Raw genomic sequence first — 72089 nt, 5'->3', positions numbered from 1 at the left:
GGTATCCAGATCCCGCTGTTGGTTATTGACCGGAGAGTTATCTTGATCATGTGTGCATGGTTCCCGAACCCGTAGGGTCTACACACTTAAGGTTCGATGACGCTAGGGTTATAAGGAATAGATATACATGGTTACCGAATGTTGTTCGGAGTCCCAGATGAGATCCCGGACGCCACGAGGAGTTCCGGAATGGTCCAGAGGTAAAGATTTATATATGGGAAGTCCTGTTTTGGTCACCGAAAAAGTTTCGGGGTTTATCGGTAACGTACCGGGACCACCGGGAGGGTCCCGGGGGTCCACCAAGTGGGGCCACAAGCCTCGGAGGGCTGCATTGGCCAAGTGTGGGAGGGGACCAGCCCCAGGTGGGCTGGTGCGCCCTCCCCCCCCCCCCACAAGGGCCCAAGGCGCCTAAGGGGAGGAAAGGGGGCAAACCCTAAGGGCAGATGGGCCTTAGGGCCCATGCCTGGTGCGCCTCCCTCTCCCCCTCCACCTGGCCGCCACCCAGATGGGATCTGGGGGCTGCCGCCACCCCTAGGGAGGGAACCCTAGGTGGGGGCACAGCCCCTCCCCTCCCCCTATATATACTTGAGGTTTGGGCTGCCCAAGACACATGAGTTCCTCTCCTTCTTGGCGCAGCCCTACCCCTCTCCCTCCTCGTCTCTTGCGGTGCTTGGCGAAGCCCTGCTGAAGTACCACGCTCCTCCACCACCACCACGCCGTCGTGCTGCTGCTGGATGGAGTCTTCCCCAACCTCTCCTTCTCCCCTTGCTGGATCAAGGCGTAGGAGATGTCACCGGGTTGTACGTGTGTTGAACACGGAGGTGCCGTCCGTTCGGCACTAGGATCATCAGTGATTTGGATCACGACGAGTACGACTCCATCAACCCCGTTCTCTTGAACGCTTCCGTGTAGCGATCTACAAGGGTATGTAGATGCACTCTCCTTCCCTCGTTGGTAGACTTCTCCATAGATTGATCTTGGTGATGCGTAGAAAATTTTGAATTTCTGCTACGTTCCCCAACAAGACAGCATCTAGCCACGGGCTCTGCCCATGAGCACCGCGCTACCACCATCAGGGCCGCCGCCCCGGCATCCAAGAACTTGACACCACGTCACCCGAGACCCGCTGCTACCCCAACCAAAGAGACGAGTGCAAAGGCCCCGCCTTTCGCACCCCTGGGCGGCCCCAACGCAATAGGCCGGCCAAAACTGGCCTCCATCGACCCGTCCTGCTGCATCAGGCGCGAGACGAGATCAGTCCTGCTGCCGGGCGCAAGACGAGTTCTGTCCTGTAGCACCGGGCGCGAGACGAGCAATGGACCGCAGTTGGGAGAGAGTCAACCCTTCGACGAAGGTAGCGACCGGACGGCGAGGAGAGAAATCGAAGGCCGACATAGGCAGCTCACCGACGAGTCGACGCCGGAAATGCCCAGCTGTTGCCGTGAATTGACCTAAACCACCGCCATGAGCCACCACCACGCCATGGCAGCCCCCACATCCACACCAAGACCCCGAGGGGCAGCCCTGAGCCGCCCTGCAGAAGCTGCGGCGCGCCGCCGAAGATGCAGCCCGCCCCCACGCCGCCCATTCGCGCCAGATCCTGATCCAGGAGCCGCCGCCGCCACAAGCACGCCAGCCACTGTGCCCCAACCAACTCGGACTGGCGAAGCTACAGCAAGCCAAGGAGATCGTGCCGCGAGGACCAACGCCACCGCTGGCCGAGCCGGCCACCCATCCCCGCTTGCCTACGCCCGCCATCCACCGCGCCACCAGTGTCACACCCTAGCTGGTTCATGCATTAGAGTGTTGCATCATGTCTACTTTTACAGAAACTTGAAATGGGGATGACAGAACCCCCAGCACCCCCCTGGAAACAACTAGGGTTTACTAAAATTATTTTCAATGAACCCAAAATGCCCTTCACAAAATGTTCATCATTTCTGGATTGGGTTCAAACCCCTGGAAAAAATGGTGCACTCTTTTCTAGGACATTCTGGATTCTTTGAATTAAATCATAAGTATTTGAATTTGGGCATTTAAATGCTATAAAATATTTTAAATGCCCAAATAATTCTGGATTTAAGTGAGGGCTGTTAGGAATAATCCCAACAGAGCCCACAATTATTTCCAGCGTGCTCACCGCATCGCGTAGATGCTCTAGGTGCAAGCGCCACGCCGCCTAGGCCACTGCAGCCATGCGCACGAGCCGACCCGAGCTTCGGCCTCCGCCAAGCTCGTCGCCGGCGATGCTCCGGCCACTCCCCGGCCAAGCCATCACCACGGCTGGATGCGAGCGAGCACCAGCTGCCCGTAGCTGCTCTCCGCGCAGCAAATGGTGCCCTGTGGGAAAATCCCGCAGCACGCCGCTGCGTCTGGCATCTCCCGCGGCTAAACGCTGGTAGGCTTTGACCCGCTGACCGGCGAGTTGACCACGTCTGACCGTGTGGGCCCAAGTTGACTTCCCCCCTGAGCCTATGACAGGTGGGGCCGACCTGTTAATTAGTTTAGGATTAGTGCTAACTAATCTTAGTTAGTTTAGGTCACTGACATGTGGGCCCAGGCCCCACTAACAGTTAGTTAGTATTAACTTAATTCTGTTAGTTAGCTGAGACACTGACAGACAGGGCCCACTAGTCAGGTTTGACTGGCCCTGGCGCCTTTGACTCGCTGATGTCACAGTGACGCAGTGCTGACGCAATTATTCATTTTCTGGATTTATTTTTATATAGGAAATTCCAGAAAATAGCCAAAACTTCTAAAAATCATAGAAAATCAACCATAGCTCCAAATCAAACAAATTATATATGAAAAATGATCAGAAAAATTCAATCTATCCATCTGTAATGGTTTCATGCATGACAAACCATTTTAACTTTGTTGTTTATGTGAAACAAGCTAACACACTCATGATGCATAAGAACTTTAACCTTCATTTGAATCTTTGATTCAAATGGACCCATTTCAACTTGTTTCACATTGCATTAGGCAGGACACATCATTTTTCCATGTCATAGCATGCATCATATTGTTGCATATTGAAAGCACAAGTGCTCCCTAGGTGGTTTTGATAATTGATGACAACATATCTCTTGTTGGACTAACATTTCTATCTAGCATGTTTCAGATAAGTTCAACAATGGAGTGGCATGGACTAAAGGTTGTGGGAACTCCTTCAAGATGCTAAGGACAAAGGATTGGCTAAAGCTTCAAGCTCAAGACTCTTCATTTTACATTTTAGTGATCCAAGATCACATTGAGTCCATAGGAAAAGCCAATACTATCAAGGAGGGATGAGGTGTTGCTTAATGAGCCTCTTGCTTCATGTGCTTAGTGATATGCTCCAAAACCCTCAACTACTTTCCCATATCCACATACGACCTAAACCCTAAGCCAAACTCGGTCCTACCGATTCTTTCTATCCGGCGCCACCGAGTTTCACTTGTCATAAGCCACTGCCAAACCCTAGCAATTCGGTTCTACCGATAGGGATCTCGGTCTCACCGAGATGGGATTGCAAACTCTCTGTTTCCCTTTCGTAACTTTTCGGTCTCACCGAAAGAGCGGATCGGTCCCACCGAGATTGCAATGTAAATTCAGTGTTTCCTTTTTGTAACTTTTCGGTCTCACCAAAAGAGCAAATTGGTCCCACCGAGTTTGCCTGACCAACTCTCTGGTTAGCTAATTACCAAAATCGGTCTCACCGAGTTTGTGTAATCGGTCTCACCGAGATTACGTTATGCCCAAACCCTAACCATATCGGTCCTACCGAGTTGCATGTCAGTCCCACCGAAAATCTCTAACGGTCACTAGGTTTACCTTTTCGGTCCGACCGAGTTTGTTGATTCGGTCCCACCGAGATTGGAAAACTGTGTGTAACGGTTGGATTTTGTGTGGAGGCTATATATACCACTCCACCTCCTCTTCATTCATGGAGAGAGCCATCATACTAAGCCTACACTTCCAGCATCCTATTTCTGAGAGAGAACTACCTACTCATGTGTTGAGGCCAAGATATTCCATTCCTACCATATGAATCTTGATCTCTAGCTTTCCCCAAGTTGCTTTCCACTCAAACCTTCTTTCCACCAGATCCAAATCCTATGAGAGAGAGTTGAGTGTTGGGGAGACTATCATTTGAAGCACAAGAGCAAGGAGTTCATTACCTACACAACATTTGTTACTTCTTGGAGAGTGGTGTCTCCTAGATTGGCTAGGTGTTACTTGGGAGCCTACGACAAGATTGTGGAGTTGAACCAAGGAGTTTGTAAGGGCAAGGAGATCTCCTACTTCGTGAAGATCTACCGCTAGTGAGGCAAGTCCTTCGTGGGCGATGGCCATGGTGGGATAGACAAGGTTGCTTCTTCGTGGACCCTTCGTGGGTGGTTGCTTCTTCATGGACCCTTCGTGGGTGGAGCCCTCCGTGGACTCGCGCAACCATTACCCTTCGTGGGTGGAGCCCTCCGTGGACTCGCGCAACCGTTACCCTTCGTGGGTTGAAGTCTCCATCAACGTGGATGTAGGATAGCACCACCTATCCGAACCACGGGAAAAACATCCGTGTCTCCAATTGCGTTTGAATTCTCCAAACCCTTCCCCTTACATTCTTGCAAGTTGCATGCTTTACATTCCGCTGCTCATATACTCTTTGCATGCTTGCTTGATATGTATTGTGTATGTTGAAATTGTGGCTAAAACTCCATTCAAACCGAAAAAGCTTAAAAATTGCAACTTTAGCACTACGTGTCTAATCACCCCCCCTCTAGACACATCTACTTCTAGATCCTACACATATTATCATGTGTTGATTATGTTCTGTGTGTCCTTTGTGGTAGGTCATGCCTCCGAGGATATCTCCGAGTATCCAACTGAAGGGCAGTACCCTACTACCACTCCATCAGGCAAGCAGCCCCATTGATCATATCGATACAATCCCATGTTCTCGCCTCTGCTCTCATTTACTGCATTAAGACAACATCGTTTCAAACTGTTGTGTGCTACGGTAGTTGAACCCTTATCCTCTGCATGACCTGTCATTGCCACAGTAACTAGATGAAACCCACTAGCATGTGTAGGAGTTGATTGAGCCATGTTTGTGTTTCCTACCTTGCTATGCCTGCTATGCTTAGAGTTGTGTCAGGTCTGGTTCATCTGGGTGATGGGCTAGAGTGAAATGATTATGTCGGTAATGTGAGGGATGTGTTGAACATGATTTGGTAAAGGTATCGATGAGAGGCCATGTAGGAGTACATGGTGGGTTGTTTCATTGATGTCGTCCCTAAGAACTGAGATCTGTATGTGTGATTTAAGATTCAGTTACTACCATACATTGGGCCCGAAACCAATGGACCCTCTCGGCTTCTTAATCACCCTAGTACTCTGTCCAGAAGTTGCAATTAGTTTCTGGTGTTTGTAGGTTATGTGTTGGCGGCCGTGCGTAGCGCTGACCCTAGGGGTGGGCTATGTTGCGGTAGATACATCGTGGCACGGTGTACCGAGTCACCCGTTTGGTGTCTCGGGAACCCTGTTCACATCGTTCAGGGCCGTATGTGGAAACCTCGGTCGGACTCCCTGCGGATGGAACCTGGATAGGCGATAAACCTAGACTAGAGACTTGAGTGTTTAGGTAGGCCGTGGCCGACACCCTCGTTGGGCTTCCGCTTGAAGGTTGCCGAGTACATGTCGTGTAAACGACGGTAAGTGGTGAGAGCGTGTATGAAGAAGTACACCCCTGTAGGGTTAACATCATCTATTCGAATAGCCGCGTCCGCGACTACTTGGTTGCCTATACAGTTCATAGACAAGTTAATGGATACTACTAAAAGACTCAAGATAAGTGTGAGTACCGAGGATGGCCCTCTCGTAGGATGACGAGGGAGGATCCCCGGTGGAGTATTGTGTTGGTGATTAGTGGACTCGTGTGCGAAAACTATTTTACTAGTGGAGTCTCGTAGGATAGCTTAGCCAAGAGTCAAAGCTGGCTTGCTGCAATAACTCCACCACCTTCTTGAGAATGAGCATGTATAGTAGGTTCTGATGTAAGACTTGTTGAGTACATTTGTACTCATGTTTGCTTAATTACTGTTTTAAGACGACAACACCGCCCCGTCCGATGGGTTTTATGTAGATCTCGACGTCGATGAATGACTTGCCACCCAGGTGGTGATCCTGGCCATGGAGGGCCCTATGTAGATAGAAGGCTTCAAGAAGCCTTCTTACTTTCTAGTGTCTGTACTCAGACTATTTGCTTCTGCATGTGCTTGTATGCTTGTATGACTTGAGTGTCGGGTCATGTGACCCCTACCTGTATGAACATGTTATGTATGGCTCTCTGGAGCCTTTAAATAAAGTACTTGAGTTGTAGAGTTTTGTTGTGATGCCATGTTGTATTTGCACATATCGAGCATATTGTGTGTATGATTGAAATGCCTGGTATGTGTGGGATCCGACAATCTAGTTGTTTATCCTTGGCAGCCTCTCTTATGGTGAAATGTTTCTAGTGCTCCTTGAGCCATAGTAGTCCGCTACAGCCTGGTTCACCGGAGTCCTGCTAGCCCAGCACTACTGCTCAGGACACTTGACTGGCCTGAATGTGTTTCACTTCGTTCCTATGTCTGTCCCTTCGGGGAAATGTCACGCGGTGACTTCCGGAGTCCTGTCTAGCCTGCTACAGCCCGGGTTCCCTGGAGTCCTGTTAGCCCAGTGCTACAGCCCGGATTCACACACTGATGACCGACATGCTCGATGTGATTCATGTATGCCTGTCTCCATAGGTCTGTGCCGCTTTGGGTTCACGACTAGCCATGTCGGCCCGGGTTCTCTGTCATATGGATGCTAGCGACACTATCATATACGTGAGCCAAAAGGCGCAAATGGTCCCGGGCCATGGTAAGGCGACACCCGTGGGGATACCGTGCGTGAGGCCGCAATGTGATATGAGGTGTTACCGGCTAGATCGATGTGACTTGGAATCGGGGTCCTGACAGCGTTGGCATCAGAGCCGGACTGCCTGTAGGTTCGTTGAGCCAAAATGGTCGATGTCGAGTCTAGAAATGCTTTAGTTATATGTAGGGGAATTGATTGTGGGAGGGAACGTAAGGCTCTTTTACTCCTTTACCTTATGCCCTCTGATCTGAGTCATTCTCTTCTCATCAACGTGGGTTAAGGACTAGGCTCTCTTCTTCTATCAGGTTCACTTGTTACTAATCCGTAGTAGCTTATAGGAGTGTTGTTACAAGCCTCAGTACAGTTTCTACTACTTTTAGTATGTTGCCAGTTGAATCAGAACCTTGATATGATGTTGTTGAGTGGTATTGCAAACTGTTGTGGATGTCTCAAATCTTTTTCTGAGCATTTACAGCCGTTATGCTCTCCGATTTCCCCTAGAAAATTCTAATGCCTTTGCATTATTCTGTGCTTTCAGATGGACACCCATTCGCAGAACCAAGTGGTTCGTCTGACCCGGTGCCTTGATGTGCCCGGCCACACGGCCATGTTGGTTCGAGTGATGGTTGAGTCAGGCTATCGGTGGTATCCGGAATATACCGTCGAGGAGAAGTTCAGAGACTTCAACCAGAGCCAGTACCTCTGTACCGTCAAGATATATCCCTCTTATCCTGGAGCCCCTGAGCCCCTCACTGTTCCTATGGACTTGGGGTCACTATTGAGATGTCGGTGCAGGATGCAGCCTATTCAATGATGACTATCATTCGAGCCAGGACTGCCTTGCTACAGAACACCGATTTCCGATACATGCCAGCCTCACTTCCCGGAGCACAGGGGTACTATCAGGCCTTGTACTATGACTCTACACATGAGGAGTCACTACTCCGCACCACTGCCGAGATGCTCGAGGATAAGGACCGCGAAAATCGGGCCTTGCGTATGGAGCTTTTCCACACTCGTTCTGATCATTGGGCCACTTTGACTCGGTTTGCACCTGCGGTGCAGGTAGGATACATGGACATGAGGGATCTGTACCCTATACGGTCTGGATTGCCAGATTGTATGGAGTGGCGCGATGTAGGAGGCATCACCCCTCCTCGTGGTCCCCGTCTGCCACCACCTGTGGGACCAAGGCCACATCCGTGTCCCTATGGTCCGCAAGCTCCGCAGGACCGTCTGTTCCCAGATGATCATGTTCCACTTCTAGGCCTTGGTGGCGACTTCTATGAGGATTACTATGGAGCCTTCTGAGCTAGTAGTAGTATCACTAGTACTGTAATAGTTGTATTCTCCACAGTCATGCATGACCGTGGGATACAACTTGGTGTGTATCACGCTCCGGAGGTGTAGAAAAATAATGTATAGGAGCTTGGAATGCCTTCGATGAGATGTAATGTATTTCACCATAGTTGTACTCTAGCCTGGGCTTGTACTAAACTATGTACGGTGTGTATGACCAATGGTATATATATGGAAGTTTCTATATTACCATGTCGTGCAATGAACATCTTAGCATTCCATGTTATCCATTACATTCTGCACTTCCTTGCTAAGTTTGTGCCATCCTTATCTAAACCGTTGTCTTGTTTTCTCCTAGGATGGTCAACACCCGCAGCAACCCTGCTGTCCCGGAGCAGGGGAAGCCAGTGCAGTTAGGGGTGAAAATCTGCCTCACCCGCCTTCTCTGGCCGAAGTTATGCTGGAGGCGGAAAGAAACAAGCGTGAGACTAACCGCTTGCTGGAGCGGATTGAGCAGAACACTGCACGCCATCAGCGAAATGACTTGGTGTCAATCAATGACTTCATCAAGTTGTACCCACCAAAGTTCAATCATTCCGTCGAGCCCCTCGACGCGGATGACTAGCTCCGCAGCATCACACACAAGCTACGTTCTGCTAACGTAGCCGAAGCTGATAAGGTTACCTATGCTGCCTATCACCTCGAAGGCCCTGCTAGCCTTTGGTGGGAAAACTTTGAAGCTATGCGCCCGGTCGGCCAAATCACTACTTGGGCTGAATTCAGTGAGGCTTTCCGTGAGCATCACATCCCGGAAGGTCTCATAGATCGCAAGAGGGAAGAGTTCTGCAATTTCACCCAAGGAAGACTGACTGTGGATGCATATAGTCGTGAATTTGGGAATCTGGCACGATATGCTCCTGAAGAGGTATCCACTGACGCTAAGAAGCAGGCAAGGTTCTGCAAGGGACTTAACCCTGAGCTTCGCCGCGATCTTCGTCTACACGAGTGCACCTCCTTTCAGAAGTTGGTCAATAAAGCCATCAGTACTGAGATAGGCCAGTCTGACTATGACGCTTCACGCAAGCACTCTCTTGATTTTGGCTCTTCATCCGGCTCTGGATCTCAGAAGCGTCGGGTGTGGATTCCAAGCACGGCACTGCCACCCAGGTTCATTCCGAGGCCATCCTTTGAGGCGCCTCGCCCCAACCAGCAGTTTGCACCGTCTAAGCCCTATGGTGGCCCTGCTGCTAATGCTGCTCCACACCCCAATGTTGTGACATGTTTCAAGTGTGGAGAGCCGGGTCACTATAGTCGAGAGTGTCCCCAGAACAACAACCCCAATCAGTCTAGGAAGTCCATTGGCCGTGGTAAGCCAGCGGGAAGGACATTCTACGCCAAGCCGGTCACCACTGCACGTGGCCATGTCAACTATGTCTCAGCCGAGGAGGCTCGTGAGGATCCTAACGTCGTCCTTGGTACGCTCCTTGTTAATTTCCGTTCTTTTCGATACTGGAGCATCTCATTCATTCATATCCGAGAACTATGCTCGATTGCATAACACGACATTCTGTGACATGCCCACTTCCATGGTAATTCAAACTCCAGGTTCCAAATGGCAAACTTCTAGAGTAAGCCATGGGAACGAAATTCTTGTCGATAGACTTGTCTTGCTTTCATCCTTAATAGCTCTCAAGTCCTCGGACATAAACATCATCTTGGGTATGGACTGGATGTCATCTCATTATGCTAAGATTGATTGTGCCACTAGAACCGTTCAACTTACTCACCCATCGGGCAAGACAGTCAATGTCTTAACTCGAGTGGCCAAGCGCCAGCTTTACTCCCTAAATGACAACCCCCTTCCAGACCTTGAAGATATCCCGGTAGTCCGGGACTTTCTGGATGTCTTTCCAGAAGAACTGCCAGGTGTTCCACCTGACAGGGATGTCGAGTTTGTGATAGACCTTGTTCCAGGAACCGTTCCAATTTCTAGAAGACCCTATAAGATGGCACCCTTAGAACTAGCCGAGCTTAAGAACCAACTCGATGAGTCCTTGAAAAAGGGTTTCATCTGTCCTAGTTCCTCCCCTTGGGCTTGCCCCGTCCTCTTCGTTAAGAAGAAGGATGGAACGGATCGGATGGTTGTAGATTACCAACCTGTCAACCTGGTCACTATCAAGAACAAGTATCCGCTTCCCAGGATCAACGATCTGTATGACCAGCTCGCTGGATCCTCAGTCTTTTCCAAGATGGATTTGAGATTGGGCTACCATCAAATCAAAATCAGAAACTGGGACATTCCCAAAACGGCCTTTGTTACTCGTTATGGCCAATACGAGAACACCGTTATGTCCTTCGGTTTAACCAATGCCCCAGCCACCTTCTCTCGGTTAATGAACTCGGTCTTCATGGAGTATTTGGATAAATTCGTCGTAGTATACCTCGATGACATACTCATCTACTCCAAGAATGAAGAGGAACATGCCGAACATCTAAGGCTGGTATTGATGAAACTTCGAGAGCATCGCCTTTATGCCAAATTCTCCAAGTGTGAATTTTGGTTGCCAGAAGTGACCTATCTAGGCCATGTAATTTCTGGTAAGGGTATTGCTGTCAATCCCGAGCGAGTTCAAGCCGTCCTTGATTGGACTCCACCTGAGACGGTCAAGCAAGTTCGGAGCTTCCTTGGCTTAGCGAGCTACTATCGCCGCTTCGTCGAGAATTTCTCCAAGGTTGCTAAACCTCTAACTGAACTCCTCGAGAAAGATAAAAAGTTCGAGTGCACCCCACAGTGTGAGTTTAGCTTTCAGGAACTGAAAAGATGCCTGACATCTGCTCCCGTACTGGTACCACCAGATTTCTCCAAGGACTTTATTATCTATTGCGACGCCTCGCGACAAGGACTAGGTTGCATACTCATGCAAGATCGTTAGGTAATTGCCTATGCTTCACGGCAACTACACCCACATGACGAAAATTATCCCTCACATGATCTAGAGCTTGCAGCTGTAGTCCATGCACTTAAAACTTGGCGACATTACCTCCTCGGTAATCATTGCGAGATCTTCACCGATCACCAAAGTTTGAAATATATCTTCACCCAACCGGATCTGAATCTCAGGAAAAGACGTTGGGTCGAGTTGATCTCGGATTACGACTTAGGAATAACTTACACCCCGGGCAAAGCCAATGTCATGGCGGATGCACTAAGTCGTAAATCCTATTGTAACAACCTGATGTTACAACAAAGTCAACCACTTCTCCATGACGAATTTCGTAAGCTTAATCTTCACATTGTTCCTCGAGGATTCCTATCCACCCTGGTGGCGAAACCTACCCTTGCGGATCAGATCATCAAGGCACAGAAGGTAGATCCGGGAATCTCCCGTATTAAGAGAAACATTAAGAAAGGAGTCACGAATTGTTTCTCCGTTGATGATCAAGGTGTCGTATACTTTGGAAACCGCTTAGTGGTTCCCAAGGCACAAAACCTGAGGCGGCTGATCCTTAAGGAAGCTCATGAATTCCCTCTCACCATTCATCCCGGTAGTACTAAGATGTATCAAGACCTACGCTAGAGGTTTTGGTGGACTAGGATGAAGAGAGAAATTGCTCAATAAGTTGCTAGTTGCGACGTCTGTCATCGTGTTAAAGCAGAGCATCAACGGCCTGCTGGCACCCTTCAACCTTTGGCTATTCCTGACTGGAAATGGGATAAAATCAGTATGGATTTCATTACTGGGTTTCCCAGGACCAAGAGAGGGAATAATGCTATCTTCGTCATGATCGACCGTCTTTCCAAAGTAGCCCATTTCCTACCTGTTCGTGAGAGTATCACCGCTAGCCAACTAGCTGATTTATACATCTCTCGGATAGTGTCTCTTCATGGTGTCCCATTGGAAATTAACTCAGACCGTTGGAGTCTCTTCACCTCTCGATTTTGGGAAAGTTTCCAAAATGTATGGGATCTCGTCTCTCTTTTAGCACCGCCTTCCATCCTCAATCAAGTGGTCAAGTAGAGCGAGTCAATCAAATTCTGGAAGATATGCTCCGAGCTTCTATCATCTCATTCGGAATGGGTTGGGAGAAATGCCTTCCATTCGTGGAGTTTTCTTATAACAATAGTTATCAAGCTAGCTTGGGCAAAGCTCCTTTCGAAGTTCTCTATGGATGAAAATGTCGAACGCCTCTTAACTGGTCAGAAACCGGGGAAAGACAACTCTTTGGCCCGGATATGATTCAGGAAGCAGAAGAGCAGGTTCGCGTTATTCGTGAGAAATTGAAAACAGCCCAATCTCGTCAAAAGAGCCAATATGATCGTAAACATAAGCTCGTGACTTATGAAGTCGGCGAGAAGGCTTACCTTCGGGTTACTCCGTTAAAGGGAACCCATCATTTCGGTATCAAAGGCAAATTGGCTCCTCGTTACATTGGACCCTTTCGCATTCTTGCCAAACGAGGAGAAGTTGCCTACCAATTGGAACTACCTTCGCATCTTTCCAGAGTTCACGATGTCTTCCACGTTTCTCAACTCAGGCATTGCTTCGCGGATCCTATCCGTGGAGTGGACCATGAAACGCTTGATCTACAAGATAACCTCTCATATCGGGAATATCCCGTTCATATCCTTGATCAAGCCGAGCATACCACTCGACGCCATAATATCAAGTTTCTCAAGGTTCAATGGTCACACCATTCCGAGAAAGAAGCCACTTGGGAAAGGGAGGATCGTCTTCGACTCGAGTACCCCACCTTCTTCCCGGAGGATCCTAAATCTCGCGGCGAGATTCTTTTGAGTGGGGGTGAGTTGTCACACCCTAGCTGGTTCATGCATTAGAGTGTTGCATCATGTCTACTTTTACAGAAACTTGAAATGGGGATGACAGAACCCCCAACACCCCCCTGGAAACAACTAGGGTTTACTAAAATTATTTTCAATGAACCCAAAATGCCCTTCACAAAATGTTCATCATTTCTGGATTGGGTTCAAACCCCTGGAAAAAATGGTGCACTCTTTTCTAGGACATTCTGGATTCTTTGAATTAAATCATAAGTATTTGAATTTGGGCATTTAAATGCTATAAAATATTTTAAATGCCCAAATAATTCTGGATTTAAGTGAGGGCTGTTAGGAATAATCCCAACAGAGCCCACAATTATTTTCAGGATTTTAGTAAGTGCCTAAGTATTTTTAATAAAGCCCTAAAGTTACAGAAAAATAGAAAAAGAAAACAAAACAGGAAAAGAGAGAAAGATAAAGGCTTACCTGGCGCCCACCCAGCAGGTCCACCTGCCGGCCCAGCCCAGCCACCGCTCCAGCGAGCTGCTTGGCTTGGCCAGGCAGGCAAGCAGCTGCTCGACGGCGAGCACAGCATGCGTGCCACGCAGCTGCCCGCCGCCTCGCCGCTCCCCTCGTTGAGCTGTCGACGTGGGACGAACCCCCTCTCTCTCCCCGACCTCGCAGACACTCGGTCTCCCCTCTGGCTCCTCTCTCTCGCCCTCCCCGACGTCGCCCGAGACATCACCGTCGCTGCCGCTCGCCGCAGCCATGTCCAACGCTGTCCCCGTGCCCTCTCACCGTGTCCGGACGGTTCGCCGTCATCGACTACGTCGACTAGCCAAGCCGCACAACGCTGAAGCCCCTGCATCGTCCCCGTCGCCGTCGTCTTCAACCTCGGGCTGCCGAGATCGCCGTCGCCGATCCGACCGCACCGAGCCTTCCCCGAGCACGCTGACCATCTCTGCGGCTTCCCAGTGAGCTACTGCTCCTCCCCCTTCTCTCCGCTTCGTCGCTAGAGCTCTGTAGCCGCCGTGCCTTTTTCGTCCAAACGCACCGCCGCCTGAGCTCGTCGCCGACATAGCTCCGGCCGCTTAGCGGTCCCACTGGCACGTCCAGCGTGCTCACTGCATCGCGTAGATGCTGTAGGTGCAAGCGCCACGCCGCCTAGGCCACTGCAGCCACGCGCACGAGCCGACCCGAGCTTCGGCCTCCACCAAGCTCGTCGCCGGCGATGCTCCGGCCACTCCCCGGCCAAGCCATCACCACGGCTGGATGCGGGCGAGCACCAGCTGCCCATAGCTGCTCTCCGCGCAGAAAATGGTGCCCTGTGGGCAAATCCCGTAGCATGCCGCCGCGTCTGGCCTCGCCGGCGGCTAAACGCCGGCAGGCTTTGACCCGCTGACCGGCAAGTTGACCACGTCTGACCGTGTGGGCCCAAGTTGACTTCCCCCCTGAGCCTATGACAGGCGGGGGCCGACCTGTTAATTAGTTTAGGATTAGTGCTAACTAATTTTAGTTAGTTTAGGTCACTGACATGTGGGCCCAGGCCCCACTGACAGTTAGTTAGTATTAACTTAATTCTGTTAGTTAGCTAAGACACAAACAGACAGGGCCCACTAGTCAGGTTTGACTGGCCCTGGCGCCTTTGACTTGCTGACGTCACAGTGACGCAATGCTGACGCAATTATTCATTTTCTGGATTTATTTTTATATAGGAAATTCCAGAAAATAGCCAAAACTTCTAAAAAGCATAGAAAATCAACCATAGCTCCAAATCAAACAAATTATATATGAAAAATGATCAGAAAAATTCAATCTATCCATATATAATGGTTTCATGCATGACAAACCACTTTAACTTTGTTGTTTATGTGAAACAAGCTAACACACTCATGATGCATAAGAACTTTAACCTTCATCTGAATCTTTGACTCAAATGGACCCATTTCAACTTGTTTCACATTGCATTAGGCAGGACACGTCATTTTGCCATGTCATAGCATGCATCATATTGTTGCATATTGTCATGTGTTGATTATGTTCTGTGTGTCCTTCGTGGTAGGTCCTGCCTCCGAGGATATCTTCGAGTATCCAACTGAAGGGCAGTACCCTACTACCACTCCATCAGGCAAGCAGCCCCATTGATCATATCGATACAATCCCATGTTCTCGCCTCTGCTCTCATTTACTGCATTAAGACAACATCGTTTCAAACTGTTGTGTGCTACGGTAGTTGAACCCTTATCCTATGCATGACCTGTCATTGCCACAGTAACTAGATGAAACCCACTAGCATGTGTAGGAGTTGATTGAGCCATGTTTGTGTTTCCTACCTTGCTATGCCTGCTATGCTTAGAGTTGTGTCAGGTCTGGTTCATCTGGGTGATGGGCTAGAGTGAAATGATTATGTCGGTAATGTGAGGGATGTGTTGAACATGATTTGGTAAAGGTATCGATGAGAGGCCATGTAGGAGTACATGGTGGGTTGTTTCATTGATGTCGTCCCTAAGAACTGAGATCTGTATGTGTGATTTAAGATTCAGTTACTACCATACATTGGGCCCGAAACCAATGGACCCTCTCGGCTTCTTAATCACCCTAGTACTCTGTCCAGAAGTTGCAATTAGTTTCTGGTGTTTGTAGGTTATGTGTTGGCGGCCGTGCGTAGCGCTGACCCTAGGGGTGGGCTATGTTGCGGTAGATACATCGTGGCACGGTGTACCGAGTCACCCGTTTGGTGTCTCGGGAACCCTGTTCACATTGTTTAGGGCCGTATGTGGAAACCTCGGTCGGACTCCCTGCGGATGGAACCTGGATAGGCGATAAACCTAGACTAGAGACTTGAGTGTTTAGGTAGGCCGTGGCCGACACCCTCGTTGGGCTTCCGCTTGAAGGTTGCCGAGTACATGTCGTGTAAACGACGGTAAGTGGTGAGAGCGTGTATGAAGAAGTACACCCCTGTAGGGTTAACATCATCTATTCGAATAGCCGCGTCCGCGGTAAAGGACTACTTGGTTGCCTATACAGTTCATAGACAAGTTAATGGATACTACTAAAAGACTCAAGATAAGTGTGAGTACCGAGGATGGCCCTCTCGTAGGATGACGAGGGAGGATCCCCGGTGGAGTATTGTGTTGGTGATTAGTGGACTCGTGTGCGAAAACTATTTTACTAGTGGAGTCTCGTAGGATAGCTTAGCCAAGAGTCAAAGCTGGCTTGCTGCAATAACTCCACCACCTTCTTGAGAATGAGCATGTATAGTAGGTTCTGATGTAAGACTTGTTGAGTACATTTGTACTCATGTTTGCTTAATTACTGTTTTAAGATGACAACACCGCCCCCTCCGATGGGTTTTATGTAGATCTCGACGTCGATGAATGACTTGCCACCCAGGTGGTGATCCTGGCCATGGAGGGCCCTATGTAGATAGAAGGCTTCGAGAAGCCTTCTTGCTTTCTAGTGTCTGTACTCAGACTATTTGCTTCCGCATGTGCTTGTATGCTTGTATGACTTGAGTGTCGGGTCATGTGACCCCTACCTATATGAACATGTTATGTATGGCTCTCTGGAGCCTTTAAATAAAGTACTTGAGTTGTAGAGTTTTGTTGTGATGCCATGTTGTATTTGCACATATCGAGCATATTGTGTGTATGATTGAAATGCCTAGTATGTGTGGGATCCGACAATCTAGTTGTTTATCCTTGGCAGCCTCTCTTATGGGGAAATGTAGTCTAGTGCTCCTTGAGCCGGCCGTTTCGTTTCGTCGAGCAGCTGGCGAGCATGCTGCCATTGGAGTTGGGAGGGGTGGGTGGGTATGAGGGGGAGGAGGTCGTGGACGTCCGTGGCAGCGAGGAGACGGATAAGAGCCAGCGCCGCGCCCTTGAGGTTACTCGCCATCGCCGGTGCTGGTGGTTGAGCGGCGAGAAGCGAGGATGCGATGCGGTGAGGCAGTGAGCAGACCTTGAGCCACTTAGGGGTTACGGCTCGGTCGGTTCAGTCGGAACTAAAACGTGCCGGTCGGTTGCCCTATTGGCACGCGGGGGTTTGGGAGCACTCCATGGTCGCCGGCCACCGGAGCTCGGAGAGGCAACCGGACAGGATTAAAAAACAAAATAGAAGAGAAGAAAATGGTTGGGCTCAATTAGCCCGGCCCAAGAGAAAAAAGGGCTCGTGCGTGCGGCGTGCCCAACCAGAGCGAGAGAGAGGAAAAAAAAGGCCAGAGAGACGAGGAGGTGGCCGTTAAATTCAATTCGTCCCCGCCCTCCCCGCGTACTCGTCGCTCAAAACCTTCTTCCTCCTCCCACCTCCGTCCCAACTCCCAACGCCACCGCGCAGCACTGCGACTCCCCCCACCGGAAGCCAGCCAGCCAGCCAGCGCACCGCACCCTCCTCCCCCTCCACCCCAAACCACCTCGTGCTCCCTCCGCAAGCCCGCATCCTCTGCGATGAATCAAGTTGGCCAGCGGCCACCACCGCCGCCGCCGGGGAGCTTGATCAGGATCCTGCGCTTGGTGGCCTATTCACTGGGCTTATCTATCCTCTCTCTCATGAGGCTACTGTGGCGCGCATGCCGCTTACCGGCGGGCCAAGACGAGGAGGAGCGCAATGATGCCAAGAACAAGAACAAGACAGGCGGCCGAGACGATGAGGATCACCAGAAGAAGACGGAGATTGCCGCCAGGAAACGAGCAACGAAGAAGGCCAAGAAAGTGGCCAGAAAGGAGGCCCAGGCGAAGGCCAAGAAGACCAAGAAGGAGGCCAAGGCGGAGGACAAGAAGAAGAAGCAGGAGGAGGAGGACATGCAGAGGAAAGAAGAGGAGGAGGCGGCCAAGGAGGAGGCCAGGATCAGGGAAGAAGAGCACAAGGCAGCCAAGGAGAAGGCCAGGCAGAAGCTTGCTGAGGACAAGAAAAAGGTTGACCTGGAGGAGGCCAAGAGAAGGCAGCGGGAGGACGCCGCGCGGAGGAAGGAGGAGGCCCAGATGGAGGAGGAGGACAGGCAAAGTGATAAGAAAATAGGCAGTTTTCTGATTAAATTAATCCATGAATAAATTATGAGCATGACATGGATAGCATTGATAACACACTGATTACGATCTAACAGAGCATGTACTATGCATATAGTAGAAACATCTACGCATATCGCTAGTACTGCTACAACAGAAAGAAACACGAGAGGGATAAACAATGTGTACCCTCCAATCGGCCACGCAGCGGTGGTGGCGGCGGCAGCAGCCGCGGCATCCTCGGCAGCCTTCTTGTCGGCCTCGGCCTTCTCAGCGGCAGCACGGTCGGCGTCGGTCGACATGGTGATGACGAAGGTGATGCGGACGTAGATGAACAGAAGTGAGAAGTCGCGTAATCGCTACCCAAAAACCTAATCGCCCCTCTCCCGTACAGGATCCGGAGAAGCGGAGTTTCGGAGGCCTGCTCTCCCGTCAACCGTGTACGCGGTGAACGGGACGGAGTCGCCGGCGGCAGCAGCAGCAAAGGAACGACGTGGGCGTGGAGGCGGAGATGCGTTCTGTTTCGTGGCGGCTAGGGTTGGCAGCGCCCCACATATATATGTGCGGCTGCGCGTGGAGAGACGTGGGCTGAACCCACGTCCAAGTCGGTAGCCCACGATCCGACGTCTCAGATCGTGGCCCTACCTGTCAAAGACTCTCCGTTCCTGACCAGCAAAAAGAAGCCCATAGGAGTGAGCTCGGCTCGGCTCAATCCCGCAACCCGCGGCGCGTCGTGACGAGGCGTGGCGTGGCGAGGCGAACGGAGGAGGAGGAGTGCGCGAGGGCCTCATCTCTTCTCAAGCTCCAATAGCATGAGGAAGAGAATCCCTTATAAACCACTCCAACTCTCCTTCCACTTCCGGGGTGGGACTAAACTTCCCACCACCTTGTCATGCCACCTACATGGGCCCTTAGAGATCAAATCTGAAATTGTTATATGGGCTCTAGGCCCATCTCATATTTCAACAATCCCCCACCAGATCTCAGGGGCCCACTTTGTCCTTTGTTCCAAACGCTGTTTTGATATACCAGCATCTTAGTGGAGACCGATTAAGGTTGAGCTCCACCTAGACCAAGTAGTTACACTCCTTCACAACTGAACAATGGACTATGCCTTGAATTGTCAGTTTGGCGTCAAGAAGTTTCACCACAAATCTCACTGGTACGAGGCTGCCGAAGGCCGACCCCTCGGGTGGAGCATATTAGTCACACTCCTGGCCTGTTCATGAGCTTGCTAGAGATCACCCCAATCTCATAGACTGTGACCAGCAGTCGGGCTCATATAGGTGTGTTCCTCCAAAGATCGCTCTGTAGGATAGCATCTTGCTTATGCATATAAGCCTTGGAACACATTAAGACAGTAGTCATCCTTCCATACAGTTTCCGAGAGTATTGCATCTCCAACGGAGTGGGTTAGTAAAGTTACTCTCCTCAGTTCACCACTGGCTTGTTTTCCCAGGTCCTACTTCACGGGATCTCCGATCACATAGGTTGGGTTACTACCATGGCAACTCATGTGGGTCTCATACCCATCTCCCTTGATGCGCTATCTATCACAACACGTGATAGCCCTTTAGTAAAGGGATCTGCCAGATTCTTAGCCGTTTGAATATAATCCAACGCTATCACTCCGGAGTTCCTCAATTTTCTGACAGCTTTCAATCTCATTCTTATGTGTTTATTGGACTTCATGTTGTCCTTTGAACTCTTCACCTTGACAATAATTGTTTGATTGTCACAGTTCATAAGGATGGCCGGAACCGGCTTCTCAACCACTGGCAAGTCCATCAACAGATCTCGAAGCCATTCTCCTTCGCCACCCGATGTGTCTAATGCTGTTAATTCTGCTTCCATTGTCGATCTTGTTAAGATCGTTTGCTTGCAAGACTTCCAGGAAACAGCACCACCTCCAAGAGTAAATATATACCCAGTTGTGGCCTTCATCTCATCAGCGTCAGAGATCGAATTCGCATCACTATACCCTTCAAGTACCGACGGGTATCCGGTATAGTGAAGTCCATAGTTCATAGTACCTTTCAGATAGCGCATAACTCTCTCAAGAGCACGCCAATGTACATCACCCGGTTTGGAAACAAACCGGATCAGTTTGCTAATAGCAAATGCAATGTCAGGCCTCGTTGCGCTCGCTAGATACTGGAGTGAACCAACAATCTGAGAGTATCTCAATTGATCTATAGCTGTGCCTTTAGACTTTCGAATCAGCACACTAGGATCATCTGGTATTTGAGATGGTTTGCAGTCCGAATATCCAAAACGACTCAACACCTTCTCAACATAATGGGATTGCAGAAGTGTAATCCCACCTTCATCATCTCTCAATAGCGTGATGTTCAAGATAACATCAGCCACTCCAAGGTCCTTCATATCAAAGTTCTGAGATAGGAAAGACTTAACTTCCTCGATCAACTTGAGATTAGTCCCAAATATCAGTATTTCATCAACATACAAACACAGTATAACTCCTTCGCCCCCACCATAGCGATAGTATACACATTTTTCGGCCTCATTAACAACAAAGCCAACAGATGTCAATGTTTCATTAAACTTGTCATGCCATTGCTTAGGCACTTGTCTCAGGCCATACAAAGATTTCACCAACTTATACACCTTTCCTTCCTGACCATCCATCACAAAGCCATCAGGCTGTTGCATATAGATTTCCTCCTTTAGCTCTCCGTTCAGGAAAGCCGTCTTAACATCCATCTGATGAATGAGAAGACCATGTGAGGCCGTCAACGAGAGTAATACTCGAATGATGGTCAGTCTGGCCACAGGTGAATAGGTGTCGAAGAAATCTTCTTCTTCTTTCTGGGCGTAGCCCTTGGCCACAAGCCTAGCCTTGTACTTTTCTATCGTACCGTCGGGCCTAAGCTTCTTCTTGAACACCCACTTGCATCCCAATGGTTTGCAACCATAAGGACGTTCAGTAAGCTCCCAAGTCCCGTTAGCCATGATGGAATCCATCTCGCTACGGACCGCATCCTTCTAGTAGTCAGCTTCTGGAGATGCATACGCTTCTAAAATAGAAGTGGGATTATCCTCCACGAGGTATATGAAGAAATCATCACCAAAGGTCTTTACAGTCCTTTGTCTCTTGCCCCTACCAAGAGATTCCTCATTATCCTCCTCAGGATTTTCATCATGTGTTTGGTTATAATATTCCATCGGAATGGCAGGTTCAGGAGTCTCCTCAGATTCCTGTCTAGAAGTGCTTTGTACATCTCTCATGGGGAAAATGTCCTCAAAGAATGTAGCATCTTTAGACTCCATAATTGTACCGACCTTCATGTCAGGTACCTCAGATTTCACTACTAGAAATCTATAGCCAACACTATTCATAGCATAGCCCAAATTAACACAGTCCATAGTCTTTGATCCAAGCTTACGCTTTTTGGGGATCGGCACATTAACTTTCGCCAAGCATCACCAGGTATGTACGTACGAGAGTGTTGTCCTTCTCTTGGTCCACTTCTTGTAAGGAGTGATCTCGTTATCCTTTGTCGGAACTTTATTCAGGACATGATAGGATGTCATTATAGCCTCCCCCACCATGCCTTGGATAAACCCGACGTATCTAACATAGTGTTAACCAAATCAGTTAGAGTACGGTTTTTCCGCTCGGCAACCCCGTTTGACTGGGGTGAGTAGGGAGGCGTCCTCTCGTGAATAATGCCGTGTTCCGCACAAAAGGCATCAAACTCTTTCGAGAAGTACTCTCCACCATGATCTGACTAGACTCGTTTAATTTTCTTTTCAAGTTGATTCTCAACTTCCGCCTTATAGATTTTGAAGTAGTGTAGAGCCTCATCTTTAGTATTTAACAGATACACATAGCAATATCTAGTGGAATCATCTATCTAAGTCATGAAATATTTCTTTCCACTTTTAGTCAACACACCATTCATCTCACAAAGATCAGAATGTATGAGTTTCAGTGGCGCCAAGTGTCTCTCCTCTGCTGCCTTGTGAGGCTTGCGAGGTTGCTTAGATTGCACACATGAATGGCACTTAGAACCTTTGGCTAAAGTGAAACTTGGGATTAAATTCGATTTTGCTAGCCGCGTCATAACACCGAAACTAATGTGACAAAGACGTGAATGCCAGACTTCAGATTCATTAACACTCAAATGAATATTGTTCACGACTTTATTACATAGATCTGCAAGAGAAAGGCGGAACATGCCTCCGGATTCATAACCCTTTCCAACAAATAGTCCATATTTCGTAACAACTAATTTATTAGACTCGAATACCAACTTAAACCCTTCTCTACATAGAAGGGAGCCACTAGCGAGGTTCTTTTTGATGGCGGGGACATGTTGCACGTTCTTCAGCTGCACGATCCTTCCCGAAGTAAACTTCAGATCGACCGTGCCAACACCAAGAACAGAAGCACTCGCGCCATTCCCCATCAGTACGGACCCGTGACCTGTGGCCTGGTAAGAAGAAAACAATGTAACGTCAGCACACACATGAACACCTGCACCTGTGTCGACCCACCAATCGGTGGACGGCCAAACTGAAAATACAGCAAATAAATTACCGTACCCAGATGCACCACTCTCATTGTTGCTCACAATCATATTGACAGACTTGTAGTCCTGCCCTTGCTTCTTATACTTGTTTGGGCACTTGTTGGCCCAATGTTCAAGCGAACCACAAGTAAAGCAGCCCTCATCCTTCTTATTCTTCTTGAAGGTCTTCTTACCCTTCTTCTTAAAGTCGGCACTCTATTGGACACCGTTCTTTCCCTTGGGCTTGTGGGAATTGGAGTTCTTCTGATGCATCATATTGGCCACAGAAGTTCCTTCTAGCCCCTTTCCGTGCGAGTCCTTTGCCCTTGAATTTTGCTCAACACTCAGATGGCCTATGACATCCTCCACAGAGAATTCACGCCTCTGATGTTTCAGAGTGGTGGCAAAGTTCCTCCAGGAATTGGGAAGCTTAGCGATTATGCAGCCCGCGACAAACTTGCCCGGTAACTCGCACTTAAGAAGCTCAAACTCCTTAACAATGCATATTATCTCATGAGCCTGCTCCAATACAGGACGGTTTTCAACCATCTTGTAATCGTGGAACTGCTCTATAATATACATCTCGCTCCCTGCATCGGCAGCCCCGAACTTAGATTCGAGCGCCTCCCACAAGTCCTTGGCAGACCGCACATGCAGATATGCGTCAACCAGCTTATCTCCAATCACGCTCAGAACTGCCCCGAGGAACACGACAGTGGCCTCCTTGAACGCCTTCTCCTGTTCAGGAGCGATCGTTCCTGTGGGAGTCACACCGGCGACCCAGAACACGTTCATGGCCGTGAGCCATAAGGTGGTTTTAGTCTGCCAACGCTTAAAGTACGTCGGTTTCAGTGCAGCAGCAAAACCAGAATTCGAAAAACTCCTACACAAATTAGGTTTTTGGATTGATAAGAAAATAGGCAGTTTTCCGATTAAATTAATCCATGAATAAATTATGAGCATGACATGGACAACATTGATAACACACTGATTACGATCTAACAGAGCATGTACTACGCATATAGTAGAAACATCTACGCATATCGCTAGTACTGCTACAACAGAAAGAAACACGAGAGGGATAAACGATGTGTACCCTCCAATCGGCCACGCAGCGGTGGTGGCGGCGGCAGCAGCCGTGGCATCCTCGGCGGCCTTCTTGTCGGCCTCGGCCTTCTCAGCGGCGGCACGGTCGGCGTCGGTCGACATGGTGATGACGAAGGTGATGCGGACGTAGATGAACAGAAGCGAGCAGTCGCGTAATCGCTGCCCAAAAACCTAATCGCCCCTCTCCCGTACAGGATCCGGAGAAGCGGGGTTTCGGAGGCCTGCTCTCCCGTCAACCGTGTACGCGGTGAATGGGACGGAGTCGCCGGCGGCAGCAGCAGCAGAGGAACGACGTGGGCGTGGAGGCGGAGATGCGTTCTGTTTCGTGGCGGCTAGGGTTGGCAGCGCCCCACATATATATGTGCGGCTGCGCGTGGGCTGGTAGCCCATGATCCGACGTCTCAGATCGTGGCCCTACCTGTCAAAGACTCTCCGTTCCTGACCGGCAAAAAGAAGCGCATAGGAGTGAGCTCGGCTCGGCTCAATCCCGCGGCGCGGCGCGGCGTGACGAGGCAAGAGGAGGAGGAGGAGGAGTGCGCGAGGGCCTCATCTCTTCTCAAGCTCCAATAGCATGAGAAAGAGAATCCCTTATAAACCACTCCAACTCTCCTTCCACTTCGGGGGTGGGACTAAACTTCCCACCACCTTGTCATGCCACCTACATGGGCCCTTAGAGATCAAATCTGAAATTGTTATATGGGCTCTAGGCCCATCTCATATTTCAACACAAAGGAGGCGAGAGGAGGCCTAGAGGAGGAAGCAGGCGGACAAGAACAAGGATGAGTATGAGGTACGATCGATCATGCGCTTGCTCGCTCCTTTTGCTATGAGTTCAGTTTTCCTGTTCCTTTCTGCTCCTGACTGAATTGGCAAAATGAGGATCATCAGCGTTACTTTCTGTTCATCAGCGTGTTTTGACCGATCATCAGCGTTTAGGCAGGTTTAGATCTCTAAAAGAACTGATGTTTGCTGTCACTATAATGGTAGATGTAGAATAGTTCATCACAATTCTGCTACATTACAATTTAAAACCCCAATCCCTTGCCATGTTTTAGTTTCTACTGAAGAAATGCCTGAAAAATGCCCACCTCTGCTTATGGATGATGCAGAGCGTGTTGATTCTTTGTATGGAATTTTAGCTAGTGTTCGATCTTGATGAAGTGACCGTTCTAAGGATAAATCACCACCCCGATCTCTATATCTAGTCAGGTTGCTCCTTTCCCCTTTGTTGTCAAGACTACAGCCATCGCTAAGCCTACCTGAAAACATTTGGTCATTTGAAGTTGGGGATTTATCAGATAGCTGTTTTGGTGAAGAATGTGTATCTTTCCTTAGTGTCGCTTGCCATGTTTTAGTTTCTACCGATGGAAGATTTAATCACCGCTAAGTAAACATGTTTTGTAGGATGAGAAGGATGTTCACATTAGTTACTGGTCTCAAAATCACAACAAGCGCAAGAAGCAGTGCCTAGGCTGCTACCTTGACTTCGCAAGAAAGATAAGTGCTAGAAATCCCCCGGTGATCGGCAACATTCCAGACGAGGTAGCTATGTTCTCTGAAATTTCCTTTCCAAAAAATGTTCTCTGAAATTTCAAATTGTGTGGTGAAATAAATTTTGGGACTAAATGCCATTGATTTTCTTTTCAGATTGATCGCCATAACAGCAAGTTTCACAAGGGAGTTGAGATGCGAAGTTGCAGGAAGAAGGGCTGCCTTGTTAGAGCCAATAAGAGGGACATCCAGCTCCATGAGTACTACTGTCATGGTTTGAGCAAATGAGGCCCTTGTTTGGTGCTTCTCTAGTGAGTGCTAGCATTAGTTTTTACTCTGTTTCGCATGAGCTGTGCGCGCTAGTGTGCTGTTTGGATAATTTGGTACGAAAAATCTTGTGAATGGCCTTTGGTGATGAATGCATGTACGAAAATCACTATGACAACCAATGCAATCGAATTGCAGTATACATGTCAAAGCTGGATTCAATTCTGGGCATGTTTTTAATCATGTTCTGTCATGTCATTTGTTGTTCCAATCCTAGCATTATACTCCCAGTTTCTTTTTTTTTGCATGGTGTAGCAGTACTCAGTTCTGGTTGTGATGATCCATAATCAGGAGACTGATGAACATACTGGTTAATTATCTGTGAGAATGCATGAGGGGATGCATGTTGTCCCTTTTCACCCAGCATGTCTAGCAATCTTCTGAATTGTTAGTAATCATCTGCTTATGTCTCATGTTAACTGTATTTTATATGCAATCTTGTCCCTACTAGCAGGTTTGCACATGTGGTAATCATCTGCAATGTTGGCCTTAAAATAAAGACACTGCGATTTGGTAATCATCTGCCTCATGTCATTTGATACGATCCTATGATCCATAAGTAACAGTCTAGATTAGTCAATAATGTTTGCAGGGATCCCTGTTTGTTTGTGCCGCGTAGCAGTATTCTGGTCTGCTTGTGATATATTCACTTATTCAGCAATAAACTGATAAACTAGCGTACTGGGAGCATCAGGCACAACATATGCTTGTCCCTTTCCACCCAGCATGTTTAGTAATCTTCTGCCTCATGTCATTTCGTATGTAAATTTTGTATTTACAGTGACAACACTTCTTTTCCCACAACAAAAATAAATACGCGCTTTGGCTGTTTTTAAGACAAACTAAATACAGCTGCAGGGTCTGAATGTAAATTCAGAACCAGCCAGAATGATCTGGACCTTACATAATGTCTCTGAACTAAGACTTATCGTAAGGATTAATATCTTCAAATAAAAGCCCTTTGCATGCCTAACTGGACAAACCCTCTTCTTGCCAGCCTTCGATCGAATAGCATTGGGCACATGCAACAGTTTGCATGCGGTTGCAGCTAGAAAAGACACGCCATTTCCCTTTGTGTTATAGACACGCCATGTCAGTGTATTCTCTTGATTTCCGAACAGCATCATCAATATCTAAGAGGATGTTACTGCTGATGGTCGGTATGTGTGTCTCTATATATATTATTCAACTTCTTTCATACACCCATATCACCAAGGCATACACGTTCTTGGTAGAGTAAGTTCCCGCTGACGAGTGTTTCCATCATAGTTTTCTTCCATCTGGGCATATGTGGCTTGAACGTGCACAATGCCCCATAGCGTGTGTGAGTGGAAATCGACAAAAATCTTCTCTACTATTACAGAGAGTAGTTCGATATTTGCTAGACATCCATCCAATCTTTTTGAAGTGCTGAAAATCTCTTGTTAGTTCCAGTATAAGGGGGCTGTTTTACAAGATCGCAGAAGATATTAATTGTGTAAACGAAAATACTAGACAGACGACACTCCACGCACGATGCATGCACGATTCACAATCAGATGGATGTGAAGCGCTTTATTCTCTGATTCAATGGCTGGATGTGGAGCATCGTTCATGCATCGTTCCAAAAACGTCGTGTGTATAGCAGCTCTCTTGTGTAAACCCATGTCAAAGCAACCACGTTGTTTCATAAGCAGGGGTATTTTTTTCACTAGCCTACATTACGACATTCAGATGTCCCATACAAAAGTCAGGTCAAACCAAACCATCATTCACGAGAAATGATCATTCAAATCATTAGTTGTGATCCCTGAAGATTTCAATTTTAAGACGAAGATTACCTACACTGCGAGGCATGGGTTGACGAAATGCGGTGCGCAAGATGCTGCATGTTTCACTGTCATGGCCCCTTGTTCAACCTCGCCATGAGATCAGATTCATAGCTGCCTAGGCGTCTTGGAATCTGGGGCCAACAGTTGTTTTCCTGTTTTTTTCTGGCAGACTGCACCAATAACTTGAAATTGCAGTGGAATATTGGATCCCCAATAAGCATGAGATGCCTTGATGGCTGTCGCTTCAGGGTTCTGCTATTCCCTCTCACCGATGGTAGTCGTGATCCACCAAAACAGATTATTCTCTAGTCTCTACCATTAAGATACCTCTGAAATTTGGAGCTTTCCGTTATACACTGAGTGGATCAATGAAAATTGTGAGGGTAATAATAGTCAAGAGTTGCATAAATTAGTTTCTAGACTAATTTGGAGGGAAACATTTCGAGTTGTGCCACCAGTTACGCACGTGTTTATGCTCGGGTTCTATGCTGTAATTTTGCCAACATGCATACATTTTTCATTTTTAACCAAGACATGCCCATGCTTTACAGGGAGCATAAAACTGCATTGTATTTGTATACAGGGAGTTTTATTAGCATAGCTAAGCATACCTACATAAGAAGCAGTGGAGTTCAGAGGGGGTTCGGGTGGGGGGATTTACATACCAGAGGCACACTGTACGACTAAGGGCTTCCTCACCTAATGAGGAAACCGTGATGAAAGCATAACCAATTAATCAAGGAACAAACGCCACCGTTACATGTTTTTATGAGCCTGCTAACAAATATGCCAATCACAGTGACATTCGGTCTGAATTAAAGATTCTAAACTGTTTCTAGTGAGAACCTTCCGCTTTTCGAAGGTAACTGAGCAGAAATGCTTGCCAAAGCATGAAAGAACCGTTTGAAGTAGCCCAGGAGCAAGAGTGTGACTACATATAGCATTCTAATAAAATCTTCAGTTATCTTCAACCATGAACAGGGATTAGCAACTGCACTAACAACATTTGCTGATAATATTTAGTGCAAATGATGTCACGTTCAATGGCTAGTTAATGCGAATCAACCTAATTACATAAATGATTCAAGAACAATGAAAACATCAATGCAATCAGAAATACAGTACATAATATCACATACAGAAGAGAATAACAGACCATTCTACCGAATGGTTACTACGTGGCTTGTACTATCAGTTATAAGGGGGAAAATATCAAACAAACAATATTCTGTCAGAATATGCATGTGAATAGGAAAGAAATGTGAGAACAGAAAACGTAGTTGTTGTAGAGCACCATTTTCATTCATAATATTTATTTCTCGGTCATAGTCTCATCAGATACAACAAACAACATATGAAAAGGAGATAGACAGGACATGCTTCAGTTGTCATAGCATCTGCCCATAAAAAAATGGCAAATTTGGTCGACAGACCCCATAACCAAGGTACATAACTACAAAAGGCTACCTATTTGCACAATGACAAGTTCATCACTGTAAGACTGGGTGTTATCCATATGGGACTCGGCCAGCTACACCAAAGCGGAGATATAATTTCTTCCCTACTGTCATCTTCCAGGTTAAGAACAACTATATCCCGGGGATTCGTCTTATACTTCCAATTACATTCCTCATCATCTGTGAAATAGACACAATTGGCCTTCAGTTGCGGATATTCTTCGGTTACGCCCAAGAAACAACAAGTTATGATGCAAGCTATTTATTTCCACGAGCTCTTCTGCTTCCATATTGACTTTGTGTAACAAGACTTTATTAGTTTTAACTATGAGCTCCTCATAACCCGCATCTATGAGTTTTGCCTTCCTGCAAACTTGCAGCAGATCACCTCATGGAGCCTGAAGAAGGTAGAATACCCCTTTGTACTCACTACTGTAAATGTCAATCTCATCTGCAATTATATTCCTCGTGACGTTAGGACTAGTGAGATCAAAAGCATCCATTCTTCCGGATTTCGTGGATGCATATAATAGACCATCCATGTAGATGCATTGTTCATAGTCCCAACCCGGCGGCAGCGGGGTCCACTTACAATCTCCCACCCTTGCAAATGAAAGCTGATATCCTGGACCATGGATGAGAACCACAATGTAGCTTCCTGTGGACGGGTCTGGAAAGATAAATGCCCTGATGTAGACATGGTCACGAAGCTCGTCAGGAGCATAGCTTAACATTTCGGGCTCTAGGTCCGGATCGTACAGTTGGTCCCACAATTCATACTTAATAAGTGTGCCTTCATTGCCAAAGATTGGCTCTACATAACCAATGGTGACCACTGACGGGAGAGCAATCTGTTGACCAGTGACCGGATTGATAAGGTGTAGCTCAGACTTGTCATCCGCGGTAACTAGCCAACCATGTGAGGACCCAATAAGATACCTATTGCGGATGGGTGGATCCGGGAGAGTTAACTTGTAGACCCTCTTCTCCGCGAGGCTGTAGAGACAAGCTACGTTTTCACCAGCAGATTCAGAGGTGTAGAGGAGGCAAGGCGTCTGAGGCCGTTTGTACTGCTCAAGCTGGCTGCAGAGGCTGGTATACGCGGAGCGCCAGGAGGAGCTGACAGAAGCCGCACGCATGAGGTCAGGTATCTCCAGGAGTGAAAATATGTCCATCAATACATCCTGCGGCAGCTCCGGCAAATTTCTCACCAGAGTTTCAGTTTCCATGGGTGGTGAGACCTTTCTCAATACATCCTGCGGCAGCTCCGGCAGTTTTTTCAACACAGTTTCAGTTTCCATCGGTGGCGAGACCTTTCTGAATTTCCCCAATGAACCGGGAGAAAGAGCCAGGAGCTTAGGCAAAAATTTCAGGCCAAAATGTTCTAAGCTCATTATCCTGGCTACGCTACAGGCCTCCATTGGAGCAATTGCAAAAGCAGGTCTTTTGGGGGAAGAGTTGCTTCAGCGGCAAACCAATTGGACTTGGCTTGTATCTAATCTGAGAAGAAGCACACCGATGGCTGGCTGCACTTTATATCCAGTCGAGCCGAGGCCTCACTTGTGATCCGATTAGAAGAAGGGAGTCCCGATCCAGCGAGGATTGTTGCCGTAGAAACTCCGAAAAGATCTGGAATTCGAATCCGAGCAATTACCGCAAGGGCTCCCGTCGATTGCTCCACTGCGCCTCGGAAGGATGCCCCACAACGACGGGAGAGGGAGAACCAACTAATTGCCCGCCGCAGTGTAGCCCGACGGCTCGGCCGTCCCAGGATCCGTGAGAAGGCAGAAGGTGCCGCCGGCGGGCTGGGGCTTCGTCGGCGGCGGTAAATGGGATGCAAGAGGCGTGGTGGGATTAGCAGTGGATGGTGGCGGCGAGAAGGTGCTTGGCTCCGCCGTCTTCGTCGCAGGCGGCGGCGTTGTGGGGGCAGGTCTCGTTTGCACAGGTGACCGGAGAGGACATCAGTTATGCGACCGAGCACCGTGTGCTCCGCGCGAGCGAACGATTCCTTTTTCATTTTCCTTTTTGATTTGAAAACTTTCGCGCGAGCGAACGATTCTTTTTCTTTTTTCTTTTTAGAATAGAACCTCCGAACCAACGACCGATTCATTTCAATCGTGTTGGAGTGTGTCGCTTAGAGCAACTCCAACGCATCAATCCAAACGAACGTATGTTTTGTCCGTTTTTCATTCGTTTGGACGGACGTACACATCCGGTTTATCATCTGGGTCGGTAGGTGTGTCTAACGGGAGGCCGACCTATTTATGCCGGCGTGGCCGAAGTTGACTAAATAAACATAATTATACATACATGGCTGGCCAAACATGAGCCAAAGTCCACTTAAACAACTAGATTTTTTTAAAAAAAACTAATAAGCCATTCGCATGCTGCCTTAATAGTCTGCCTTGCCCTTGCCCTTGTCGTCGTCGCCCTCGCTGCCGGTGAGGTCAATGAACACGGAAGAAGGCCCAGCCCAACCGAACGCGGCTTGATAGGCCACCAGGGCAGCCTCCTCTGGCGTCTGCTGCGGCGCGCTCCTCCTCCTTCTCCTCTAGCCGCAGAGCCTCCTCGTCACGGCGCAACATCTGCTCATATTGCATCTATCGCTCGTCGTCGCCCCCCTCCTCGGCGAGCTAGTGCGCCTTCCAGCGCTCAAGGTGGGACGTCTCTTCTTTCGGCGTAGTGGCAGGGAGGCACGCTCACCCACTCGCGGTACTGCCTGGTCCACAAATAGGACTCCTCCGGCCAAGTGGGGGGGGGGCAGCGGTGACCGCTTGCGCGTGGGAGTTGGCTAGCGCTCTGGCTCGGGCTTGGGCTTGACGAGGGGCGGTGGCGGCACGAACAGGGGCGCCTGGACGGAGTCCCCCGCTGTTGACAAAGCAATGGCTTGCTCCAGCCCATCCCAATGGGCGTCCTCCTCGAGTCGGCTCGCCTCCAGTGTATGCTGCAGTGCCTCCTCGAGGGCGGCTTGGTACTCCACCTCCGCCTCCTCTTCCTCCAGCTCTATCCTCAGGGCGGCGGCGGAAGGTCGTGGTTGACGTGGACACCGAGCCGCCGTTGCTCCTCGTGCTTGAGGGCAAATCAGGCCTCCCAGTTGGGAGAGTCTGCGGCGTACTCGGCATCCGCCGCTGCGCCTGCGCACCTCCTCGTCGGGTACCCGTTGTGTCCGCGGAACCGCCAGCATCGGGATCCGCTGCGGATCGAGGTGCCAGTGGTGCGGCAGCGGCTGCCTATACTCCCAGTGCCACCACGCTTGGTGCACCGAGATGTGCAAACGTTGCCGACCTAGGCGGGCACGCGCCGGCGACGGAGGAGGAGGGGGAGGATGAGGCGCCGGGGGTGCCCTTGCCTTTGTCGCTTCCAGAGCTGCTGCCGAAGAGGCCCATGGCTAGGGTTTTGGGTTGTCGCCGGCGAGGAAGCAAGAAGGGGGGTGGGGCCAGATGTGTACGACAGTGGATGATGATGCCCCTCTGTGTGCCCTTGCCATTGCATTAGTTGCATCGGTTTGTGTTCTCCACGGTGATACGTGGAAGTGATAGTTGAGAAGTTTATTACTCTTGGGTGCTTGGTGCCCTTGAGCTTGTTCCTCTTGGGTGCCTTGGTGCCCTAGACGGTTGGTGGTGTTCAGAACTCAATCATTATGGTGTAAAACTCCGGGCAAGCGTCGAGGTCTCCAATTAGGTTGTGGAGATCGCCCTGAGCAATTTGACGGGTACCGGTGACCGCATCCAAGGGTTGCCAAAGTGTACGGGTTCGATGACCACCCCCAAGGGTCTTCATTTGTACGGGTTTGATGACCGCCCTCAAGGGTTCCTTAGTGGAATCACGGCATCTTGCATTGTGCGAGGGCGTGAGGAGATTACGGTGGACCTAGTGGCTTCTTGGGGAGCATTGTGCCTCCACACCGCTCCAAACGGAGATTAGCATCCGCAAGGGTGTGAACTTCAGGATACATCGTCGTCTCAGCGTGCCTCGGTTATCTGTTACCCGAGCCCTTTACTTATGCACTTTACTTTGTGATAGCCATAGTGTTTCATGTTATATATCTTGCTATCATAGTTGTTTATCTTGCTTAGCATAAGTTGTTGGTGCACATAGGCGAGCCTAGTTGTTGTAGGTTTTGTGCTTGACAAATTAACCGCTAAGTTTATTCCGCATTTGTTCAAGCCTAAACTGTAACTATTTTAAAGCTTCTATTCACCCCCCCTCTAGGCGACATGCTCGATCTTTCATATCTCCTGCTTCTCCTAACACTACTGCATGATGCTGCTAACGCGACACTACAATCAGAAACCCTTCGACGAAATTGTGTGTGATGCATTAATCACACATTGTGATGTAAAACACCGTCAAAAAATATGCAAAACGTTTGCGATGGTGGATACATCAAACACGGTTCAGATTTTAAATGTGTGTGCGATGCGGGGCATACGATTGATACATACAAACTGTCTGCGATGAGACAGAACAACAGAAACGGGCATCCATATTAAGGTGTGTGTGATATACGGCATACAGTTCACCCTGATGAACTGTTTGTGATGAGGCGGAACAACAGAAACGGGCAGCCAGATGAAGATGTGTGTGCGATGTATGTCATACATTTCACTCGGATGAACTGTTTATGATTAGGAAACACAAAAGAAACGGTCAGCCCGATGAATGTGTGTGTGATACACGACATATAGTTCACTCGGATGAACTATTTGCATTGAGCCAAGAGAACAGAAACAGTTCAACTTAACAAGATGTGTGTGACACGCGGCAAACAGGTCTGCAATCAGAAATGTGTGGGAAGACCGATAACAACATAGAAGATTCCTGTTAACAAGCTGTGTGTGTTGTGAGCAAACGATTGCTGGTATACAATTGTGAGTGATTGATAAAAACATCACCGATGGGTTCCATTGTTTCGTCCGTGTGCAATGTGATTTTCTCTATCCGCACAACATCTACGCTCTGTCTACAGAGCATCAACATATATACTAAAAATACGACATTGCATAACCAAATTAAGCATACAATTACACAAGTGACTACACACATAACATTTTCACACACCAAAGTAAGCAATTACATGCATACTAAACTAGGAGAAACGAGGATCTAATCATCTACTTCTTGTTGTGACGACGCTTGCCATTGCTCTGCTACCGGCTGGATCCCTGGCCGTTTTGGGGAAGGGGCACTTCCTCATGTCAATGATCCACCTGTACATCTCGTAGCTCGTGTACGCCTCCTTGGCTGCGTACACGACATGAGCTTTGTCGAGTTTCTCCATCCAGGCCGAGTGCTAGGCACACTTGTCCTCGTTGTAGGAATCCTTCATGTCTCCGTAGTAGGAATCGATGATAGCCTTAGCGAGGTGAACTAGTGAGTCCTTCTCATGCTTGCTGCTGCCCCAGATCTAGTATTGGCCCTGGATGTCGACAAGATTCTGGCAGGTGATGCCCGAATTCTTAAGCACCTTTACATCGTTGGTGATGTCCACCATAGCGAACATGTAGTGGGGGTTGTTGACAAACCTGGCGAAATGCTCACAAGGCCTTGTGGCCATGCAGTAGTGGTAGACGAGGACGTGATTGTGCACACACATCTGACAAAATTTGGCATCAAATGAATGTTTACATGCCGTAAAGTAGGATTAGGAATTTATTGCTATTTTTAGACATATCCAGAGATTATGCTTCGATTTTTAAGCACAGTCATCTATGTAACCAATCTTGAAGAAAATAATGGCACACACATATATGTAGGTCATTCAAAATCAATTGCGAAGACCTGGCTAGGAATTATTAGCACGAACACTAACCCTAGTCGGATTATTAGCAAAAATCATTTGCACAGATGAAATAACTAATCACTTGTACCATTCAAACAATCAATACACTACATGGGTCTAACGAAACTTACTCAGATTTCATGGATAGGGAGAACATAACCATAGGATTTATATTCCAAAAGGGGGGAGGTAGGACGCAGGAGTAACCAGAGAAACCCTAGGATGTATTTGACAAACAAATGGGTATAGATGAATAACCGGTTCTCAGTCGGCGCCGGAGTCGTCGCCCAAGTCGTCACCAGACTCGGTGTTGACCTCCGGCTCTGGCTGTGGAAGCACGACGACGTCGACGATGTCAGGGTGCAGCGATACCTCGCCGAAGGCGACGACAACCTCTATCTCCATCTCCACGCCGTGCTCCGGTGCTTCAGCAGCCCCAGTGTCGCCACTCCCTCTGATGGGGCGCTTCAGCAGCATCCTCATACATTGACGGCTTTGAGGACTAAGAGCAACGTCAAGGATGCTGTTGGGGAATGTAGCATGCAATTTCAAAAAAAATCCTACGATCACACAAGATCTATCTAGGAGATGCATGGCAACGAGAGGGGGACAGTGTGTCCACGTACCCTCGTAGACCAAAAGAGGAAGCGTTAGGTTAACGCGGTTGATGTAGTCGAACGTCTTCACGATCCAACCGATCTAGTACCGAACATACGATACCTCCGAGTTCAGCACACGTTCAGCTCGATGACATCCCTCGAACTCTTGATCCAGCAGAGTTTCGAGGGAGAGCTCCGTCAGCACGATGGTGTGGTGACGGTGATGGTGATGTGATCCGCGCAGGGCTTCGCCTAAGCATTATGACGTTATGACCGGAGGAGTAAACTATGGAGGGGGGCATCGCACACGGCTAAGAGAACAATTGATGTTCCATGGGGTGCCCCTCCCCCCATATATAAAGGAGGGGAGGAGGAGGCAGTCGGCCAGGAGGGGCGCACCATGGGGGGGAGTCCTACTAGGACTCCACTCCTGGTAGGATTCCCCCCCTTTGCTTTCTTATCGGAGGGGAAAAGGAAGGAGAGGGAGAGGGAAAGGGGGTGCCGCCCCCTCCTCTAGTCCAATTCGGACTCCCATGGGGGGGGCATCCCTTGCGGGATCCCCTCTCTCTCCACTAAGGCCCATGTAGGCCCAATACTTCCGCGGGGGGTTCCGGTAACCCCTCGGTACTCCGGTAAAATACCCGAACCTCTCGAAATCATTCCGATGTCCAAATACTACCTTCCAATATATGAATCTTTACCTCTCGACCATTTCGAGACTACTCGTCATGTCCGTGATCTCATCCGGGACTCCGAACAAACTTTGGTCACCAAAACACATAACTCATAATACAAATCGTCATCAAACGTTAAGCGTGCGAACCCTACGGGTTCGAGAAATATGTAGACATGACTGAGACACATCTCCGGTCAATAACCAATAGCGGAACCTGGATGCTCATATTGGTTCCTACATATTCTACGAAGATCTTTATCCGTCAAACCGCAAGAACAACATATGCTATTCCCTTTGTCATCGGTATGTTACTTGCCCGAGATTCGATCATCGGTATCATCATACCTAGTTCAATCTCGTTACCGGCAAGTCTCTTTACTCGTTCCGTAATGCATCATACCATAACTAACTCATTAGTCACATTGGTTGCAAGGCTTATAGTGATGTGCATTATCGAGAGGGCCCAGAGATACCTCTCCGATACTCGGAGTGAGAAATCCTAATCTTGATTTATGCCAACCCAACAAATACCTTTGGAGATACCTGTAGAGCATATTTATAATCACCCAGTTACGTTGTGGCGTTTGATAGCACACAAGGTGTTCCTCCGGTATTCGGGAGTTGCATAATATCATAGTCAGAGGAATATGTATAAGTCATGAATAAAGCAACACCAATAAAACTTAACGATCATTATGCTAAGCTAACGGATGGGTCTTGTCCATCACATCATTCTCTAATGATGTGATCCCGTTCATCAAATGACAACACATGTCTATGGTCAGGAAACTTAACCATCTTTGATTAACGAACTAGTCAAGTAGAGGCATACTAGGGACACTTTGTATTGTCTATGTATTCACACATGTACTAAGTTTCCGGTTAATACAATTCTAGCATGAACAATACACATATATCATGATTTAAGGAAATATAAATAACAACTTTATTATTGACTCTAGGGCATATTTCCTTCAGTCTCCCACTTGCACTAGAGTCAATAATCTAGATTGCATAGTAATGATTCTAACACCCATGGAGTCTTGGTGCTGATCATGTTTTGCTCGTGGAAGAGGCTTAGTCAACGGGTCTGCAACATTCAGATTCGTATGTATCTTGCAAATCTCTATGTCTCCCTCCTTGACTTGATCGCGGATGGAGTTGAAGCGTCTCTTTATGTGTTTGGTTCTCTTGTAAAATCTGGATTCCTTCGCTAAGGCAATTGCTCCAGTATTGTCACAAAAGATTTTCATTGGTCCCGATGCACTAGGTATTACACCTAGATCGGATATGAACTCCTTCATCCAGACTCCTTCATTTGCTGCTTCCGAAGCAGCTATGTACTCCACTTCACACGTAGATTCCGCCATGACGTTCTTCTTGGAACTGCACCAACTTACAGCTCCACCATTCAATATAAATACGTATCAGGTTTGCGACTTTGAGTCATCCAGATCAGTGTCAAAGCTTGCATCGACATAACCATTTACGACAAGCTCTTTGTCACCCCCATAAACGAGAAACATATCCTTAGTTCTTTTCAGGTATTTCAGGATGTTCTTGACCGCTGTCCAGTGATCCACTCCCGGATTACTTTGGTACCTCCCTACTAAACTTATAGCAAGGCACACATCAGGTCTGGTACACAACATTGCATACATGATAGAACCTATGGCTGAGGCATAGGGAATGACTTTCATTTTCTCTCTATCTTCTGCAGTGGTCGGGCATTGAGTCTGACTCACTTCACACCTTGTAACACCGGCAAGAACCCTTTCTTTGACTGGTCCATTTTGAACTTCTTCAAAACTTTATCAAGGTATGTGCTTTGTGAAAGTCCAATTAAGCGTCTTGATCTATCTCTATAGATCTTCATGCCCAATATATAAGCAGCATCACCGAGGTCTTTCATTGAAAAATTCTTTTTCAAGTATCCTTTTATGCTATCTAGAAATTTTGTATTATTTCCAATCAACAATATGTCATCCACATATAATATTAGAAATGTTACAGAGCTCTCACTCACTTCTTGTAAATACAGGCTTCTCCAAAAGTCTATATGAAACCATATGCTTTGATCACACTATTGAAGGAAGTATGCCCTAGAGGCAATAATAAAGTTGTTATTTATATTTCCTTATATCATGATAAATGTTTATTATTCATGCTAGAATTGTATTAACCGGAAACTTAGTACATGTGTGAATACATAGACAAACAGAATGTCACTAGTATGCCTCTACTTGACTAGCTCGTTGAATCAATGATGGTTATGTTTCCTAACCATAGACATGAGTTGTCATTTGATTAACGGGATCACATCATTAGAGAATGATGTGATTGACTTGACCCATCCGTTAGCTTAGCACGATGATCATTTAGTTTGTTGCTATTGCTTTCTCCATAACTTATACATGTTCCTATGACTAGAGATAATGCAACTCCCGAATACCGGAGGAACACTTTGTGTGCTACCAAACGTCACAATGTAACTGGGTGATTATAAAGGTGATCTATAGGTGTCTCCGATGGTGTTTGTTGTGTTAGAATAATCCGAGACACTCCGTCGATCTACCGAGGACCAAGCAATCACACGAGGCATGACACCGAGATTTGTTAACGAGGTTCACCGATATGGCTACATCCCCGGGGCATGACTACGGGCGCTCCTCCCCATGACATCCTCACAATACCGCACCCTGGCCGCCCGGGCGCCGGCACACGCCGCCGGCTCCCCCATGTGCCTGTGCTATTATGTTGGCATAGGTTACATCGTGCGTCTAACCCCGATATATATGAGAGGTCTAGGACACAAGTGTCCTACTAGGACACGACCGCTACCCTGTCTACACACAGTTCAAAACCAAGTCCAACTGTAACCTACCTTGTACAATAATATTTGGCACAACTCTAACAAACTCCACCTTGGCGAATATTCTCCACCACCTTGGATTCATCCATGCGTCGAACCTCCATGTACATTGGACTTGAGATACGCCATGAGCACCGCTGCTACTCCCAGACTCCATGTGACTCCACCTGCAACTATAGTCTCTTCTCATGTTCTTCACAGACAACACTCGAGCAAAATTAAGTTCCTCATTACTCTACTTTGTGCTCCCAACTTCCGGAGAATCCGTTCAACGCCATCACACCCCGACTACTGTCTGCGTGAAAATGAACAACTCACATATTGGACATCACATATAAGAGTTACCTGAACTCAACATCACCGCTCTTTCATGACCGTCTGTCTGAAACATGAAGAAATTTCACCGTCAACCTGTGTCACCCTGAGTCAAAATTCACAGTTGTCTCACCCTTTTTCCAGATAGTCTATGGCATGTCCCATAGCTATAGCACTTCACCTCCTTCTGTCTTGTCATCCACACTTTTCCATGTGCACCCATCACCACATAATATACGACCATGTACTCTCTCTGTTTTGACAATTTCAGACTTTCCACCACTTTCTCAGATTAAACATGGTCAACTCATGTCCATCAACCGGCACCGATAGACCCAGTCACCAACTTGAATCAAGTACTCGTCAACACTGCTTCAGCACCCCCTGCACAATTTGGCTGACCACATGTCTGACCACCAGTGCCTTGGCCTGTCGTTGTGTCCCGTGCTTACTGCACACCACGGCGCTATAACTGCGTCGAGCCTCTGCTGTCTTGGTCAAGTCTCCCGGGTAGCTAGCCCACTCCGCCTCAACCCTCACTATAGAGAACCACCGATCATCATCGACCGATGCCGAGTATCACATCTCCATCAGACCACTGGTACCCAGTCCGATCCATGTGTCTCTCGCTATCCTGCTGAAATATGCTTCGATTCTCTGATATCTTACACCGTAGCCCCTCCATCAGCACAGAGCATAGTCATCCATCAGACTCCAGCTCCACCTTCAACATGACTCCATGTAGCTGCACTATGCTACCCCCGCGCTCCGTCGATTTCAAACTCTCATGTGTGCACTGCCTTGAATCAACCCTGTGCCGTAGTCTTGTAGAAGCCGCACAAGCCCTCAGGCATGCACCACGTGTTTCCACGCCCCAGAAGTCGGCCACCATCAGCATCACGCTCCTATGTCGTCATTGCTGAAATCACCGCCGTCTTCTGCTTTGACCAACATCCATGTCAGTCCATCAGACAATCCAGTCCGACCCAGCCGAAATTATCCGACTGCAACCATGCTCCACCATGTGTCGTGTCCACCCTACATATCTTCGTGCATTTCTTGACACCCTGTGTTTGCATGATCCTACCACGATGCGCTCCAGACTCGTCCAAGCCTTATATGCACGCCGCCATCCTCGCCACACCATCTTCCATGGACCTGCGACCGTGCCTTTATTTTATGTACCATGCACTTCTACCATCCCGTACATGCATGTACCTGTACCAAGCAAATAGAGCCAATTGGAGAATCCCTCTAGTAGCCTTCTCGTGCGCACAAGATCAAAAAATCCTCGTTCATCCTTGCTCACGTGCAGCCCCAAAGCTTCTCCTTCCCCGCTTTTTCTTTGCTTCCGGTGGAAATATACACACAGATACCCGACGCCTTTTTCCTTTAACAAATCTCACACTGCCTTTTATTCCTTCGGCTTCTACAGCAATGTTTAGCACGTCAACCTCGTTTGCTCTTGATACCACTTGTTAGAATAATCCGAGACACTCCGTCGATCTACCGAGGACTAAGAAATCACACGAGGCACGACACCGAGATTTGTTAACGAGGTTCACCGATATGGCTACATCCCCGGGGCATGACTATGGGCGCTCCTCCCCATGACATCGTCACAATACCGCACCCTGGCCGCTCGGGCGCCGGCACACACCGCCGGCTCCCCCGCGTGCCTGTGCTATTATGTTGGCATAGGTTACATCGTGCGTCTAACCCCGATATATATGAGAGGTCTAGGATACAAGTGTCCTACTAGGACACGACCGCTACCCTGTCTACACACAGTTCAAAACTAAGTCCAACTGTAACCTACCTTGTACAATAATATTTGACACAACTCTAACATGTTGAGTTGGCATAGATCGAGATTAGGATTTTTCACTCCGATTGTCGGAGAGGTATCTCTGGGCCCTCTCGGTAATGCACATCAATATAAGCCTTGCAAGCAATGTGACTAATGAGTTAGTTGCGGGATGATGCATTACGGAACGAGTAAAGAGACTTTCCGGTAACGAGATTGAACTAGGTATTGAGATACCGACGATTGAATCTCGGGCAAGTAACATACTGATGACAAAAGGAACAACGTATATCATTATGCGTTTTGACCAATAAAGATCTTCGTAGAATATGTGGGAACCAATATGAACATCCAGGTTCCGCTATTGGTTATTGACCGGAGACATGTCTCGGTCATGTCTACATAGTTCTCGAACCCGTAGGGTCCGCACGCTTAACGTTCGGTGACGATCGGTATTATGAGTTTATGTGTTTTGATGTACCGAAGGTAGTTCGGAGTCCCTGATTTAATCACGGACATGACGAGGAGTCTCTAAATGGTCGAGACATAAAGATTGATACATTGGATGACTATATTCGAACACCGTATGAGTTCTGGGGGTCACCAGATAACTATCGGAGTGCCGGGGGGTTATCGGAACCCCCGGGGGAACTAATGGGCCAACATCACTACAAAAAAAGGACACATCCCTGACATTTGGGCCGAACGAAAAAAAATTCTACCATACATATGACACTTCTATGACGATAATTGTGACAAAACCCGGTATCATCATAGATGTGGCGGGCTCCTACTTCTATGACAAAAAATCATGACAGAAAATGGGCTTTTCGTCCTGGGCGGGCCGGAGACGCAGCTGCATGACATTCTTTGGGCCGTCCATGATGGAATAAACCGTGGTAGAAGCGACGGGGAGGAAAATGTCGGGGAGTTCCCGGTTACGGTGGGAGGTTGGGGGCCGAGCGATGCGTGTTTCTCTCGTATACGTACGCGCGTGTGTGCGAGGCGTTGGCTCTAACTAAACCCGAGCGATTGCACTGCAGGCTACGCGTTACTGAACCCGAGCGATCGATCGATGGCTGTTAACTGAACCCGATCGAGCGATTCCTTTGCTACTGCTGCTAACTGAAGCCGATCGATGTTGCCTCTGGGATGAACAGTGAGTGTTGCGGGGGGGGGGGGGGGAGGGTTTGGATGAACAGTGAGCGGTGGCATTGCCTCTGGATGAACAGGACCCCGTGGTGTGGTGGAGGGCTGGATGAACAGTAGACGGTGGAGGGGTGCCCGTGGAGGGGTGGTTGAACAGGACCCCGTGGTGTGGAGGGCTAGATGAACAGTAGATGGTGGAGGGGTGCCCGTGGAGGGGTGGTTGAACAGGACCCCGTGGTGTGGAGGGCTGGATGAACAGTAGACGGTGGAGGGGTGGTTGAACAGTAGCCGGTGGAGTAGCGCGCGGTGGAGGCTGGATGAACAGGAACCCGTGGAGGCTGGAGGAGGTCAACGGTAGCCCGTGGAGGCTGGAGGAGGTCGACGGTGGAGATGAACAGTATCCCGTGGAGTCCCGTTTTGCGGTACGCCACACCCCTCTTGATGAACAGGACCCCCGTTTCAACCGTAGGAGGTCCGTTTCGTCCGTTTTGCGGTACACCACACCCCTCCCGATCAACAGGACCCCCGTTTCGACCGTAGGAGGTCCGTTTCCTCCGTTTTGCGATACGCCACACCCCGCCCGATCAACAGGACCCCCGTTTCGACCGTAGGAGGTCCGTTTCCTCCGTTTTGCGATACGCCAGACCCCTCCCAATCAACAGGACCCCGTTCCGAACGTAGGAGGTCCGCTTCCTCCGTTGTGCGGTACGCCAGGCCTTGTTTCCATCGCCTGTTCCGTCCAAGCCCTCCCGATGAACACGACCACGCATTCCGTTCCGACCCAGCCGGTTGGCTCCCACACGTTCCGTTGCCTCCCGATGAACACGACGCATTTTGTTGCCTCCCCATGAACACGACGCATTCCGTTGCCTCCCCATGAACACGACGACGACGCTGTTTCTCCGTCCTGACCCAGCCACGTACACGAGCCCTGGCCGTATGTATGCGCGAGTAGGCGTTCAAGACCCCGCCCGTATGTACACATACGTGGCCGTATTTTCTTTCTTGCACCCTGGCCGCTGTACGTACGTGTACATGCTACGTGCGCGCATACGTACGCGCCTCTACTACGACATGTGTGCGCCTCTACATCCACCAGTATATATGTACGTACACGTTTGCGACCAAAATGACAACGCTACGTACGCTTCGACCAGGTGGGTCCCGATTGTCAGGCACTTCCTTGCCTGCGAAGATGTAGCTGGTGGGTCCCAGCAGTCAGGGGGGCGAATCGTTTTTTTTGCCCGGACGCACTTCCTTGCGTGCGAAGATGTAGCTGGTGGGTCCCAGCAGTCAGGGGAAAATGTTTTTTTTTTCACGAAATACGGTAGCCCGTCCAGTGGGTCCCCGCTGTCAGGTGGAGGAACACTTACTTTGCACATAATAAGGAGGCACTTCCTTGCTGTGGCCGTGGACCCAGCTGTCAGCCTCTCCACGTACAGTCCACGTCCGGTGGAAGCCGTTCCTTGACCACGTTGACCACGCCGCGCCGAGACCACCAGGGCGGTGGACGATGGCGAGGCCTAGGAAGGGGACGACGCGGAGCCGGGGAAGACGCAGCAGTGGATGCCCACGCGTAGAGGAGTACGAGAGTTCACTGGTTCACTGTGGTGTGAGGCTGCCGTCACCGTGGAATAACAGGGGGTGTGGGTGAGTAGAGGGATGGTCTGGCCAGCGGTGGGAGTAGTAGGGGGCGGTGAGGCCTCCACCGCATCGCAGCCGGCCACGGGAGGCAGGAGCACGAGGCACGACCGGCGCTGGTTTGGGCGGCTGGAGCAAGAAGACCAGAGGTTGAAGAAGCACTACGGCCGTTGGATGGACATCGTACGGTCACTGGAGCTAGAATCGTGCATATTGACTAAGTTGACAAAGCCATCCGTCCCCGTCAACTTATTAGGCCCACAAGTCAGCCTGCCACTATACTGGGTCCCAGCTAACAGGGGGAGTATTCATTTTTTTGTGCGTAATAAGGAGGCACTTCCTTGCGTGCGAAGATATAGCTGGTGGGTCCGAGCTGTCAGCGGCAGTAACATTTTTTTGCAAAATACAGAGGCCCTTTCGGTGGGTCCCTAATGTCAGGTGGAGGAATCATTATTTTGCGCGTAATAAGGAGGCATTTCCTTACGTGCGGCCATGGACCCAGCTGTCGGCCTCTCCATGTACAGTCCACTTCAGATGCATGTCGGTCGTTGACCACGTTGACCAGGCCGCGCCAAGAGCACCAGGGCAGTGGACGACGGCGAGTCCTAGGAAGGGAACGACATGGAGGGATGGAAGACTCGGCAGTTGTTTCCCACGCAGAGGGGAGTACGACTGTACGAGGGTTTACTGGTTCGTCTGCCTTCTCCGGAGAATAACAGCAGGTGTGGGTGAGTAGAGGGATGGCTAGGCCAGCGATGGGAGTACAGTGGGGCGGTGAGGCCTGCGCGGCAGCAGAGCCGGCTGCGGGGAGGAAGGAGCAGGCAGTCCCACCGGCCCTTGTTTGAGCGGCTGGAGCAGGAAGAGCAGAGATTGAAGAAGCACGACGGCCGTTGGATGGCCATCCAACAGTCACTGCTTGTGCGTCAACCTTTTTATTTAGGAAAGCCTCAAATCTGTGGAAAACAGCATACAACCCATCTGCCATTATTTCTAATAATTTACAGCCCATTTGCTAATTCTTAAGGTTTTTTTGGAGCCCATATTCTTTTTTTTAGCATTACAGCCCATATTGTGGCCACGGTTAAAAAATTATACGAAATTTTGCATATTTTGGTGCGGTCCGAACTGTTTTTAATCCCGAAATTTTGACTCACATTCAAACTGATTTTAAAAATAAATATATATCAATATAAAATTCAACAAATTCTCCACGCATAAAAATTAATGTAATTTAAAATCTCGAAATGAAAAAAAAGATATTTGAAACTAATTGCCGGTTTGATGTGTTTTAAAAATGTACAACCCATTTCTCATTACTGATAGGCCATTTTCTCGGCCAGCCGAATGAAGCTCTCCTCGTCTTGAAAGATTTGCAGCCCAACAGGCCTGACAAAGCGACTTACTTGGCAAATCACAAAAAATTGGGTTGTGGCCGTGGACCCAGCTGTCAGTCCATTTGTTTTTTAGTCCATTTGGTGGGCTGGGTGAAACAATGATGTAGCATCTATGCAGCCCGTTTAAATCCCATTTGCATTTTTCTCGAAATCCGCGGACTTGCTGGGTTGGGTGAAAATATCATGTTGGGCTAGACGGAGAAATGTTATAAAAACATAAACACATGATTGCACGTCAGTAAAATCTTTGCAAGCTTATGTACGCAATCACTAGGAGTTAACTTGCCAAGTTATATATAAACAATTATTATTATTATTTTGTAAGAATTTTCAACTTATGAAATAAAATATCATTTTAATTTGATGAGTTAATAGTACGTGGGGTATTGTTATTTTTTAGGCTAGACGTGGAACAGTTGAGTTGGTTCTAGGGGAAAGTACTGGGAGAAAACTCAGTTTACATCGAAAAAGAAAGTGGGAGAAAATTCAAAGACCTGCTGGGTCCACCTGAGGAGGGGAATATGTTGGGAGGAAGGAGATTCAAAGCACGGCAGCCGAGTGAACTAGTTTTTTTTACGGACAGGTGAACTAGTTTACATACATAAGCAAATAGCCACTAAAAAAAGCAATCAGGTTAATGGGTTCTTAAAAGAAATATTTTGAACAAAATAGATAATTACGACACATAGGCTAATGCATGAAACACTCAGATGATAAAGGTGCTTATAAACAGATAAAGTACAACATCTAGACCTTCCTGGCACGCTTGATCATGATGCTGCGGTTGTCCTTGTACTCGTCGGTTACGGGAAGCAGACACGCCCTCATGTCCAAGATCTGCCTGTACATGTCGTAGCATGTGTATGCGTCCTTGGACGCGTAGGTTATTTAGGCTAGATTCAGAGGTACCTCCCACATGTTCAGGTCGTCTTCTTTCATGTTGGCGTATCAGGGGTCGATGATGGTCTCAGCGAGGTCAACCACAGAGTCCTTCTCTTGCCCGTTGCTGATGATCTTGTATTGCTTCTGGATGTCGACAAGCTTGTTGCACCAGATGGCCGAATCGTCGCGTTCTTCCTTCTCTCCACCGTAGCGAAGGTCCAGTCGGTGCTGCCGATGAAACGGGCGAATGCTCCAGAACCTGGTGCAACCATAGGACTGAGGCGAGGTAGAGCTTCACCGAGTCCGTATCGTTGGTGTACATCACATTCAACTTGGTGTAGCCATAGGACTGAACAGCGAACTCAAAGGGGAACTCCTTGCTAAAGTCCATATCCAGCAGGCGACAATACTAAGCTGAGTGTGTAGAGGCGACAACAGCTACTACCCCTCCCTCGTCCGCTGCACGCCTGACAGAAGATGCACCCTCGCCCACACGTCGGTTCACGAGCGGGTATGTATTGGTACTGTAATAATAGGAGTTAGTGGTCACTTTACTTAAATTTAATTAGCTTTAATAGAAATTTATACTTAAAACAAGCAATGCATTCGCTCGTTCTATCAGTGCCACAGGATCAACATGCACAACAATTAGAATTATTATTCTCAGGACGCACACGATCAGCACATTTGTCGCACTTTCACAAAGATAATACTACCAAGTTTGAACTGTTTGTTATGGTTGTTGTCCTCTGCATCATCATGCCGTGTTTCCTAGCTTGCAAGATTCAGATCCATCAAATAAGATCCAAATAATAAGTACAAAAAATATGCCTACACATCTCATTGATTCCCAGCTTGCAAGATTCAGAACCAACAAATAAGATCCAAATAATAAGTACAACAAAGATGCCTACACATCTCATTGATTCCCAGCTTGCAAGATTCAGAACCAACAAATAAGATTCAAATAATAAGTACAACAAAGATGCCTACACATCTCACTGATTCCCAGCTTGCAAAATTCAGAACCAACCCATTAGAGCCTTTTGATAAAGTGAATATCGGGATTAAATCCATCTTGGCTAGCCATGTCATACAATCGAAGAACTTGGTGAATGCTCTTGACTGTCACAACATCTGTAGTTGAGTATTCTTGTTTGCACAACATGTTTGCATAGCACAAACAAGGAGACATGAGAGCATGATTTCGCTTTAATAGCAGCCTCCTTGAACACAACCTCCAGCTCTACTTGGATGAGGTCTGCCTGGAGTTCCATGATTCAATTCATGCGCCTTTTTCTGTAGTTCACTTGAAATGAAGCAAAGATTGCATCATTCAGCTAGCAAGAAGTACTTGCTCTTGTGAGCTGGCAGGTTCTTCTTTAGTAGTTGCACTAAAATTGAGGAACATTAAGGTTGGCTGTCCGGCTCATGTAAGGTCCAACTATAATTTTCTTATCCTTTTGTGCTGTTCCACTAAAATAAAGTGCCATTGTGGTGACAGTGACGGCTCCATCTTGCAAAGGCTAATAAAATGTTGCACGAGATTACCAGCAGTACTTGACGGAGATTTTGGAAACTCCAATCAACATTTTGTGTAGTTCCACCAAAATTGAGAGATGTTGCCCACGTGACATTTTAGTTGAACTGCACAAGACACTCATTCCAAAAAAAAGTGTTTTGTGCAGTTCACCAAAAGGTCACAACAGCAACAAGGTGAAATGGATATCCCTATCCGCACAAGAAGATAGAAAGTAAACAGTTGCTGGTCAATAAGAATATATGAAACATATACAAAATGAAAATAAGCATCTTAATTATGTTCATGGCAATCATGCAAGGACAGTAGAAATTTTAAAATGTCAGCAATGCTTCATGTTACCAGAAGCATTACGATCAACAATGAGATTCCTCAAATATGGGATTACTTTAATGGTGGCATTGCTTGTTTACCAGACACAGTAAATCAACAGCAGCTAAAGAGTTGGTTTAAGGGCATGGGACCATGGGGACACCAGGACACTTAGCAGCGTAAAGGATCAACTTACTTATCATACTGGGGAAAGCAGCAGGAGTGCCATTGTACTATGTGAGGGCAGCAAATCTAATCCTGGAGACCTTGTACTATGTGAGGGCAGCAAATCTAATCCTGGAGATATTTTACTATGTGAGGGCAGCAAATCTAATCCTGGAGACCTTTTACTATGTGAGGGCAGCAAATCTAATCCCGAGACCTTTTACTATGTGAGGGCAGCAAATCTAATCCTGGAGACCTTTTACTATGTGATGGCAGCAAATCTAATCCTGGACATACTCTATTGACTTGTCCACCAGCCGCCACTTTCTATCCTTTTTTCAACCAATAATAGATCTGTTCCTTATCCAGTTTGTACTATGTTTTCCCATTATTTCCTTTTTCAACCAAGAGACCGGTTGGGTATCCGGTCTCTACTACTTTCACCATATTATTTCCTCTTTGAATCAAGTCCTAGATTCATGCTACAACTTTCCCCCCTTTCTTCGTTGTTTGAACAAAGCCCTAGATTCGAATGCATGAAGTAGCTTTACCTCTAATAATACTAAAAATTTAGGTGGCTTTGGAACAGCTGACGGGAGTAGAAAAAGATGCACATGCAGACACATGGGGAGCTGGGGCAGTAGAGCAAGGCCGCTTTTGAAGAACTTATACCTGAGGGTCGTCGGGATGTCGGCGGCGGCAGGTCGGATCTGCGGACAATACGGCAGGGAGGAAGAAGGGTCGGAGGACCTCCCAAGCCGGCCATGTGTCGGAGAGAACGGCACGGGCAGAGGATCGGGCCCCTCCGGCAGCTGTGGGTTTCCTCCCTCGGCGGCGATGACCGCATGAACGATGCACCTTTTAGTCCTCTACACACATCGGCCGAAGGGATCCGGCTGGATCTGTGACCAGCGGTGAGCAGAGAGAAAATGTCGCTACCACTGTCTTGTTTATATCTGGAGAGGATGAGAGAATGAAGAGAGCAACCCTAGTAAAGCAAGAGCTCATGCCCCTGCGTCCATATATAGTGGAGTGATTATCTTTTTTCTGTCCACAACAAGCGTTTCAATTTGTGTACGTGGCATTAAAGAAAAGAAACTCTCTATTTAAGGTGACTACTGTACGACTCCTACTTACTACTAGTAGTACTACAATATTGTTCACTTGTGCTCCCCGCCCCTCCATTCATTAAACAACCCCACGGGTGAATAAACATACAGTAAGTACTGTATTTATATAGAACGAACAAGCTCAAACTATTTTCGCGTAGTTAAAAGTTGAGGGCGGGGCTTTTCCCGGGCAGTACGCGTGGCAGTTTTCGGGTAGGGCCAGAAGACTATTTTAATTTTTTTTAAAAACTTCGAGACGGCCACATAGCATGGAGCCAACCCCAACGATTTTAAGCTTACAGGCATGGTACACGCTATCCTAGACAACTCTACACATGAAACTGCCACACGAGCGTCCGGGCTGCGCTTGGCTTTTCGCCTCTTCGGGAAGTCGAACAATGATGGAATACTACTGCACTGGAGGAGTACTACAGTACGCTTCTGGCCATCTGACATCGATTGAACTGCTACATGTCCACCACATGCGGGAGGGAGAGCGTGTAGCGAAAGCTTCTCCTAGTCTTGCCAGCCAACACGCTCATGGGCGAGGGAGGGACGCTCCTGCCTTTGCGTGAATGACAGGTGGGCCCTATAGGTGTGTGGCCAACCTGTCATACAGCCAAAGGCAGGTGCAGTTAAGTCCGCGAGGGAGAGGATAATCAAACTTCTCATTGATGTACGAGTTGACGCGACACATCAAAGCATTGCACTCAATATATTTCAATAATTTGTGTGTGTGACTCCCAGATGCAGAGGCCGGGGGTCATCATCCTCCTTTTCGAGAAAAACAGACGCGTGTGTGAGAGGACGAGTGCGTGCGTGCACCTCTTCTCTTCCTGTATAACGTACTACTAAACTCAGAGTACAAGTTTTTGTGGGTGGCACGATGGTGCATGCGAGAAGTCCCGAGAGATAGGTTTAATGCATTAATTGCAATGCATGCATGCATAAAGTACATGCATTGGTCAATTTTCTCTTAATACTTGCATGCAATGATTTAATGCACCTTGGAATCTGAACATGTGTTTGGGAACAACCAAATTGAGCCTTATAAAATGGAAAAACTAAAATTTTGAGATAAGCCCTATAAAACCGGAAAGGAGGGAGTAGAAAAAGAAGTACTCCATCTGGGAATAGTGCCGCACTTCGAAACTAGAACCGTCAATAAATTTTGAGCTTGCGTCTCGTCACATTCCAAATTACTCCACGCTACTCCCTCCGTCTAGGTGTGTAAGTCACCTTATGAAAACCAAATAATCCCAAAACACTTAGGCACCGTACATTAACTCCCTTCTCGGTTTTTTGTTTTGTGGCATATCAACCAATAAGATATGTGGGCTGTGCATGCTTGCAATGACTTGATACTACCAAACATAACATGCAGTGGTTAGTTCATTGCATGGAATGCTATTAATTAGCAAAAAGACATTAAGTTTTCTCGTTTTCCTCTCCGCCTTGGTCGCGATGCACAACGTAAGATGACTTACACACCTAGACGGAGGAAGTATATTGAATTGCAAACCTGTTCACACCAATCACAACCTAAACGGTTTCCCACTTAGGAGCATATTAGTACTCGGTTATAAATACTAGTATGCCAAGATGACTGCACATTCCTTCTCAACTCCTCATCCACAAAAACAAACAAGTCATTCAGCATCCTTCCCTTGCGTCTGCCATGGCCAGCGTGAGTTCTGGGTTGAGAGATTGCCACCAGGGAAAGGCGAGCATGGAAGCGAAAGCACGAGAGATGTCCCGCCTCGCTGCGAGAGCAGCCAACATGTCCCGCCGCGCGGAAGTAGCAGCATGTTGGGGAACGTAGCAGAAATTCAAAATTATCCTACGTGTCACCAAGATCTATCTATTGAGAGACCAGCAACGAGGGGAAGGAGAGTGCATCTACATACCCTTGTAGATCGCTACGCCGAAGCGTTCAAGTGAACGGGGTTGATGGAGTCGTACTCGTCGTGATCCAAATCACCGATGATCCTAGTGCCGAACGGATGACACCTCCGTGTTCAACACACGTACAGCCCGGTGACGTCTCCTACGCCTTGATCCAGCAAGGAGAGAAGGAGAGGTCGGGGAAGACTCCATCCAGCAGAAGCACGACGGCATGGTGGTGGTGGAGGAGCGTGATACTCCAGCAGGGCTTCGCCAAGCACCGCAAGAGACGAGGAGGGAGAGGGGTAGGGCTGCGCCAAGAAGGAGAGGAACTCTTGTGTCTTGGGCAGCCCAAACCTCAAGTATATATTGGGGGAGGGGAGGGGCTGCGCCCCCACCTAGGGTTCCCTCCCTAGGGGTGGCGGCAGCCCCCAGATCCCATCTGGGTGGCGGCCAGGTGGAGGGGGAGAGGGAGGCGCACCAGGCATGGGCCCTAAGGCCCATCTGCCCTTAGGGTTTGCCCCCTTTCCTCCCCTTAGGCGCCTTGGGCCCTTGTGGGGGGGGCGCACCAGCACACCTGGGGCTGGTCCCTCCCACACTTGGCCCATGCAGCCCTCCGGGGCTTGTGGCCCCACTTGGTGGACCCCCGGGACCCTCCCGGTGGTCCCGGTACGTTACCGATAAACCCCGAAACTTTTCCGGTGACCAAAACAGGACTCCCATATATAAATCTTTACCTCCGGACCATTCCGGAACTCCTCGTGACGTCCGAGATCTCATCCGGGACTCCGAACAACATTCGGTAACCACGTATATCTATTCCTTATAACCCTAGCGTCATCGAACCTTAAGTGTGTAGACCCTACGGGTTCGGGAACCATGCAGACATGACCGAGATAACTCTCCGGTCAATAACCAACAGCGGGATCTAGATACCCATGTTGGCTCCCACATGTTCCACGATGATCTCATCGGATGAACCATGATGTCAAGGACTTAATCAATCCCGTATACAATTCCCTTTGTCTAGCGGTACGATACTTGCCCGAGATTCGATCGTCGGTATCCCGATACCTTGTTCAATCTCGTTACTGGCAAGTCTCTTTACTCGTTCCGTAACACATCATCCCGTGATCAACTCCTTGATCACATTGTGCACATTATGATGATGTCCTACCGAGTGGGCCAAGAGATACCTCTCCGTTTACACAGAGTGACAAATCCCAGTCTCGATTCGTGCCAACCCAACAGACACTTTCGGAGATACCTTTAGTGTACCTTTATAGCCACCCAGTTACGTTGTGACGTTTGGCACACCCAAAGCACTCCTACGGTATCCGGGAGTTGCACAATCTCATGGTCTAAGGAAATGATACTTGACATTAGAAAAGCTATAGCATACGAACTACATGATCTTGTGCTAGGCTTAGGATTGGGTCTTGTCCATCACATTATTCTCCTAATGATGTGATCCCGTTATCAATGACATCCAATGTCCATGGTCAAGAAACAGTAACCATCTATTGATCAACGAGCTAGTCAACTAGAGGCTTACTAGGGACATGGTGTTGTCTATGTATCCACACATGTATCTGAGTTTCCTATCAATACAATTCTAGCATGGATAATAAACGATTATCATGAACAAGGAAATATAATAATAACCAATTTATTATTGCCTCTAGGCATATTTCCAACAGTCTCCCACTTGCACTAGAGTCAATAATCCAGTTCACATCGATATGTGATTAACACTCAAGGTCACATCCCCATGTGACTAACACCCAAAGAGTTCTGGGTGTGATCATGTTATGCTTGTGAGAGAGGTTTCAGTCAATGGGTCTGCAACATTCAGATTCGTATGTACTTCGCAAATTTCTATGTCATCTTGGAGATGCAACTACTACGCTACATTTGGAGCCATTTCAAATAACTATTCTACTTGGAGCTATTCTAAATTGTTGCTCCATTATACGTATCCGGTATCTCTACTCAGAGCTATCCGGATAGGTGTTAAGCTTGCATCGACGTAACTCTTTACGTCGAACTCTTTATCACCTCCATAACCGAGAAACATATCCTTATTCCTCTAAGGATAATTTAGACCGCTATCTGGTGATCTACTCCTAGATCACCTTTGTACCCTCTTGCCAAATATGTGGCAAGGCACACATCAGGTGTGGTACTCAGCATGGCATATCGTATGGAGCCTATGACAAAAGCATAGGGGACGACCTTCGCCCTTCCTCTTTCTTCTGCCGTGGTCGAGCTTTATGTCTTAACTTCATACCTTACAACTCAGGCAAGAACTCCTTCTTTGACTGATCCATCTTGAACAACTTCAAGATCATGTCAAGGTATGTGCTCATTTGAAAATACCATTAAGCGTTTTGATCTATCCATATAGATCTTGATGCTGAATGTTCAAGTAGCTTAATCCAGGCTTTCCATTGAAAACACCTTCCAAATAACCCTATATGCTTTCCAAAAATTCTACGTCATTTCTGATCAACAATATGTCAACAACATATACTCATCAGAAATTCTATAGTGCTCCCACTCACTTCTTTGTAAATACAAGTTTCTCATAAAATTTGTATAAACCCAAAATCTTTGATCATCATCAAAGCGTATATTCCAACTCCGAGATGCTTACTCCAGTCCTTAGAAGGATTGTTAGAGCTTTGCATACTTGTTAGCATCTTTCAGGATTGTTAAAAACTTCTTGTTGTATCACATACAACCTTTCCTCAAGAAAATCGTGAGGAAACAATGGTTTTTGACATCCTATCTGCAAGATTTCATAAATAATGCAGTGACTGCTAATATAATTCCAACAGACTCTTAGCATCGCTACGAGTGTGAAAGTCTCACCGTAGTCAACTCCTTGAACTTGTCGGGAAACATCTTAACGACAAGTCGAGCTTTCTTAATGGTGACATTTACCATCATTGTCCGTCTTCCTTTCAAAATCCATCTGTACTCAACAGCCTTACGACCATCGAGCCGTTCTGCCAAAGTCTACACTTTGTTTTCATACATGGATCCTCTCTCGGATTTTATGGCCTCGAGCCATTTTGGAATCCAGGCCCACCATCGCTTCTCCATAGCTCGTAGGTTCATTGTTGTCTAGCAACATGACTTCCAAGACAGGATTACGTACCACTCTGAAGTAGTACGCATCCTTGTCATCCTACGAGGTTTGGGAGTGACTTGATCCGAAGTCTCATGATCAATATCATAAGCTTCCACTTCAATTGGTGTAGGTGCCGCAGGAACAACTCTTTGTGCCCTGCTATACACTAGTTGAAGTGACGGTTCAATAACCTCATCAAGTCTCCACCATCCTCCCACTCAATTCTTTCGAGAGAAACTTTTCCTCGAGAAAGGACCCGATTCTAGAAACAATCCCTTATTGCTTTCGGATCTGAGACAGGAGGTATACCCAACTGTTTTGGGTGTCCTATGAAGATGCATTTATTCGCTTTGGGTTCTAGCTTATCAGCTTGAAACTTTTTCACATAAGAATTGCAGCCCCAAACTTTTAAGAAATGATAGCTTAGGTTTCTCTAAACCATAGTTCATACGGTGTCATCTCATCGGAATTACGTGGTGCCCTATTTAAGGTGAATGTGGTTGTCTCTAATGCCTAACCCATAAACTATCGTGGTAATTCGATAAGAGACATCATGGTATGCATCATATCCAATAGGGTGCAGTTATGATGTTCGGACACACCATCACACTATGGTGTTCCAGGCTGTATTAGTTGTGAAACAATTTCCACAATGTCTTAATTCTGTGCCAAACTCGTAATTCAGATATTCATCTCTATGATCATATCATAGATCTTTTATCCTCTTATCACGACGATCTTTCAACTTCACCCTGAAATTACTTGAACCTTTCAATAATTCAGACTCGTGATTCATCAAGTAAATATACTCAACATCTACTCAAATCATCTGTGAAGTAAGAACATAACGATATCCACTACACACCTCAGCACTCATTGGACTGCACACATCAAAATGTATTACTTCCAACAAGTTGCTTTCTAGTTCCATTTTACTGAAAACGAGGCTTTCAGTCATCTTGCCCATGTGGTATGATTTGCATGTCTCAAGTGATTCAAAATCAAGTGAGTCCAAACGGTCCATTTGCATGGAGTTTCTTCATGCATATACATCAATAGACATGGTTCGCATGTCTCAAACTTTTCAAAAACGAGTGAGCCCAAAGATCCATCAACATGGAGCTTCTTCATGCGTTTTATACCGATATGACTCAAATTGCAGTGCCACATTTGTGTGGTACTATCATTACTATCTTATATCTTTTGGCATGAACATGTGTATCACTACGATCGAGATTCAATAAACCATTCATTTTAGGTGCAAGACCATTGAAGGTATTATTCAAATAAACAGAGTAACCATTATTCTCCTTAAATGAATAACCGTATTGCGATAGACATAATCCAATCATGTCTATGCTCAACGCAAACACCAATCTCGATGGTAGAGGGATCGTGCGATGCTTGATTACATCAAGCTTGGAAAAACTTCCAACACATATCGCCAGCTCACCTTTAGCTAGTCTCCGTTTACTCCGCAACCTTTTATTTCGAGTTTTCTAACACTTAGCAACCGAACCGGTATCTAATACCATGGTGCTACTAGGAGTACTAGTAAAGTACACATTAACACAATGTACATCCAATATACTTCTATCGACCTTGCCAGCCTTCTCATCTACCAAGTATCTAGGGTAATTCTGCTCCAGTGGCTGTTCCCCTTATTACAGAAGCACTTAGTCTCGGGTTTGGGTTCAACCTTGGGTTTCTTCAGTAGAGCAGCAGCTGAATTGCCGTTTCATGAAGTATCCATTGTTGCCCTTGCCCTTCTTGAAACTAGTGGTTTCACCAACCATCAACAATTGATGCTCCTTCTTGATTTCTACTTTTGTGGTGTCAAACATCGCGAATATCTCAAGGATCATCATATATGTCCCTGATATATTATAGTTCATCACGAAGCTCTAGCAGCTTGGTGGTAATGACTTCGGAGAAACATCACTATCTCATCTGGAAGATCAACTCCCACTCGATTCAAATGATTGTTGTACTCAGACAATCTGAGCACAAGCTCAACAATTGAGCTTTTCTCCCTTAGTTTGCAGGCTAATAAAATCGTTGGAGGTCTTATACCTCTTGACGTGGGCACGAGCCTGAAATCCCAATTTCAGCCCTCGAAACATCTCATATGTTCCGCGACATTTCAAAAATGTCTTCGGTGCCTCAATTCTAAACCATTTAACATTACCGAACTATCATGTAGTCATCAAAACGTGTATGTGAGATGTTCACAACATCCACAGACCACGTTCGAGGTCCAGCAAACCGAGCGTTGCATTAAGGACATAAGCCTTCTACTGTCCGCATAATTGCTACTATCAACTTTCAACTATATTTTCTCTAGGAACGTATCTAAAACAGTAGAACTAAAGCGTAAGCTATGACATAATTTGCAAAGATCTTTTGACTATGTTCAGGATAATTAAGTTCATCTTATGAACTCCCACTCAGATAGACATCCCTCCAGTCATCTAAGTGATTACATGATCTGAGTCAACTAGGCCGTGTCCGATCATCACGTGAGACGGACTAGTCAACATCGGTGAACATCTTCATGTTGATCGTATCTACCATACGACTCATGCTCGACCTTTCGGTCTCTTGTGTTCAGAGGCCATGTCTGTACATGCTAGGCTCGTCAAGTTAACCTAAGTGTTTCGCATGTGTTCCGAGGCCATGTCTGTACATGCTAGGCTCGTCAACACCCGTTGTATTCGAACGTAAGAATCTATCACACTCGATCATCACGTGGTGCTTCGAAACGACGAACTTTCGCAATGGTGCATAGTTAGGGAGAACACTTCTCTTGAAATTTTAGTGAGGGATCATCTTATTTAAGCTACCGTCGTTCTAAGCAAATAAGATGTATAAACATGATAAACATCACATGCAATCAAATAGTGACATGATATGGCCAATATCATATTGCTCCTTTTGATCTCCATCTTCGGGGCTCCATGATCATCATCGTCACTGGCATGACACCATGATCTCCATCATCATGATCTCCATCATTGTGTCTCCATGAAGTTGTCTCGCCAACTTATTACTTCTACTACTATGGCTACCGGTTAGCAATAAAGTAAAGTAATTACATGGCGTTGTTTAATGACACTCAGGTCATACAATAAATAAAGACAACTCCTATGGCTCCTGCCGGTTGTCATACTCATCGACATGCAAGTCGTGATTCCTATTACAAGAACATGATCAATCTCATACATCACATATCATTCATCACATTCTTCTTGGCCATATCACATCACATAGCATACCCTGCAAAAACAAGTTAGACGTACTCTAATTGTTGTTTGCATGTTTTACGTGGCTGCTATGGGTTTCTAGCAAGAACGTTTCTTACCTACACAAAACCACAACGTGATATGCCAATTGCTATTTACCCTTCATAAGGACCCTTTTCATCGAATCCGATTCGACTAAAGTAGGAGAGACAGACACCCGCTAGCCACCTTATGCAACTAGTGCATGTTAGTCGGTGGAACCAGTCTCACGTAAGAGTACGTGTAAGGTCGGTCCGGGCTGCTTCATCCCACAATGCCGCCGAATCAAGATTGGACTAGTAACGGTAAGCATATTGAACAAAATCAACGCTCACAACTACTTTGTGTTCTACTCGTGCATAGAAACTACGCATAGACCTAGCTCATGATGCCACTGTTGGGGAACGTAGCAGAAATTCAAAATTATCCTACGTGTCACCAAGATCTATCTATTGAGAGACCAGCAACGAGGGGAAGGAGAGTGCATCTACATACCCTTGTAGATCGCTACGCCGAAGCGTTCAAGTGAACGGGGTTGATGGAGTCGTACTCGTCATGATCCAAATCACCGATGATCCTAGTGCCGAACGGACGACACCTCCGTGTTCAACACACGTACAGCCCGGTGACGTCTCCTACGCCTTGATCCAGCAAGGAGAGAAGGAGAGGTCGGGGAAGACTCCATCCAGCAGCAGCACGACGGCGTGGTGGTGGTGGAGGAGCGTGATACTCCAGCAGGGCTTCGCCAAGCACCGCAAGAGACGAGGAGGGAGAGGGGTAGGGCTGCGCCAAGAAGGAGAGGAACTCTTGTGTCTTGGGCAGCCCAAACCTCAAGTATATATTGGGGGAGGGGAGGGGCTGCGCCCCCACCTAGGGTTCCCTCCCTAGGGGTGGCGGCAGCCCCCAGATCCCATCTGGGTGGCGGCCAGGTGGAGGGGGAGAGGGAGGCGCACCAGGCATGGGCCCTAAGGCCCATCTGCCCTTAGGGTTTGCCCCCTTTCCTCCCCTTAGGCGCCTTGGGCCCTTGTGGGGGGGCGCACCAGCACACCTGGGGCTGGTCCCTCCCACACTTGGCCCATGCAGCCCTCCGGGGCTTGTGGCCCCACTTGGTGGACCCCCGGGACCCTCCCGGTGGTCCCGGTACGTTACCGATAAACCCCGAAACTTTTCCGGTGACCAAAACAGGACTCCCATATATAAATCTTTACCTCCGGACCATTCTGGAACTCCTCGTGACGTCCGGGATCTCATCCGGGACTCCGAACAACATTCGGTAACCACGTATATCTATTCCTTATAACCCTAGCGTCATCGAACCTTAAGTGTGTAGACCCTATGGGTTCGGGAACCATGCAGACATGACCGAGATAACTCTCCGGTCAATAACCAACAGTGGGATCTGGATACCCATGTTGGCTCCCACATGTTCCACGATGATCTCATCGGATGAACCATGATGTCAAGGACTTAATCAATCCCGTATACAATTCCCTTTGTCTAGCGGTACGATACTTGCCCGAGATTCGATCGTCGGTATCCCGATACCTTGTTCAATCTCGTTACTGGCAAGTCTCTTTACTCGTTCCGTAACACATCATCCCGTGATCAACTCCTTGATCACATTGTGCACATTATGATGATGTCCTACCGAGTGGGCCAAGAGATACCTCTCCGTTTACACAGAGTGACAAATCCCAGTCTCGATTCGTGCCAACCCAACAGACACTTTCGGAGATACCTTTAGTGTACCTTTATAGCCACCCAGTTACGTTGTGACGTTTGGCACACCCAAAGCACTCCTACGGTATCCGGGAGTTGCACAATCTCATGGTCTAAGGAAATGATACTTGACATTAGAAAAGCTATAGCATACGAACTACATGATCTTGTGCTAGGCTTAGGATTGGGTCTTGTCCATCACATTATTCTCCTAATGATGTGATCCCGTTATCAATGACATCCAATGTCCATGGTCAAGAAACAGTAACCATCTATTGATCAACGAGCTAGTCAACTAGAGGCTTACTAGGGACATGGTGTTGTCTATGTATCCACACATGTATCTGAGTTTCCTATCAATACAATTCTAGCATGGATAATAAACGATTATCATGAACAAGGAAATATAATAATAACCAATTTATTATTGCCTCTAGGCATATTTCCAACAGTCTCCCACTTGCACTAGAGTCAATAATCCAGTTCACATCAATATGTGATTAACACTCAAGGTCACATCCCCATGTGACTAACACCCAAAGAGTTCTGGGTTTGATCATGTTATGCTTGTGAGAGAGGTTTCAGTCAATGGGTCTGCAACATTCAGATCCGTATGTACTTCGCAAATTTCTATGTCATCTTGTAGATGCAACTACTACGCTACATTTGGAGCCATTTCAAATAACTATTCTACTTGGAGCTATTCTAAATTGTTGCTCCATTATACGTATCCGGTATCTCTACTCAGAGCTATCTGGATAGGTGTTAAGCTTGCATCGACGTAACTCTTTACGTCGAACTCTTTATCACCTCCATAACCGAGAAACATATCCTTATTCCTCTAAGGATAATTTAGACCGCTATCTGGTGATCTACTCCTAGATCACCTTTGTACCCTCTTGCCAAATATGTGGCAAGGCACACATCAGGTGTGGTACTCAGCATGGCATATCGTATGGAGCCTATGACAAAAGCATAGGGGACGACCTTCGCCCTTCCTCTTTCTTCTGCCGTGGTCGAGCTTTATGTCTTAACTTCATACCTTACAACTCAGGCAAGAACTCCTTCTTTGACTGATCCATCTTGAACAACTTCAAGATCATGTCAAGGTATGTGCTCATTTGAAAATACCATTAAGCGTTTTGATCTATCCATATAGATCTTGATGCTGAATGTTCAAGTAGCTTAATCCAGGCTTTCCATTGAAAACACCTTCCAAATAACCCTATATGCTTTCCAAAAATTCTACGTCATTTCTGATCAACAATATGTCAACAACATATACTCATCAGAAATTCTATAGTGCTCCCACTCACTTCTTTGTAAATACAAGTTTCTCATAAAATTTGTATAAACCCAAAATCTTTGATCATCATCAAAGCGTATATTCCAACTCCGAGATGCTTACTCCAGTCCTTAGAAGGATTGTTAGAGCTTTGCATACTTGTTAGCATCTTTCAGGATTGTTAAAAACTTCTTGTTGTATCACATACAACCTTTCCTCAAGAAAATCGTGAGGAAACAATGGTTTTTGACATCCTATCTGCAAGATTTCATAAATAATGCAGTGACTGCTAATATAATTCCAACAGACTCTTAGCATCGCTACGAGTGTGAAAGTCTCACCGTAGTCAACTCCTTGAACTTGTCGGGAAACATCTTAACGACAAGTCGAGCTTTCTTAATGGTGACATTTACCATCATTGTCCGTCTTCCTTTCAAAATCCATCTGTACTCAACAGCCTTACGACCATCGAGCCGTTCTGCCAAAGTCTACACTTTGTTTTCATACATGGATCCTCTCTCGGATTTTATGGCCTCGAGCCATTTTGGAATCCAGGCCCACCATCGCTTCTCCATAGCTCGTAGGTTCATTGTTGTCTAGCAACATGACTTCCAAGACAGGATTACGTACCACTCTGAAGTAGTACGCATCCTTGTCATCCTACGAGGTTTGGGAGTGACTTGATCCGAAGTCTCATGATCAATATCATAAGCTTCCACTTCAATTGGTGTAGGTGCCGCAGGAACAACTCTTTGTGCCCTGCTATACACTAGTTGAAGTGACGGTTCAATAACCTCATCAAGTCTCCACCATCCTCCCACTCAATTCTTTCGAGAGAAACTTTTCCTCGAGAAAGGACCCGATTCTAGAAACAATCCCTTATTGCTTTCGGATCTGAGACAGGAGGTATACCCAACTGTTTTGGGTGTCCTATGAAGATGCATTTATTCGCTTTGGGTTCTAGCTTATCAGCTTGAAACTTTTTCACATAAGAATTGCAGCCCCAAACTTTTAAGAAATGATAGCTTAGGTTTCTCTAAACCATAGTTCATACGGTGTCATCTCATCGGAATTACGTGGTGCCCTATTTAAGGTGAATGTGGTTGTCTCTAATGCCTAACCCATAAACTATCGTGGTAATTCGATAAGAGACATCATGGTATGCATCATATCCAATAGGGTGCAGTTATGATGTTCGGACACACCATCACACTATGGTGTTCCAGGCTGTATTAGTTGTGAAACAATTTCCACAATGTCTTAATTCTGTGCCAAACTCGTAATTCAGATATTCATCTCTATGATCATATCATAGATCTTTTATCCTCTTATCACGACGATCTTTCAACTTCACCCTGAAATTACTTGAACCTTTCAATAATTCAGACTCGTGATTCATCAAGTAAATATACTCAACATCTACTCAAATCATCTGTGAAGTAAGAACATAACGATATCCACTACACACCTCAGCACTCATTGGACTGCACACATCAAAATGTATTACTTCCAACAAGTTGCTTTCTAGTTCCATTTTACTGAAAACGAGGCTTTCAGTCATCTTGCCCATGTGGTATGATTTGCATGTCTCAAGTGATTCAAAATCAAGTGAGTCCAAACGGTCCATTTGCATGGAGTTTCTTCATGCATATACATCAATAGACATGGTTCGCATGTCTCAAACTTTTCAAAAACGAGTGAGCCCAAAGATCCATCAACATGGAGCTTCTTCATGCGTTTTATACCGATATGACTCAAATTGCAGTGCCACATTTGTGTGGTACTATCATTACTATCTTATATCTTTTGGCATGAACATGTGTATCACTACGATCGAGATTCAATAAACCATTCATTTTAGGTGCAAGACCATTGAAGGTATTATTCAAATAAACAGAGTAACCATTATTCTCCTTAAATGAATAACCGTATTGCGATAGACATAATCCAATCATGTCTATGCTCAACGCAAACACCAATCTCGATGGTAGAGGGATCGTGCGATGCTTGATTACATCAAGCTTGGAAAAACTTCCAACACATATCGCCAGCTCACCTTTAGCTAGTCTCCGTTTACTCCGCAACCTTTTATTTTGAGTTTTCTAACACTTAGCAACCGAACCGGTATCTAATACCATGGTGCTACTAGGAGTACTAGTAAAGTACACATTAACACAATGTACATCCAATATACTTCTATCGACCTTGCCAGCCTTCTCATCTACCAAGTATCTAGGGTAATTCTGCTCCAGTGGCTGTTCCCCTTATTACAGAAGCACTTAGTCTCGGGTTTGGGTTCAACCTTGGGTTTCTTCAGTAGAGCAGCAGCTGAATTGCCGTTTCATGAAGTATCCATTGTTGCCCTTGCCCTTCTTGAAACTAGTGGTTTCACCAACCATCAACAATTGATGCTCCTTCTTGATTTCTACTTTTGTGGTGTCAAACATCGCGAATATCTCAAGGATCATCATATATGTCCCTGATATATTATAGTTCATCACGAAGCTCTAGCAGCTTGGTGGTAATGACTTCGGAGAAACATCACTATCTCATCTGGAAGATCAACTCCCACTCGATTCAAATGATTGTTGTACTCAGACAATCTGAGCACAAGCTCAACAATTGAGCTTTTCTCCCTTAGTTTGCAGGCTAATAAAATCGTTGGAGGTCTTATACCTCTTGACGTGGGCACGAGCCTGAAATCCCAATTTCAGCCCTCGAAACATCTCATATGTTCCGCGACATTTCAAAAATGTCTTCGGTGCCTCAATTCTAAACCATTTAACATTACCGAACTATCATGTAGTCATCAAAACGTGTATGTGAGATGTTCACAACATCCACAGACCACGTTCGAGGTCCAGCAAACCGAGCGTTGCATTAAGGACATAAGCCTTCTACTGTCCGCATAATTGCTACTATCAACTTTCAACTATATTTTCTCTAGGAACGTATCTAAAACAGTAGAACTAAAGCGTAAGCTATGACATAATTTGCAAAGATCTTTTGACTATGTTCAGGATAATTAAGTTCATCTTATGAACTCCCACTCAGATAGACATCCCTCCAGTCATCTAAGTGATTACATGATCTGAGTCAACTAGGCCGTGTCCGATCATCACGTGAGACGGACTAGTCAACATCGGTGAACATCTTCATGTTGATCGTATCTACCATACGACTCATGCTCGACCTTTCGGTCTCTTGTGTTCAGAGGCCATGTCTGTACATGCTAGGCTCGTCAAGTTAACCTAAGTGTTTCGCATGTGTTCCGAGGCCATGTCTGTACATGCTAGGCTCGTCAACACCCGTTGTATTCGAACGTAAGAATCTATCACACTCGATCATCACGTGGTGCTTCGAAACGACGAACTTTCGCAATGGTGCATAGTTAGGGAGAACACTTCTCTTGAAATTTTAGTGAGGGATCATCTTATTTAAGCTACCGTCGTTCTAAGCAAATAAGATGTATAAACATGATAAACATCACATGCAATCAAATAGTGACATGATATGGCCAATATCATATTGCTCCTTTTGATCTCCATCTTCGGGGCTCCATGATCATCATCGTCACTGGCATGACACCATGATCTCCATCATCATGATCTCCATCATTGTGTCTCCATGAAGTTGTCTCGCCAACTTATTACTTCTACTACTATGGCTACCGGTTAGCAATAAAGTAAAGTAATTACATGGCGTTGTTTAATGACACTCAGGTCATACAATAAATAAAGACAACTCCTATGGCTCCTGCCGGTTGTCATACTCATCGACATGCAAGTCGTGATTCCTATTACAAGAACATGATCAATCTCATACATCACATATCATTCATCACATTCTTCTTGGCCATATCACATCACATAGCATACCCTGCAAAAACAAGTTAGACGTACTCTAATTGTTGTTTGCATGTTTTACGTGGCTGCTATGGGTTTCTAGCAAGAACGTTTCTTACCTACACAAAACCACAACGTGATATGCCAATTGCTATTTACCCTTCATAAGGACCCTTTTCATCGAATCCGATCCGACTAAAGTAGGAGAGACAGACACCCGCTAGCCACCTTATGCAACTAGTGCATGTCAGTCGGTGGAACCAGTCTCACGTAAGAGTACGTGTAAGGTCGGTCCGGGCTGCTTCATCCCACAATGCCGTCGAATCAAGATTGGACTAGTAACGGTAAGCATATTGAACAAAATCAACGCTCACAACTACTTTGTGTTCTACTCGTGCATAGAAACTACGCATAGACCTAGCTCATGATGCCACTGTTGGGGAACGTAGCAGAAATTCAAAATTATCCTACGTGTCACCAAGATCTATCTATTGAGAGACCAGCAACGAGGGGAAGGAGAGTGCATCTACATACCCTTGTAGATCGCTACGCCGAAGCGTTCAAGTGAACGGGGTTGATGGAGTCGTACTCGTCGTGATCCAAATCACCGATGATCCTAGTGCCGAACGGACGGCACCTCCGTGTTCAACACACGTACAGCCCGGTGACGTCTCCTACGCCTTGATCCAGCAAGGGGAGAAGGAGAGGTTGGGGAAGACTCCATCCAGCAGCAGCACGACGGCGTGGTGGTGGTGGAGGAGCGTGATACTCCAGTAGGACTTCGCCAAGCACCGCAAGAGACGAGGAGGGAGAGGGGTGGGGCTGCGCCAAGAAGGAGAGGAACTCTTGTGTCTTGGGCAGCCCAAACCTCAAGTATATATAGGGGGAGGGGAGGGGCTGCGCCCCCACCTAGGGTTCCCTCCCTAGGGGTGGCAGCAGCCCCCAGATCCCATCTGGGTGGCGGCCAGGTGGAGGGGGAGAGGGAGGCGCACCAGGCATGGGCCCTAAGGCCCATCTGCCCTTAGGGTTTGCCCCCTTTCCTCCCCTTAGGCGCCTTGGGCCCTTGTGGGGGAGCGCACCAGCCCACCTGGGGCTGGTCCCTCCCACACTTGGCCCATGCAGCCCTCCGGGGCTTGTGGCCCCACTTGGTGGACCCCCGGGACCCTCCCGGTGGTCCCGGTACGTTACCGATAAACCCCGAAACTTTTCCGGTGACCAAAACAGGACTTCCCATATATAAATCTTTACCTCCGGACCATTCCGGAACTCCTCGTGACGTCCAGGATCTCATCCGGGACTCCGAACAACATTCGGTAACCACGTATATCTATTCCTTATAACCCTAGCGTCATCGAACCTTAAGTGTGTAGACCCTACGGGTTCGGGAACCATGCAGACATGACCGAGATAACTCTCCGGTCAATAACCAACAGCGGGATCTGGATACCCATGTTGGCTCCCACATGTTCCACGATGATCTCATCGGATGAACCACGATGTCAAGGACTTAATCAATCCCGTATACAATTCCCTTTGTCTAGCGGTACGATACTTGCCCGAGATTCGATCGTCGGTATCCCGATACCTTGTTCAATCTCGTTACCGGCAAGTCTCTTTACTCGTTCCATAACACATCATCCCGTGATCAACTCCTTGATCAATTGTGCACATTATGATGATGTCCTACCGAGTGGGCCCAGAGATACCTCTCCGTTTACACGGAGTGACAAATCCCAGTCTCGATTCGTGCCAACCCAACAGACACTTTCGGAGATACCTTTAGTGTACCTTTATAGCCACCCAGTTACGTTGTGACGTTTGGCACACCCAAAGCACTCCTACGGTATCCGGGAGTTGCACAATCTCTTGGTCTAAGGAAATGATACTTGACATTAGAAAAGCTATAGCATACGAACTACATGATCTTGTGCTAGGCTTAGGATTGGGTCTTGTCCATCACATCATTCTACTAATGATCTGATCCCATTATCAATGACATCCAATGTCCATGGTCAGGAAACAGTAACCATCTATTGATCAACGAGCTAGTCAACTAGAGGCTTACTAGGGACATGGTGTTGTCTATGTATCCACACATGTATCTGAGTTTCCTATCAATACAATTCTAGCATGGATAATAAACGATTATCATGAACAAGGAAATATAATAATAACCAATTTATTATTGCCTCTAGGGCATATTTCCAACACAACACAGAGGTCCCGCCGCGCTGCTGAAGCAGCACGGAAGTCCCGCCGCGCCGTCGATGCAGCAGACTGGTCCGGTCGCCCCCCGAAAGTAGCAGAGATGTCCCGCCGTGCCACGAATGCAGCAGAGATGTCCCGCCATGCCGCGGCGGCCTGGGAAAATTTCTTGCGGGCAGGCGACGACTGTTACAGGCTCATGCATGTGATCGTCCATAGCCAGATGGATCAGATATCTGGCTCGGCGAAGTTGCAGGACGACATGATAGCCTCGTTTGAACATGCTACCGGCGTCATCCGACAACTAAGAGAGGGCAATGAGAGGCTCCGGGCCGAGCGCGACCTGCTGAGGGAGAAGATCATCCATAGTGTAGACCAGCGGGAGGAGACCAGTGCCTTGTTGAAGAAACTTATGGACGAGAATGACATGCTCCGCAACGAGCGCCAAAGGCCGGTGGAGGAATCCGTGGATGTTATCAAGCAGCGTCTTGAGGACACGAAAGAGCTCATCGCCGCTCGCCGCGGAGACTAGTTTTGTAACACCCCAGATATGACTTTCCCAATATGTTTTCCAACTCTTGTCATTTCCAGCTTTAAGTTATTTTATTTTCTCGGGTTCGGGTTTTTGTCTCCGTGTGTTGTTGTCGTTGTCATGCATCTCATATCATGTCATCATGTGCATTGCATTTGCATACGTGTTCATCTCATGCATTCGAGCATTTTCCCCATTGTCCGTTTTGCATTCCGGCGCTTCGTTCTCCTCCGGTGGTCATTTCTACCTCTCTTTCGTGTGTGGGGATTAAACATTTCCAGATTGGACCGAGACTTGCCAAGCGGTCTAGGTTTACTACCGACAGACCGCCTGTCAAGTTTCGTACCATTTGGACTTCGTTTGATACTCCAACGGTTAACCGAGGGACAGAAAAGGCCTCGTGTGTGTTGCAGCCCAACACCCCTCCAATTTGGACCAAAACCCACCAAAACCCTCTCCATCATCTAGAGCGTTCGATCATGATCGCGTGGCTGAAAACCGCACCTCATTTGGACTCTCCTAGCTCCCTCCACCTCTATATAAAGACACCCTCCTCCAAATTCGCAGATCCCCTCTCCTAAACCCTAAAAATCGGATCTCGCGCCGCCGGACACGTCCGGACGAAGCCGGACACGTCCGATCCGCCCGCCGCCGACCAATCCACGAGCGCCACCTGTCCCGGGCGCCCCACATCGCCGTCCCGCGCCCGCCAGGCCCGCCGGGGCCCAAGGCCGGCCCCCGCGGCCCGCCTCCCGCGCGCCGCCACCCGCGCCCTTCGCCACCTCGCCGCCCTCGCGGAGCTCCGCCACCGGAGCCGCACCGCCGCCGCCGCGCCGACGCCGCCCCGCCTCCTCGTCACCGGCAGCTCCTCGCCGGACGGCGCCGCCGCCCCTCCGCGCGTCTCCATCCGCCTCCTCCGGCCACAGGCGCTGCAGATCCGGCCGGCCCCTTCCATCTCCGGCGGACCTTGCAACAGTAACTCCGACGAGCTTGCTTCGGAATCCGTGCAGATCTCAGATCCAAAAATAACTCGGTTGACTTTCTCCCGAAACCCTAATCCATATGCCATTGTTCATCGTAAACATGCCTACTTGATATCTGTTTTCAGCATGCTCCAGTTTTCACTAAGTCTGAGAACTGATTATGTTTTTGCCATGTTCACATGCTTGCAAATGTATTTTCTGATCCCTTTTGGCTCAAGGTCACTAAGGGACTTTTGTTAAGCTCTTTGAGTAGCTCCATGCCATGCTTTAATTTGCCATGTTCAGGTCCCGTAGCATGTAGTTTTGTTGCTCCGAAGAGTGCTATCTGATCTGAAATTCCAGACAAGTGTTAATTTCACTAAGTCTGAAATCTGTTTGTCATATGCATTTTTTCCATGCTTGTTTGAACCTGTTAATGGATGAATTGGCTGCAGCTCAGTGCTAGACTTTTGTTAAGCATCATGAATGCATCCCTGCCATGTATTTTTATGCCATGTTTGGGTGCTGTAGCATGTTCATCTTGTTGCATTTAGATGGCTACTTGCTGTAAATCGCAGAACGTGGTCATATTTGTATTGCTTGCCATTTCCAAACCGTAACTCCGATTCCGGCGTTCTTTATATCGTTTTCAAGCGATTTCATCTCATATTTGCAGTGGCACACTTGGTTTCCCAAGTTGAGGCCAGGTTCATGCGTTCCTTGTCAAATCTTGCATATGCATCCCGCATAGCATATCATCTTTGCATCATATTGTTTGAGCTTTGCACGTGGTTGATTGTGTTCTGTTTGCTTGTTAGTCTTGTTTGGGTAGAGCCGGGAGATGAGTTCGCTAACGAGGAGCCCGTTGAGTTTGCTTTCGAGGATCCAGTCAACTCTGACAACTTTGCAGGCAAGATGATCATACCCTCGAAATCACTACTATCTTTGCTTTGCTAGATGCTCGCTCTTTTGCTATGCCATGCTACGATGCCTACCACTTGCTTTCAAGCCTCCCAAATTGCCATGTCAAACCTCTAACCCACCATGTCCTAGCAAACTGTTGATTGGCTATGTTACCGCTTTGCTCAGCCCCTCTTATAGCGTTGCTAGTTGCAGGTGAAGATTGGAGACCGTTCCTTGTTGGAAAATTATTTACTTGTTGGGATATCATTATATTTATCTTGTCATCTTAATGCATCTATATACTTGGTAAAGGGTGGAAGGCTCGGCCTCTCGCCTAGTGTTTTGTTCCACTCTTGCCGCCCTAGTTTCCGTCATATCGGTGTTATGTTCCTGCATTTTGCTTTCCTTACGCGGTTGGGTTATAATGGGAACCCCTTGATAGTTCGCCTTGATTAAAGCTTTTCCAGCAATGCCCAACCTTGGTTTTAACATTTGCCACCTAGCCTCCTTTTTCCTTGGGTTTCCGGAACCCGAGGGTCATCTTATTTTAAACCCCCCGGGCCAGTGCTCCTCTGAGTGTTGGTCCACCTCGTCAGCCGCCAGTGGCTACCAGGGGCAACTCTGGGCTGGCCTACTGGAAGTTTGGACAATCTGAGTGTGCCCTGAGAACGAGATATGTGCAGCTCCTATCAGGATTTGTCGGCACATTCGGGCGGTGTTGCTAGATTAGTTTTAACCTGTCGAAGTGTCTTGAAGAACCGAGATACCGAGTCTGATCGGAACGTCTCGGGAGGAGGTCTATTCCTTCGTTGACCGTGAGAGCTTGTCATGGGCTAAGTTGGGACTCCCCTGCAGGGATTTGAACTTTCGAAAGCCGTGCCCACGGTTATGGGCAGATGGGAATTTGTTAATGTTCGGATGTAGATAACTTGAACCTTAACTTAATTAAAATGAATCAACAGTGTGAGTTACCGTGATGGCCTCTTCTCGGTGGAGTCCGGGAAGTGGACACGGTGTTGGAGTTATGCTTACCGCAGGTTTGCCCCCTTTAGTTAGGCGTTCGCGCTTTGCCTTCTCTTCTTGCTCTCTTTTGCGAACAGGTTAGCCACCACATATGCTAGTCGCTTGCTGCACCTCCACATATTTTACCTTGCCTTACCTATAAGCTTAAATAGTCTTGATCGCGAGGGTGCGAGATTGCTGAGTCCCTGTGGCTCACAGATTACTATTACACCAGATGCAGGGCCTGATGATTCCGCTCCAGGTGACGCGCTTGAGCTCAAGTGGAAGTTCGACGAGGACTCTCAATGATACTACGTGTCTTTCCCTGATGATCAGTAGTGGTGCCCAGTTGGGGGTGATCGGGACCGTGTCGCATGTTGGGTTATCTTTTATTTTGGCGCCGTAGTCGGGCCATGAGTGTTTGGATGTAATGCTATTTTATGTAGTTGATTGACGTGGCGAGTGTAAGCCAACTATGTTATCTCCCCTTTTATTAATTATATTACATGGGATGTTGTGAAGATTGCCTAACTTGCGACATTGCCTTCAATGTGATTATGCCTATAAGTCGTGCCTCGACACGTGGGAGCTATAGTCGCATCGAGGGTGTTACAAGTTGGTAATCAGAGCCTTCCCCAACCTTAGGAGCCCCATTGCTTGATCGTTATTAGCGGCCGAGTTGTGTCTAGAAAAATGTTTTGAGTCATTTAGGAATTATATATCAGAGAGTTTAGGAATTCTTTTTACTTCCCAGTCTCCTCATCGCTCTGGTAAGGCATCCTGACGTAGAGTTTTGACTCTTCTCTTCTCAAATTTCACTAAAAAAAATTTAGTATCACGCGGGTATCTTGGAATCGTTCCGATGGTTTTATGACGAGAACATTGTCTTGGTGCCTCCTGTCAGGGGTTTTGTGGAAGTGTCCCGGGGAGTTGAGCTCTGAGGTGTTGTCGTCATAATTTTATCGTTGCAGTTCTGTAATACCTGAGTTTACTACGCCGACATCGAAAATATCTTTTATGCAGTTCGTTGGTGAGATAACCTCGACGCCACTCAGTACTGGGGCGGGAGTTCAGGAGTATCACCATAACTTGTATAACGGATGCTTTTCGAAGGTTGAGGTAGATGGTTTCTAAAGTTTTTGTCGGTTATGTGTTGAAGGATGGATACAGCTGGATGTAGGATTTGCTAGATTTGGGTGAGATATTATGCTTCCCCTGTATCCCCAACACCTGATTGCATAACCGGAAAGGTTCGGGAGTTTCATAGGTGGGAATTCTCGTAGCTCTAGTTCTTCTTCCACGGATATTTGGTTTGAGATTGGGATTTCTTACTGATTATTCGTTCTTGATCCGTACCTTGTTGATTTATTTCTCTACCTAAATTCTAAGTGGCTTCTCAATTTACGGATATTTGACCATTTCAAGAGGAATGCATTCGTTCATTTTGTTCGGATGTGAAGACTATATGTTGCAATTTTCGTTCCGTTGGATTCAGCTTCATTTATCTGTCTATGTGCTAACGGTGGTCAACCTCTTCAGGATGGCTCCCGCTAAGAGCACCAATCAGAATCAAAATCAAGATCCGCCACCACCTCCACCTCCTCCGGAGGCATGGCAAGCTGTGATGGCCGCAACCAATGCAAACACACAGTTGATCATGCAAATTCTCCAAGAGCGCAATCAAGGCAACCAAGGGAACCAAGGCAACAATCAGAATCACTTTGCTACACTCAACCAGTTCCTTGCTAACGAGCCAAAGACTTTCAGCAATTGTGTTGAGGCAACTGATGCTGACGATTGGCTCGTGGATCTGTGCAAGTATTTCGAGTGCAGTAACGTCAGGCCTGAGGACTTCGTCAAGTTCGCTTCCTTCCAACTCAAAGATCAAGCCGCAGAATGGATCCAGCAGTACAAGGACTCCAGAGGTGGACGTGTTATTACCTAGGATGAATTCCGTCAAGATTTCAGAGCTCACCATATTCCCCAGAGCTTGGTTGAAAGCAAGCGTGAGGAATTCCGCAACCTGAGGCAAGGCTCTTTGTCTGTCTATGACTACAACAAGTTGTTTCAGAAGCTCGCCCGCTTTGCCAAGCAGGACGTCCCTGATGAGAAGAGCATGATATACCAGTTCAGGGGTGGTCTCAGAGAAGAAATTCAGTTAGCTCTTGTCCTCTTTGAGCCCTTGAGGTACGATGAGTTCTACAACATGGCATTGAAGCAAGAGGCCGCTCAACTGAGGTGTGATGCTTCCAAGAAGCGAGTCAGAGACACTAATCCTTCTTCCTCTACTCAAGTGGCCAAGAAGCAGAAGTTTTGGCTTCCTCCTCCTCCGTTTCGTCAGCCGTATCAGCAGAAGAGCAAAGGTGGCAGTGGATCTTCCCACCCACCCAACCCTGGCTT

General features: G+C 47.4%; 1 pseudogene; it reads right to left on the bottom strand.

Moving 5' to 3' along the window:
• Positions 1–28506: 28506 nt before the first annotated feature.
• On the bottom strand, positions 28507–30727 carry LOC125553690 (F-box protein KIB4-like; annotated as a pseudogene).
• Between the last annotated feature and the right edge of the window lie 41362 nt (positions 30728–72089).

The sequence above is a fragment of the Triticum urartu genome, chromosome 4A, assembly GCF_056163025.1.
Source record: "Triticum urartu cultivar PI428250 chromosome 4A, HENAU_Tu73, whole genome shotgun sequence".
NCBI classification, from domain to species: domain Eukaryota; kingdom Viridiplantae; phylum Streptophyta; class Magnoliopsida; order Poales; family Poaceae; genus Triticum; species Triticum urartu.
Note: the sequence above shows the minus strand (reverse complement) of the source record. Positions and strands in the feature narration are given on the sequence as shown.